The following is a 72089-nucleotide window of genomic DNA, read 5'->3' as shown; positions in this document are numbered from 1 at the left end:
TAGAAAAATACATATTGGAACCTGGGGGTTAATGATATGATTTTTTTTCATTTTTTTGATATTTAATATGACTGTATTAATATATATATATATATATATATATATTTGTTATACAGGGGAAATATACCAAAAAAGTAAATAGATACTTGATGTACTTATGTATAAAAATAAATAATAATCACTCAATTTCATATTCAATTTAAAATTGTTTTAAAAGAGCTTGGGTGGATTGATTTTTTTTGTTTTAGCTATTAATTGGTTACTTTTCGGCTGTTAACAATTTTAGCACTCTCCAAAAATCTAGTATTAATTGTGCCTATGGACTATAGATGGTGGGGCCAGATGTGTGATCCAGATACTAAACTTTAATTTGAATTGTTACTTTTTGTGATGGTAACATGAATTTCAAAAATACATATAATATTATGTGAGTAGGTACTACCTATATTAAACATTAAAGGATTATGATAAAATATCAGCCACCTAAACATTTCAAACATTTATACCAATTTTGTATTTAGAAAGCTGGTTATAAAAATTGGTTTTTATTTAAATTTGGATCTGATCATCGTAGTGCTTTCTCCTTCCTTACTATTTAATAAATTTAGACTAAGTAATGATTGACTCTGGGACATTGTGTGTTAGTGTCTTCCAAGGTGTTTTCATAGATGTAGTTTAGCAACAAGTTTAGAGTCCAATACCTAGTCTAGTACCTATATGATTTATCATTAATCAAAAATGTATTATTTACAAAAATAGTACACAATTTCCTTAGGTTGTTATTAGTCATTATAAGTAGGTAGGTACCTACTACTTATTTGAAAAATTTAAGTTGATGTGTTTTATTGTTGTTTTTCATGGATTTGCCTAAGTTAAAAAAAAATTATTTACAAAAATTAAGTTTGTACTTGGTAGATACTTTTATTAATTATTACTTATTACAAAATATTTTTTTATGGGAATTTATAGGTAGGTACATGGTTAAAAAAATATCTTGGTGCCAATTATTAATAAAACACTTCAGATAAATTTTATAGTATATATGTAATATATGTAATAATGTTGTTTTATGGTTCACTCTTTGGTATCTATGTGTAATGGTGTATTCATGTGTTTAAACATAGTTTATTTCATTATTTTTTTTTTATAATATTGCCTAACAAAATAGTTCATTGATGGTTTTTTCTATTATGATGTAAGAAATGCTCGAATACATGAATATATCCGGAAAATTTATCCTGACTCATTGTCAACAAAAAAATATAGATAGATCACATCTTGTACCTACCATGATATCAATCAATACTCACATCTTCTATTTCGTTAGTGTCGTGTTGCTGTTGATGCTGCAAGTGAATCAGCTGATGTTTGGTATCATCGTCGTCATCCATATTTTCTTTCTTGACATAAATAAGGGTTGTAGTTGTTGCCTCGTCGTCTACGGCAAAGTCATCATCACGTCCATTTACTCCAACAAATGTTGATGACGCCGTCACATCGGATTCTTCAACAACCACAGTAGAGCGCCGACCATTTCCACCACCACTACCGACAACATTGACACGATGCATAGCACCCAGTTGGTGGCTATCTAACTAGATGTCGGCCTATTGGCCGACAGCTACAGCGTCTCGGTCTTGCAGCCGATGGTAACAGTGGCAGCAGAGGAGTCTTCTGTTCGGAACCGTTAGCGACAATTGATTTCATCACGTGTACACAGCAATCGCTCTCAATACTCGCGTTTCAAGGGCTAGCCGGCGTGTCGTTTACCCGACTCGAGAAATTCCGAGGATGCTCAAAAATAATAAAACCAGAATCGAAAAAAAAATCGCCTAAAATCTGTCGGTTACCCAACTGCCATTAAAACTGCACAGCCGTCCGGTTTACTTGCTCGCAGAATCGAACACGAGCTCGCCGTACCTGGAAAGCGGAGAGCAACGCGCGCGCAACCGTCGGCCGTTCACGACGACTCTTTACAATATTTTTTTCAATACCTATATTTTGTTTTTTTTTTACGGAGAAAAACAGACACGATTGATGATACCGTCGGTGTGCGAGTGTGCGTGTGTGTGCGTGTGATAATACGTCGTCGACACCACGCACGCGCAAACACGTCCGCCTACCGATGCCCGGCCACCACTTGGACTATGATATTATCTATAGATACGGTGGCGGCGCCGAGGCGGTGGAAACTGGTAAATAGTGTATTTAGCGTTGGCAATTTGTTTGCTGACGGACGGACGCTATTTCCTATAATGAAAAAAAAAAACATAATTTAATCTAATACTTTTTTTTTTCACACGTACAATAATAGGAGGTGTCGGGGGCGAGCGCGCGCGCGTTCGAGTGAACAAATAAAAGCACCGACCGCGGTGTTGTAACTCATCGTAAGTCGTCGTCGTTGGGTTTGTGTAGGAAAAAAAATAGACTTATTACGTACACGCAATACCCATCGCACGCTCTTGTAAATGCGTTTTAAAATCTGTGACGTGTGTTACGAAACGTCTGACGACGACTAAAGCCATTCTATGAATACCTATAATATTTTATTATATTATTAAAAATAATATAATTGTTGACATAGGTACCCACCTAAGACCTAATAATATTATTCGAGTAGCCCAGCCAAGGCCGCAGGACTATCGCTGTAGTTCTAAACGACATAATATTATGATATGTGATATTATAATAATATTGTCAGGAGGTAGGGAGGTACATAATAATTATTATTGTTACAGCTGCTGAAGACTATACGGGTTTGTCGCTCGGTGGGTGGTAGGAAGGGGTGACTGGCGATGCACATTGCACTTATCAAGTCTAGTCACAGTGACGACATCGGTGGTACTGCAACAGCCTTTGAAAAACCTAAATTTATTAATGATTAGGTATAACTATATATGTATATATTATTGCGGTTACCTCGCTTCTCTATCATAACTAATATTATTATCCAAATACATTAACTCGTGTTAATATATTATGTAGGTATAGTATTATGAACTCGCTTATCTATTTTCGGATTTATTACAATACGAATAGGTAGGTAATAGGTATGTTATACTATTATTATTGTCATATACTCTTATTATATGACGTCTAAAAGTGCGAAAGTGCAAAATGCAAACCATATTATATACTATACAGTTATGCATTTATATTTTACTGTGTCTGCTGTCCGACATATTGTTGGTACCTACCTATTACCTATACAATAGTACTTCGAGGCTTGTGTGTAGAAACAATTTGTAGTTTATAGTGAGATATTGGGTCATTGAAGAATGAGAGCGGTAAATTGAAAAATGAAATATAATGTAGGAATTAATCCGTAAGTGTTTACCAAGGAAGGTAAGGTGGGAGAACATATGGAAACATAATTAATTAACCGAACCAATATTATGTTATCGCCGACACCTGTAAATTTATATAATATTAGTTATTACCTAGTTACTATAAAAAATATCCACATGTTACTGTTTTCTGTTACTTATACATATTGGTATTTGCCACAACTGTCTGTTTGGTACCTACCTACTTAGTACTCACGATAATAAAAGTTAATAAATTTGTAAACAGCAAACAGTAAACTAACAAATATTATACAGTAGGTAGATGTATTGTAACAATAAATTCACCTATCAAAACGAATACAAATATTAAACTAGGAACCTAATAATTAGGGCTTGGTGATGTGTACATATTTATAAATTTATAATGTTATATTAACTATAGGTACCTATTTGGAAAGTGTTCATACAAAAATATAACAATTAACAAATATTGTAATCATTAAATTATTTAAAACTAATCCAAAATATAAAGATAACAAAACAAGTAATAATGTAGGTATAGCTAATGCTATAAATTATTATTCAATGCTTAATACCTATACTTATTGTCTGCATGATTAAAATAATTACATAGGTACCTTAATACTACACGTCTACACGAATGTTTAAATTTTTGAAGATAAATGAACGTCGATTACCTATCGACTACACATAATACATTAGATAACGAAGACACCTATTCAAACACTCTAATACGTACTAGGTAGAAAATTATAAGTTATAATATACACAAGCAAGTGCACACAAATAAATAAAAAAAATTCCAATTTAAAAAAATGAAATCCAAATTAGCTCATTTTATTAGAATAATATATTGAATAAATATTTCTCTCGAATAAATAAATAGTACCTATTACCTAAATTAGCTAAACTATTAAAATACCAACTAAATCCACATTTTTACCAGAAAATATATTGTAGTTCATTAATCCAAGCATTTTTATTTTAACAATTTTTAAAAATGACGTCAGACCTTAGATCATAATATAGGTACTACGAATGAAGCCATAGCCTTCCTCGCCTATGTAAGCAACGTGAAGCACATATTAGAGACGAGTCTCACATTGAGATTTGAGATGCATTATTATCTGCGCAAGCGAGAATATATTTGTCGCATAATTATTATTTATTACTCATTATCACTATAGGTAGTTATTTCTCATAAATTCCCATGGACAATGCCACAGATGTCTACATAGTAGAGTGCAATGCCGAGAGTACCTTATCTAGTTAATATAGATATACTTATTCTGTGGACAATGCAGTTATTAGAATAAATATACGACAAATATATACATTACACACTTGTGTGCAGGTAGCACGTCTCAACAAAATACTCATCACTTATAATATTATTATAGTATGTTGTATGTGTTTCAAATGTCGGGAATTCGAGACACGGCTCCATCCATAGGATACGATCTAAGCGTCAGACATAAGAAAAAACATTGTGAAACCAATATGTTCATTGCTCCGCTTGGAATTATTATAGTGTTTTATTAGTAAGATCAATAATGATGATCAAAAGAAATTTTTTTTTTTATCGAGTGTTTTATTTCCGGGGACTTTGGTACCTAACTAACATTCAATCTTTATCTAAAATTAAATTGTAGTATTGTACACAATGAAATTATTTTCTTTGTATTTACGATGGACAAATAAAGCTCCATTGTTACTAACATATTTTAAAAAGAAAATGTATACTTTTAATCAAATAATTTACATATAAATTATTCTGAGATGCTAATATTGAACAGTTTCCTCTACATGTTATTCGTGTGAAACTTATTGTTTACCATGTACCAAATTTACCTACTTTTTAGTTAACAGATTAAAAATTTCTTTATAAATAAAAAAAACTTATCATGCTAGCTGGTGCCTCATCGCCACAATAATATAATATACAACTAAGAACCTTCTTCTTTTCTGTTAAAAATTATATACACATAATAAATGAATACCTATTCCTATAATAGTATATTGGAATTAAGTAATTGAACTTTTAAAATTTCAACATAAATAAATAGTTATAAATATAATAGTTATATATATATAGTAAATATATAGTTTGTATAATATATAAGTTATATATTGTCTAATATTTATTAGGATTTTTAAAATTTGATTGTAAGTTAATTTTAATTCAAAAATCCAACTTTTGTAAACCAAGGTTTCACGGAGTTGAAACCAAAATTCAGGCAGACAGGCAATCACTAATGACATAAAATATTTGAAATCAAAATAAGTAAACAATTGTTATTGATGTTCGTATAACTATTAAAAAAGTGTAATGTCCGGCCTTTAAATTATAATGTTTTCATATTACCTATAAAATTGAGTTTATTAATCAGTTTTGATTACCAAATGTGACAATTAAACAATACAAACTTATAAATTTTATAAATTAAATTGATTTTTTTGATTTGTTACGTTTTTTGTAGAAATATTATGAAACAAGAAGAAAACGTTTAAGTGTTTAAGTCAACAAATTAGTTAAATACCTATATCAATAATAAACTTTATCAACATTTTTAAACTCCAATAATAATATTTTTTATCTAATGGTTTTGCAGATTATTTATTTTTCTTAGAAAACACTTATTGTAACCTTACTATTAATAAAAAAAGTACAATATTATCTGCTAGTCAACTCCAAAGAAATGAAAAGTAAAGTACCTACCACTGACACAGTCATTTTCACTTTTTATTTTGTTAAAATTCGGTCATTTTTTCATTGATTAAGTCAGAGATATTGATATATTGTACCTAATCGAAATTTAAACGAAAAAGAGTCTGTGTACTGTGTAATTCTTCTTAAAATACTAAGGATAATACCTACTTTATTAAATACTTTGTAAATAGATACGAGCTAGTTAATTATAATTTATAATTAATTAGGCAGTATAACATATTTGTTAATAATTACTACTTAGTCAAATTACGCAGATAAATTTTTAATATTATAAAGTGCTTATGATTTAATTTTGCACACAATAATTTTTAAAACAAAAGTAAGTAATATCCTAACCTTCCCGATTTTTTAAACTAGTAAACTTACTCTCGGATCAATATTATATTTATCTAAAGTAAATGTGTAAACTCTCCCGAGTTGTTTTATATGTTATTGCTACACTACAAATTGGCTTCACTGCAGAAATTATAATTATCATTTTAAATATTTATCATTAATTGTATTACCGTTAACCTGTAATTGTAATTTAAATATTTAAATACCTTCAACCTATTTTTAATTTAAATATTTAAAACAATATTTACTATTAAGGCTCAGCCAAGTTTTTCAACCTTATCAACTGCGTAATACGAATAATGCCCTATGTTCTCCTAGCTTAGTAGTACTGAAGTTGTGTAGCCCCCGGAGAGTTTACATGGTCTTATCAGGTAGTACTGGGTTAGACCCGTGAGAGTTTACATGTCATTAAAATCGGGAGAGTTTAAATTGCCCAAATTTTCAAAAACCTTATTCATAATCCACATTATGAAAATATGTAAATACCCAAAGTTGGTATCGCCGCAAGATACTCCAAATGTTGTGAAAAATCTAAGTATTTAAAAATATCGTCTTAAACTACACTTAAAATTCCAACAATCAGAATTGAATTATGTGCATGTCTTCGGCCATAGTGCCATACAAATGGGCAACCTTCATATAAATTACTATACTTTATAATCTTTCGAAGTCCCTGAATTTTCGCGTATTCCCATCCATCAATGTTTTTTTTTTTATTTATTAAATTACTTTATTACCAATAAAATAAAATGTATGTATGATAGGTAATTTCTGATATCACCAAAATGTTAATAATAAATAATTAAAGTTTTCAAAAAAAAAATTCAAAAATGTTATTTTTTGTTGGTACTTTAAACTTAAAAACAAGATTTTGAAGTGTTGAAGACTTTGACCACAACTTCCAAAGATAATTTAACAATTTTTTTTTTAAAGTCCAATCACATTAAGCATGCAAAAACACTATAATCTCTTGAGAGCTGAACTGCATTCGTTCCAATGTTACATATTTTCATCTTAATAAAAGTAATTTTTTAAATCTCTAGGAAAATCAATGTTAAATAAACAAATTAAGGTTTTAATCAAAATTATAGGTAAACATGAATATTCAATACAAGACTATTGATATATTGTGACAATAGCAGTTGCAAAATATTAAAAATACATTTTTAAAAGCATTTTAAGTTCAAATTTTGGCAATTTGTATCAAATTGAAAATTTATATAATTTTCAATTTTTATAGCTAAGGATTGAAAATTTAAAACAAGGTTCAACTTAAACAGTTTTTCTGAAACTAAAAAATCTAAAAAATATATAAATACAGTTATTTTTTACAGACATTTTAAGTTCAAATTTGGACAAAATTACATACTAAGAATAACGTTTGTCATTTTGTTTTAATTCGGTTCCAAAATATCCTAATTTTACATAAGTATATTTATTATTTTTCCAGCATCACTGATAATTAAAAAATAATATTATTAATAATAGTTGTGAATAAAAGTTGTGAATAATAGTTATGGATAATATTAATTCAGCTTACTGGCTACCGTATTAATAATAAGAAATAACAGTATAAAATATCCTAGACTGACATACCGACTCCACTCAGAATCGTTTTTCGTATACAATGATATTATATCATTGAATTCAAATTTAATACCATCCATTACAGTGACCTTCTAGACACCTAATGCACAGCAGAGCGAGATTCATTTACCCGCTTTTTTTAATATAAGTATTATTATTTTATTTCATGTAGTTATTATAATAATTTTAAAATGTATTATAGAATCCTGTACCTTCTAACGAGGTACTAGTGAGTATAGTGTTCAATATAGTACAGGATAGATATTGATCATTGAGTACACAACTGTTAACTGTATGTCGGTATATTTAAGTAGAAAAAAAGAGTAATTTTTAATCTATAATATGTAATATGTGTACTACTCAACTAGTAACTACCAATGAAACCTTCAAGTAGCTTATAGATTTTGAGAGAAGTAAGGAAAAGTATTAAAAAACTGTTTTGATGGTTTTTCATTCGTGTCGTAACCGTATAAACGAAAATAAAATATTCATATGAAAAAAACTATCGATGCCAGATGCCCACCTCATGTTTATTCTATGTATTCGCTTGTTACCTACTACTTACTGTCTATGATGTAGTCGATTCTTTTTAGTGAGTACCTACCCAAACGTTTAAATGTGCTGGATAGGTAAACCTGGAAAGCTTCGACACCGACACTCCCTGCAGTCTTTTCCCATTTATACAACGTAATTATTATTTTCAAACTTATATTTACATTCACTGTGTGTGTATAATATATATATTACTACATTAAACAACAATGGGGTTTTTTTTACCATATTTTTATAGTCTCAAATCTCAATATAATCATAGATATTAAAAGTTTCATTACAGTTTCGTACTGTTGTTTGTTCTAGTGTCCAGTGTCGTATATCCAAAAATACTATTAATTTCTAATACCAATAAATGCATGTTATTATCTGGTTATAGATTCTGAGCTGAGCGACGAATCTATTGATTTTACAATGTTGTGTGTTTTTAAAATTTTGTTTTAGTTTCCGTGTAAAGTAAACGAAAAGTATAGTTGAAATAATGCTTCAATTTTCGACTAAAGTATTTTTTCAAACGGCAAAGTGAATCTAGTTAGTGCATAAAGAAGGTAGAATTCTCAGTGATTTTCAAAAACGCCAGTAAAAACAAAAAAAAAAAAATTAATTAAGAAAAATGGGAATTTTTACGCAAAATAGGTTTTTGGTGTAAATCTAAAAAAAAATCATAGCAGATACATGAAACATTCAGTGTATGATTATATTAGTATTTTATATACCTACACCGTGCAATTTTCGAAATATTTTGGATTATTTTAAAGCTATTTATATGCATATGATATTTTTGATTATTATTAGCTATTTTTGTAATAAATGTTGATAAAAATTTTTGGCTCAGTCAAAAAACTTTAAAATATAATAAAAGTTTCTTTATAAGTTGTTGTTAGAATAAATTTTAAAAAAAGTCTACAGGATTACAGGAAAGTCAAATTCAGTTTTTATGAGCGTTTGAAGTTCTCATTTTTACAACATTTGATATAGGTACCACTCGATTTCTCATGATATGATTGTCTTATTTGGTGTTTAAAAAACGAAGAACTAAAGATACCTGAAGTTGACACAAAATATTTGTTTTATTGTTTTTACACTGTATGCAATTTTCCAAATTTTTTGACTTGTTTTTTTCTATATACCTATGTCAATAAAATTGTATTCGTTGTGTCAAAATGTTTGACGATGTATACAAGAATACAAAACTCCTTTCACGTTGTTACTATATCAATTTACAAATGATAAAAATACACTGGCAACATTTTTTTCATAGCATTTAAAGTTCTAATTTTAATAACATTTATCAAACTAAAAATTTACATATTATTTTGTAGTTAAAAATTCAAATGTTCAATTTTTACAGCTAAGGATTGAAAATGTAAAACGAGTATTTAATTATGTAAGCAAAAAATCAAAAAAAAAATGTAAGTTCAGTTTCTTTTATGGTTATTTTAAGTTCAAATTTCACGAAATTACATATTAAACCAAAAATAACGCTTTTAGATATTTTGTTGCAATTTAAAAATATTATTCGTGGCCTCGTGAGTACTCAAAACTTTTTAGTATATTATTATTTATTTTGATTTAAACACACAATAAGCTACACCTAAAATATACGCTATACTCGACGAACATAATGACTTAGTAACTACTAGTTACTTACTAATAACCAGTAGTGGTATTGGTGTAGTACTGAAGTGAAGAGTATAAGTAGGCTTACGGCGTATGTTCACTTCTCCGTTTTCCTATAATTGTGTAGGTATACTTAGTGCAGTCTCTTCGACTGAAGACTCAAATATGTTGATGAAATTGGATACCTATTCGTATGCATATTAATGATTTATCCTCAGCTGATTTTTGTTGTTAAGTTATTATTCAAAAAATATTTGTCGTAGAAACTGGAAATATTCTACTATTCTTACATAAATTGCAATTTTCTATACTTAGTGCCTTTTTTTAAATATTTGAACAATTAAAAATTATACAGGCATTTGTTATTTTGTATTTATTTTCAGTGTTAATAAAAATATTAAGCTCAGTCAAAAAGCTTGAAAATTTAGTACAAGATCCCAAGTATCTGGATTTGTGAGTATCTGTAAGTTGTTTGTATAGTAATTAAAAAATATTTAAAATTCATGTGCAATTTTTACAAGCGTTTGAACTTTTGAAGTTCAAATTTAAATGAAATTTCACAAAATCACGAACATCTGCAAAATTTTAAACATAATAAATAAATACACCCTGAAGCACTAGACACAAAGAAATAAGTACCTATTATTATACCGAATATTGAATAATGATAAATGATTTAGGTACATATATAGGTATCTGACATTTGAACATTTGCATTATTTAAATAGTAATGAAAAATATTAATCAATTTATTTCAATGTTAAATATTATACTGTCAATATTGCGTATTTTGTGTTATTGTTTAATGTGACAATGTTCAATTTTATTATTTGTAAATTTATCATACAATAACGTATATAATTTTTGTGATATTTTTCATTTATTTGAACAGTTGTATTTGTACATATTTGTACAGTGATACATTTATAAAGTCTTACCGTAACTCCTGGTAATAACATTGAAAGAACCTCATAATGTTCAAGTTAGATTATTATTTATAAAAGACATCTTTTTATACCTACTTTAAAGAGGTTGTTTATTTATTTTTCAATTTATTTTTTTGGTAAATTTAATTGATATAAATCAAAACATTTCTGAATAGTTTCTATATACTATCTATAATTATCTTCTTATATTGTGTTGTTATATTATATTATATGTACGTATTTAGTAGACATAGTCATTACATATTATTATATATAGGTAGTAGGTACACTGACATAACTCACATAAATTATATAGGTATCAATGTATCATATATATATATATATTTTTATAACATAAAATTACCAATAGGTTTTCCTCAATAAACTGTGAGTTAGGCGATATTACAAATTTCAAAACCATTTCGTTTTAATTTGGGGAAAACAGCTATTTTTGTGTAAAAACATTTACAATTTATGTATCAGCACATTCTGTTGACCATTGCATGGCTTCACTTTTCTTGGTGGGCGTGCCCTCTGTTCATCTGATTTTAATATTTCATGAAAATTATATTAACCGACACAATGTAGAGTACAATAATGTGTCATTTCTACGGCATATTAGTCATTGTAACCCAACAAAATCAGCTAGTTTGTAAGGCTTTTACATTAACATAGAAGTTTGTAGGATAGACTATATAGCGCCCCCGAAAAATGTATAGTATTTTCTAGTTTCTTGAAACTTCTCTCATTTACATGGATCTATGTTTAAGTTATTTACTCTATATATGTTTCTCGATCTTAATATAATTGTTATTATATTATATTGTACACCATGTTTGTTTCATTTGTTTCTACTACAAAAATTTTTAGAAATACAATTTTTATAGGTAATTATACATTTTTCTTTGTATATTTAGTTGGTCTTGGTATAGGATATAACAAAAAGCTACTTTTTTAGCAGTTGCAAACTTATATTAAGGTGTTTTTATACATTTTATGGCTTCAAAATATTAAGTTCTATGAAAGTTTTTGTTTAGTTTCATCCAAACTAATTTTAGATTTGATGTTATATTGTGAAGTTCAGACTTTTATTTTCAACATGAAATAGTTCAACAAAAATTTTTCCAATAATATGTCTATACATGTTGAGCTGTTTAATATGATTTATACTAGAAAATTAGGCTTGGTAATTTGTTATCTAGTATATACAAATCTAGTGTCATAGCGTTTGTGGTAGACTGGTAGCACTCCTCTGAACGGCTCTACCGATTTTAATGACATTTATTTGTATATTTGGTTATTTTTCACTCTCCTACCACCACATCTAATTGTTAATCATTTGCTCAAACATGGACTTTGAAGTTTACAAAAGAAGTTTTTGTTTATAAATGATTGTTATCATGCATCAAGCTGGGTCCCCATTTCCCCAATCCACGTCAGGTGGATTGCCTACTTGATAATATTATACTACTCGCAGTACTACAAGCAAGTCTCATATAAAGTTGGCACTTTTATGGGATCAGGTAGTATCTCTAAATATCTAATAGTTAATACTATGAAACCACAGACATTTGTACACTTAATTAATAAAATGATTAAGAAAATCTATTTATTACCATTAGAAAATGCATACCTATCCTTAGAACACAAAAACATTGATCTGTATAATCAAACAATAGATTTAATTTAAACAAATTATAATTAGTTAATATAACATCATAACCAATCATTATTTCATTGAATTTTTTTTTCTATGAATTTTTTATTGGTCATTGGATGTGGGGTGGTACAGTAAGGTTTTTTTTGTATATTTTTAGTAGGTTTTTAGTTTGAAAGCTTATATCACGTGTTTGTGTATGTGTGGCAAGGTTATGTTGCAAAAAACTTGAGTGGTCACCCATCTGGAAGTTGGCAACAGCAGCTGGCATGTATACTCAGAGCGTTCTCACAGATTGGGCATACAACCACGTATTGAATTTTATGTTAGATTATATTTGTTGTGTTAGATGGTAAGATGTAACAGTTGATTTGACACAACCTCTCTCGGCCAATATTAATAAACTATGTATTTATTTACAATTTAATGTTATTTTTGATTAGTATTACACTAACAACACTAACAAGGCACCTATACAGTCACCAGAATTATTGTGTTTAAACAAAAACCAAAAGGTGCATGAAGAGAGATTATGTTTTCATTTATGTACAACTTACCAGTGATATAGATATTGACATAAAATACATTTTCTGAAATTAATGAAACAAAGTACAAATCAAAATAATTATTTTAGCATTTGTACATTCTGCCTATATATATTTGATAGAAAATAAGTGTAACGGTTTAGTCAGATACCAAACACTTTATAATAAATATAAGTGTTGCGGGCCTTGGCACTCTAGGCGCCAATTCGCTATATAATAACATAGTATATAACATAGTATATAATATAATATAATATATCATAATGTTATTACGGTCATAAACTCCATTAGCATAAATATTGCAACAATATAGTATAGAATATGTACACGACTAGAAATCATGGACGCGAGTCGCTATTCTAAGAATTGACAACAACAACCGATAACACACACACATACAAGCTGCACGCGCCGCTACATCAAAGGAGCCGCCATCACTTATAAGGGAGCCCGTGGGACAGCCTGGGCAGATGTATCATAGTCACGGAGACTTGAGCAACTTCTCGTCACACGCGCACACGCTATTATACTATTACTATATTTTCTGCTAAATAAACATAATTCTATAGTTCAATTTGGTACTTGTTGATTTGTCTCTAAAGCTTATGGCTTTTGGAGCCTTTGGGATTACGCACACAACATAAGTAACCAAATATTATTTACTATCACTTATATTATTTGTATTATATTTATTAAGATTTTTTTAAAATCATATATGTATAGTATAAGATAGTTATTAATAAGTATTCAACATTTTTGATTTAGGGTGCAAAAAAAAACACCAACTAATTATTACGATTTCAATTTATGTGTAACAAAATCCATACAATAAAAAATATTATACTGCATCACTAATATTTATACTTTTTAACTTTTACCAAAATCTGTAATTAAGTATATAAATATATTTATGAAGTTTTCGATTTTTTATATTTTTTTATTTATAAATATTAATTAAACTAATTTTTTGTGTTATTGTATGTAAGTATATTAATGGTTCAGCTTTTTAATTAATTTGACTCTAAATGAATGTTTAAATAGTTATTATACATTATTTGTGCGTAAGTATTTTACTTAAAATCAAAAAATGTATGCTAAATAAAAAATTGAATAATAAATTATTTGTAAAAAAAAAGAAATACTTAAGTAGTTTTATAATTATTATAAAATTGTATTGTACATAATATATATAACAGGGTATAGTAATTAAAAAATTTACATCATTAACATTGTAAGAACAAACAAGTGGAGGAGAGAGAAGAGAAAATACAATACATTTGCTTGATTATTGTAAAGTTTTCCCTGCAGCCACTGTTATTATTACTTAAGTCAATAGTAATCATTGTTCACATTTATGTATATTACATCACAACTGATTCGTTGTTGTAGTGGTTATTATTGTCACCTGTTCAGGCTCTGATTTAAGCTGCTGTTCAGTCTCTGTGGAGGAATATTGCTCTATGAGCTTAGCTAGAGTCTTCTTAACACGCATTGAATCTAGGCGGGAGCTAGGTCTACCAAACCAGCATTGCTGCATTACCCTTACTACAGCGTTGGTTATCTATATGAAACAAACAGTAAAAAAAAACATCATTATCAATGTAATAGATAAATAGGTAAGACTCAGCTTGAACCATATTTCAATCAAAAAGAATATATGGAACAAATTTTAAGAAAAGAAAACCTACCGGGTTTGCACACCACTCAGGTGCCACACCAGGACGATTCTGTTCAGAATCAGTAGAGCACACAACACGACGCATGTCATCAAATCCGGGGTCCCAGCCCACACCACGATCTTGGTACGGTGCTCGGTACATGTATGGGTTGTATCTATTATCTGTGCAGGGTTGTTGTTGATTTTCATTTGGTTGTTGTTTAAGGTGTCCAACGTCATCAACATCAGGTGCAATGAGCGTTCTGGATAGGACTTCCCACATGACGAGTGCATACGAGTAAATGTCAGCATGGCAATATTTTTTGCAGCACCTACACTTTGGTGTATCATTGGTGGCAGTGGAGGAGGTTGAAGAGGAGGCTACTGACGGCACCGCCGTTGTCGTAGTGGACGCAGAAGCCAATGCTAATGCGGCTGATGAGGATACACTGAAAACATAATACATGTAATTTAAATAATAAGGTTTCAACTAATATATTGATAAAACTCAGTGACTTTACAACGGGATAATATCCTGGATAGGCATTGTTAATAAAACCATTATATTGAGATAGGTGATGCTATTCCTTATGAGTTATGACTATACTTCTGTTTTACGTTTTTAATTCAGAGTTAGAATGTTTTGCATTACAACATTTAAATTAATTATGTTATATTTTACTATTTTAAACCTTCTTATTGTCAATATATTACTATCATAATTAGATGATGATCTAATATCATCAATGGGTCTTCTATAGAGCGCAGTAGTCTACAATTTATAAGAATATAAAATTTCATAATTCATGTTTTATTTTTATTAATGTTTTTGTTTTACCTAACCACAAAGTATATTGTATTTTATTAGAACTCATAGTGAAACTATAATTATGTTTATTCTTTTTGTAATTATAATAATACACAAGTAACAGAGTTCTTTAAAATTTGTTGTTATATTCAAATCATTTTTATAATTAATAATGTTTAGTTGGGAGAAAAAATAAATTCAAGTCATAATTATATTATTGAATATTATATAACCATGACTATAAATAATAGTGAAATAGATAAATAATAAAAATAATGTTATTACTAAAACAGCCTATCTCAATATGATTATTACACCTCTCATGAAAAAATTATTATGGACATAAAATTTGAAGTTTTTGTTGAAAACAAATTAATTTTGATTAAAAAAGTATAAACAAACCCTGACATATTTCATTTTGACAAGAAAAAACACTTAAAATACGTTTTAGGGCTCTACTGTAAAATCATGAAAACTGTGATAGGTGGTGTTGCAGCATGAGCGATGATATTATAACCTATCTCACCTGTCATCCAACACCTCTGGCGCCATGTACCGCTTTGTGCCCACTCTCGTATTTTGGTTAGCACCCATGGCTGCCGTTGTTTGAATTGGAAGCATTGCATCCCAGCTAGTGACAGCCATTCCAAAATCAGCTACACAACACACACCTGTTTTTGCGCATTTTACCAGCACGTTTTTACTCTTAATGTCCCGGTGAGCGATTACTGGTTTGACGTTACCCTATTCATAAAATAATGCAAATATTTAATACATATGTAAACAAATTTAAATATCACATCAATATCTAGATAAGATAACATGTCTCCACTGGCATTTGAGGAGTATAAGGGTTGTCAAGTGTCAATAAACATGGTATAAATGGGATGCTGTGATGTATAATTTATAAGTTATAACGTGTATATAACACAGATGATTGATATTAATGAGAAAACTAGCATGCATATTACCTGTGTGCCGTTGATTTCAGTATGTAAGTGACACAGCCCGTTGGCTACAGTGTACAGTACGTTTAACATTTGGCGCACTGTGAGCGGCGGTCTGTCGCTGTCGATTTGCTGAGGTCGACCTCCCCCAGCGACCATTGAGTTGATGTCATATCCATTGCACGTAGCACTAGCAGCTACGGCTGCAGGGGTCTGCAGAAAATCGTACAATGATCCATGCTCATGATAGTGAGTAATAAGCAATAACTGCGTGGTATAAGAGTTCTGTGAAGTCATAATGTCCGAACCAATAAAGCCTAATATATTGTCATGCCTCATCAGGACCGTGCTGTAATTTAATAAGAATCAAACAATTAATATGAACGTTATATTCAGCGGTGTACATCAGCTAGAAATTTAATGATCAATACCGGTGTAAAATTAACCATCATCGGGATAACAAACTGTGTCAATGATATGGTGCAAACATCCCGGTGCGTTATATTTCACATCGATTTGAGCGATCGAATTTCTAGCAGGACCCAGCCTCTATACAGAAGAAAATCAACAGACTAAATATACCTGTAGATTTCTGTTTCTCGCTTCCACGACGGTTCATCCTTCGATAAAAATATTTTGACGGCAACCTGCTCGTGACCGCCGTTCCAGTAAGTGGCTCGCCACACCTCACCATAGCGACCCTTGCCAACGAGTTGTCGGAGATCTATCTGCTTGGCTAAAGTACGTTGAACCAGCAGGGGCAAGCCGTACCCACTGCCACTGGTCCAGTCATCTTTTGGATGGTTATCGTTCCGTCGTTGATACGGTGGGGGCAAAAAATCATCATCGACCGTAGATTCAGTCATAGCAGCGGGTGAGTACTCTGTTGTGTAGGACGGTCGGTTGCTACTACTACCGTAAGTATTTTCGTTGTCAGCTGTCGTCTCGTTGGTCACCACGACGCCCTTGAGCAAGTCGACCATGGTTAAAGCAGTCACGTGGTGTTGTTTCCTCCTACCTCTTCTTTTCTTTCCTTCGCAACAAGATGACGATGACACCACTGATGACAACGACGACGACATTGAGGAAAGCGACAAATGTCGGGGTCTCTTTTTATCACTATCATCACTGTCGCCCTCATCGTGGTGGCGAGCACTCCGATTTCGCCGTTTACTCCTTCTACTGCTGCTGCTCTTGCTTCTCTTCCGCCGTTTCCTCTTCTTCAAAGTGAATGTGGCAACGATAACGACGGCGATCAGTAACGCCGCCACGGAAATGGATGACCACCGCCACCAAGTCATAGCTGCAAGCAGAGAACCGTTGTCGTCGATCGTTGATAAGCCACCGCCCGATAATGATGGAAACGGGCCATCGTTGCAGCGATCACGGCCGTTGCAACATTCGATTGCATAGGTAGATGGCAGTTGCTGGCCGGCAGACGCGGATGAAAAAGTATGCGACGACGTCCAGGTTCGAGGTTGCTTTGAGGTATCATTGTTTTTTGTTGTCAAATCATTACTAATAGCACCCATGCAAGGATGCAGTTCTGCATTGGTTTGGCTTGAATGTCGATGGCCGCCACCATGACCACCACCCATACACCCACGACTAATGCGCACAATGCCATCCTCTTCACGCACTTTTGTCTTATAACACTATATAAAATGATAATGGGAAAATAAGTGTTACAACATTATAATTACAACCATAAATGGGACAACTATATAATCAAAAATGTATGTAAAAATGAAGAAAATATGTAGGTATCTTGGTAATTTAAATTTCCACGCAATAATCAGAAAGTTAGATTCTAAGAACAATTCGACTTTTTGGACATTTTTCAATACAAATTTTTAGTGTTTAGATATTAACGATGTTCTACTTTCTTTAATTACCATTAGGTAGTATAATATGGTATGATTAAATTAACATACTTGAAGCGGAGATTATAAAAACGGTCTTACTAAAGTATCATTTGTGCCCATATTCTAATTAATGTCTAGGTTATAACATTATTTCTAGAATTAAACAGTAAGACCACTAACATTCGTCCGAAAAATTTAAAAATCTTTTTCTAGATAGTATCCTGGTGTTATATTTTAAGTCATGAATCGAACCTGATAAAATTAACCAGATGTTTCAAATGCTGTAATGAATTGGTCACAACTCACAACAAAAGTCCTATTGAGAAAAAAATAGTGGAAGCTATAGTGGAGTCCGCATTATTGTACCTGCCCGTGGAATCACTATGTCACAGTAACAGACAGCTAGGCTGCATTATGTCGACCCGAAGGAGTGGATGGGTTGGAGGACAGTTTGGTACACATCATATAGTAATGAATTAAATACTCACACGCACGGCCCCCGAACACACGTAAAGTTCTTTATCCATGTTACCATCTTGCGTCAGCGGCTGGACACCGTCGTACAAACAGTAAGACTGTTCGTCGACATCAGAATTTCGCTCGTCCCACTGCGCAGGCAACTTGCCTGAACATGACACGCAAGTCAGCAACTCCGTTAGATTCTCCTGGTCATTGTCGTCGTCACCACCGCCCGCCATGGACAGTAACGAGTCACCGCTATCTTTTTCACTATCGTCCTCGTCGTCGTTGCCGCCGAGGCTTTCAAGTCTTTCCTGTTCGCCCATCTCCATCGAGTGGTACAGTTCCAAAGACGATATGCTATTTCCCCCGAGTTTTTTCTGCTGTCCAGTCGGTCCTTTTTCTGCGGTGGCCACCGGTTCACCTGTATAACAAGAAAAGTCATATAAACATCACCAAGACATACAAAAACAGAAATCGACAGCTAATAAACGCAATCACAATTATCGGTAGTCCCCTAATGTATACCAATGACAGTTGTTTTTTACAGTTTTCGAGTAATTCCGCTCGAGACAACTCGTATGAAATGCTGAACAAAACGTCTTGTTATTAGAGAATTCGCGTCAAGATTGTGCATTATTATTAATATTTCAACATTTATCAATAACATTATTTGATGTAAATCATATATTTTGAGCTGACCTCAACTTACAAAAGGTGGAACATAATATTTATAGAGAGCTTTTACTAAATAATTGCGTATCAAACACCATAGACATTCGAATGAAACTATGTGTATTTTAAACATATAAGTTATGACTTACTGAGTAGGTACTACAATTGTGTCTTAAAATATTTCTGAAACAATTTTATTTTAAGTATAAAAATATTGTAACAAAAACAAAATTATAATATTGTATCAAAATCCTAAACATCAAATTTCTGTTGTATAAACATTCGATAAGTAATAAATGTTAAAATAATTCTAATTTTAGAATCTGAGTAAAGCACTACCTAGTTATTGGTTCAGCACTTACACATATTTATGGTTTTTACCATTTAATGAAAACATAAAAAAGTTTAACAAATAAATACTTAATAGATTATTTAGGTAAGTACTATCATTTAGGTTCTTTAGGTAAGTACTCAAAAATGTTTACTCAACTCCATGTTTAACTGAAAAATAGAGTTAAACAGAGTTTTTACTTGATACTATGGAAATCATACAAATTATTTGAGTGCTTAATTTTATTAGACATAAAATAACATTTGACCATGGAAATACCTATTTTTTTAAAATAATTTCATTACATATAAGAGTTCGGATTAAAAATTATATTGGTAGTTATAATTGGTAATACAGATGGAAATCCAAAGTTATGGATCCCTAAACCGTTTTAGCTCCATCGTAATATATATGTGCAAAATAGGTACTAATACCTAATAGATACTATTACCTAATAGGTAATAATGTCTGTGATATATCAAGTAAGGATTAAGTTAATAACTTATTAAAGAAAAAAAAAGGTTAAGAATTTTGTTTATCCAGATTGTCAAGTTTAAAGTATAAATAATTTTAGAAATAAATACCAATACTATAATACATTTAAGCTATGAACCTAGTAAATAATTAATTATTTTAGGTGTTGATAACTATAGTAGAGGTAATATCAACTATAGCTAAAAATTATTACTAAATTACTAAATATATTACTATGCTAATTGCAGTAGGTAGTATTTATATAAATTAGAATGTTAACTGTATAGAGATATGATTATGTATGTCTTTCCAGTAAATGAACATGATGATGTATTAGCTTATTATTTGCTTGGTTAAATGACTAATTTCTCAGATAAACTAAAATTAATTTAAATTAAAAATTGAATTAGTTAGGTATAGAAGTAGGACATAGGTAATTAAATATCTTGAAATCATTGTATGTTATCAAATTAAGCTGATACAAAATTATGATTAATATATCTACAAAATATTATTCATTAGTATCTTATATTTATGTATACCTTTGAAATGTATTGTTAAAGATCATTGATCGTTATAATAAAAAAGCCATCAGGTAGTTTTCAAAAAAAAAAAAAATAATGATAACATTAGTATCTAAGACTGTTTCTTACATTTAACACAGGTGGAACGCCTTGAGCTGCAAAGCAATTTTTTGTGGCCATTATATCAAACAGTATTATGATAATGAATATAAATCAACTTTTGAAAACATCATAGTTGATTTAAGAAAAAGAAAAATGAATTGTTTTATTAAATGTTTGTTAAAAAGTCAACAAAATATTTAAAAAAAAAACAACAAAATAATCAAAATAATTCAGTAGTACAGACATGTAGTTGCACAAATTATATCAAAGAATGATCGTCTCTTCACTGATACCTACTGACAATTTCCAACAATAAAAAATGCTTGCTATTGTTGATGAAATCTGCCTAAATAAAAACAGAACCGAAGAATGAGGAAATATTGAATGCAGCAACTTATAGAAAAAATTAATACTCACAACTTTTAATTTGTATTTGAGGGATTAATGATAATTTTAATGTTACCAAAGAATTAGCCGATATTTCTAGGGTAAAGGGGATTAACACAGAGAAAGATTTGTTTACAAGTATAGATAAATCATTTAACAATTTAGGATTAGAGTGAAAATAATTAATAAGTGTAACAACAGATGGTGGGAAAAACATAAGAGGTTCAAATAAGGGTGTGGTAGGATGAATTAAGAAAAAAATATTAGAAAACCATACTGAAATTCCAATGATTTTTTATGTATAATTCACTAAGAAGTATTGTGTTGTTAAGTTCTTGCGTGGAAAGAAGTTATGAGTGTTGTAATTTCCTCAATAAATTTTATTTGAAAGAATGGTTTGAGCTGGCTATCGTAAATTTCACATTTTTAGGATGAAATTGAATCAGAACACGAGGACGTTATATATTTTACAGACGTTAAATGGTTAAGTATAGGTACAAAACTTGAATGATTTTTCGATTTAAAATTGGAAATAAAAATGTTAATGAATGAAAAAAATAAAACTGTTACTAAACTATAGGATACATCATGGATTCTTGTCTAGGCTTTTTTAATAGATAAAAACAATATTTTTGAGTAAGTTGAACATAAAATATAAACTGATGTTAAATCTTTTCAAGTAAAATTAAAAGGAATACAATCATTAGGATCAACTAATGTTTTATCAATTTTTGTGTTGTACATCTGCGATTGAATCTTTTGTGAAACCGTTACAGTGGGATTTAATTAAACCTAAATATATCAATATCATTAAACAAAATTGTAAGACAATTTTCATGATTTTGATAAGTAAAATAAAGAAATACAATTATTCCAGAATCCTTTTCTAGTGAATATGAATAATGTCAAGAATAATTTATGAAATATGAAAGTCATAGTTGAAATTCAAAATGACAAGGTTCTAAAAAATTATTTTTGGGAATCATCTAGTTTGCCTTCCAATACCTACATTCCCAGGAATCAGACAATTTTCAAGTACATATATATATATATATATGTATATGTATATGTAAGCAGATATTTTGGATTGTGAATTACAGAAAAAATAAACACTTCAAGCCTTAGTGATAAACATTTGCACTCTGTTTTATGATGCTTAACGACAAATTTTCACACTGATATCAATAAATTAACAAATAAATTATACAGGCACAGAAATCACATTAATTTAGTTAATTTACAATTTTATATTTTTTTTCTGTAAAGTACTCATAATTTGATGCAAAATAATAAAATATAATAGTAATACAATTATTAGTTATAGGTACCTATGTAAAATATTTTTTTTGTTAAAATAGCCCTCGATCAAAAGTTGAAAAAAAAATATGACCTGAATTGTTAAAAAGGTTTCCGACCAACGATTTAGGAAGTAATAACTTTGAGGAAAAATAAATGCTCTAGGTTTTTCTAAGTTGTTGATGTTATCAATGACTGATGCCTGAATTTGGTAGGATATATAGGTAAACCCTCGGTTAAACCAGTATCTTATTATAATACAATGTTTATGAAATTTGTCCAAAGTAGGCAATACTTATGTCAACAAACAGATAAATATAATCAGGTATAAGTGACTTAACATATTTTATTCTTTTAATGGCATTTAGTTGGTTAAAGAACTCGAAGAAGACCTAAATAAATCAATGATTTGAGTGTAAAATAAACAGTTGGTACCTTCTACTAAAAAGAAAAAAATCAAAATAATTAACAACTACCTATGCACCAATTAGGAAAATAAATTATATTTAATATATTACTTGGTAATACAGATGCAGCCGCAGTGGTGATTAGCAGCATCAGCACTAACATAACAGTCGTTGCCGCCATTCCTCGGCGGATCAACTTTACTATAGCAGTCATTGTTGTGTGTATCCCTTTCAGTTTTTGTCAAAAGCCCCTAATGCAGCAGTAGTAGCCTTGGTTTTATAATCATACTGGTTGTAGACATTGTGGCCGTTGATGTCTGAGTTGTAGCTTTCAGCATCCGAAGTATCGGCATATTAGCATTTAGTCGTCGGCATCATTAGTCATTGTCACTGTGTAGTCGCCCAAGAAATAGGAAACCAAATGCGAGCCAGACGCAAGAGCCATCTCCGTTAACGGCTTTATTATAAAATACGATACAACAAACTATATTATAATAATGCACTTATAAACCAACACGACGATCGAATACGCACTTTTTGTGTCGGGTAGGATACGAATACGATGCAAACCATCCACTAATGCTATCTGCTCGTTCGCTTGTCGCCGTTTTTGTCACGATCCGCGTACAGGGGCCGAATATTCGACGTTTAGCACCGAGGAGTGTACCGATTGTACTGAACAGTGAATATTGTACATGCGCGTGTGCGTGTGCGAATAATATATTATACTGTATAGTGTATAATTGTAATTATTACTATTATTATTATTATTATTATTATTATGTTGCCGTCGCAATACTCGCACGCACGAAAAGTTAATATTGTCACAAGCGACACAATCTACCTATTATTTGTTTTATGGTCACAAGTCACAATGCGTTCGGCGGCACGGCACACTATGGTCTACGAGTCTTCGCCAATAGCAGGGGGGGGGGGGTCCCGTAGCGGGCGCCGTCGAGGAATGCGGCGGCGGCGGCGGCGGCGGCGGTGTCTACACAGTGGAGGTAGTAGACGGTCGGAGTTGTCGCCCAGTCTCCAACCCACGCAACCACAGTGCACCGAACCAGTGTCCGTCCGTGACCGTGTTTCGGTCGGTGCTACGACGCGCAGGAGCGCAGGCGCACGCGTGGGGGAGTACGGAGTGGACGTCATAGAGTAATACTCTATGGTGGACGTCCGCCACTATCTCACGAGATATCAGATAGGCCGACGGCGACAACAGCGCCGCCGCCGCCGACACCACACGATTTCGTCGACCGAGACCACCACTACCGAGTACCGGCAGTGTCCACGTCACCATCGCGGCAACGCACCGACGGTGACGACGGTTCTAATCCAGTGGCGTACATCCAGCGACCGGCCGCCACTACCGGTACGACGAACGTCGTACATACCATACGCGCTCTGGAAGTCGTATCGCCGTCGTCGTGTTCGGTACGCGCTTACAGCCCTATAGGCAGGTCTGATGACAATGATGTATCATCGTATGGTTCGACCGAGCGGTAGTGTCGCGGCGCGTTGTTGATCGTCGTCGTTTCACATTTCCACGGCCGGCACGTCTACCGGTACATCACGCAGCACCTTTTACCGGAGGACACGTCAGAAATTGATCGCTCCGAGTTTTTGGGCGGCGGCGGCGGCAGCAGCACTCACCCACCTGCCTACCTGTACATTAGTTTTATCACGGCGGACACTGCAGCAGACGGGGCATAAATCGTTAGGTTGTCGTCGTCGTCGGGGCTGCGGACTTTACCGGTGAGCACACCATAATATTATATTATTGTACGAGATTTCTATATTGTTACCTTCTCAATACCGACCAATACCTTTAAATACTCACCCACCAATATTGCAATACTTTACGACCGTCGTCGTCATCACGATCGTGGCGGCCGACCGCCGACACCACTTCTGCTACTGTTCGTGTCGTGCATTTTAGGGGGTGGGCAGTGGTAACGACAGTAGCGAACTAGCGATCACCCGTCGCCATAATATTATATAACGATATTTTACGCACAGACTTGGAATTTATAATAATAATAATTTGATTTTTTTTTGCACCCTACCAGTTGGGCACGTATAGGAACAATATGAGCAATTTCGTCGAGACTGCGGCTGCCGCCACTGAAGCAGCTGGCGTGCGGGCAGTGGCCCTGGCACTGCTTGTCACCGTGGCGTTCAGCTGCGCGTTTTTCTACATGATGCGTTGGGCAGCGTCGGCGTCGTCTGCCGAGCGGCGGCGGAGGTCGACCCGTCACCAGCGCGGAAATGATGGCGACGGTTTCACGCCGGCATCCAAGCAAAAAAAGTCAACTTCGGCCGCGGTCCAACCTAGGAAGAAAAATAACAGCAGCAAAAACGCCGCTATCCGTCTGCAGGCGTCCGCCAGCACCAATACCGCCGCGGCCGCTGGTGCTACAGGTTCGACTGGTTGGAACAGTTCCGGCAATCCCTCGAACAGTAAAAACGGCGACAAGAAGAAGAAAAAGGACGACGGCGACGTTTCCGCCACTGACAACGCTACGACTACGTCCGCCGGTCATCGCGGTGCATTCAAGGCGTCGGAAACTACGGCTGTGGTCGCTGGCAACAGTCACACGGCCGGAGCAGACCGTTCCAACGAGCGGAACCGCCGGGCTAGGCGCCAACGGCAGCAACAGGAGCAGTCCCGCAGTGGTGGCGAGAGTTCGACCAATAGTGGCGATTACAACTTGGCGCCGGGGACAGCAGCCACCGCTGAGAACGACGACCATCGTCGCCGCTCGTCGTCCTGGTCGTCGCACAGCCTGCACGCCGACGAGGACCACCTGGTCGTGGACGACTCTGCAGTCGCTTACAACGACGATGAAGATCAGGGCGAATGGATCACAATGGTAAAGTATTCTTTTATGGGCCTACATTTCATTTTCATAAATATGTACAATAGGTACAATTTAATATTATTGTGTTCATTTGCGACCGTGTATACAATTTCAATGCGTTTCCAATAGTTCGTGAGATCAGTTTTTACGATGGTGTTTTTATGTTACTCGCATGTAAATTATACGACATGTGGCATAGTCGGATCACCGATAAGTCTACCTACAATCAATGCGACAATGCCGTATAATATGGTAATACGTGACTTATTAGAGTTATTACTAGTGTGTAGTAACTAATAAGTTTCTCTGCACCTACCTAATATTTTGTGTATGTATGGGTACAGAAATATTCTATGACATTATTATAATAATATGACGTGTGACGTGTCCTGTGTGAAAATAGCTTCTTCGCGGAAATAAATTATTACTAACCGATCTGTTCGTAATGACTAATGGTTTATGAGTTATATAATGGCTAATGAGTAAATTTCGATTTTATTTTTAACCAAATTGTAATACAACCCCTATTTTTGTTAGGGAATAATATCCTTTGCTATTTTTTTTTTGTCGTTCCGAATATTAATTGTTTTACTTACATACTTTTATTGTTGTATCTGTTTTGACATTTTTCATTTTGCCCGCGGCACGTCATTAAATCATACGCGCGGTATGGGTATTACAATACTACCTACCTATATGTATGACTATTTTTAAGCAATCATTAATCCAGACACAATCATTTTTGATAATACTTACGAGTTTTTTATTTTTATAATTTAATGAAATTATTGATATTTGGCAGACGCTTAATATAAGTTTTATTGACATTGGGTATTTACAAAAATGTTCTAAAATATGTTCGTAAATCCGAACTCCTAAGTTTCTGCATAAGCTGTTGGTAATTTGATTTTCATTTCGGCCAAATATTTTGTACATTTTTCCTTCCAATTAGATTAATATTTAATTAATTGATACATTTTCAACGGTTTGATATGTTTATAATGAGGATACAATCTTTCAGTAGTTCCAGTCGCTTGATAATTTGTGATAATACCTACGAGTTTATATTTGAAAAATTATTTATGCTAATACCTGGATTTGAATTATTTATAATTCAAAGAAACAATTGATGTTTGGTTGACTCTAGGTATATATTTTTTGGCATTGTGTCTTTAGATAGCAGGTATTTACAAAAAGGTTGTAAAATATTGAAGTGAATATAAATTCCCTAATATTCTGCATAAACTGTTGGTATGATTTGATTTTCGACCAAATATTTATTCACATTTACCGACCCATTAATATTCCATTACATATATACATATTAATATTTAATTAGTTGATCAATTCCAACGTTTTTTTTATCGTTATTTTTGTGAGAATTCAATTTATTATACGGGTAATATGGCCATTAATATTACATTAAAATAACTCATTTAAGCATATTCCTACTGAAAAGAAACTTGAAGAAATATTTTATTTTTGTATTAAAGAAGTAGTTAATGTTTGAATTGATTTAATTATTATTTTTTATAACTGGTGGATATATTGTTAAATTGTCTCTATAAATTGAGTTTTTGGAGACATATTTTTTATAAATCATTTTTCATTGTTATTTTAGTCGCCCGAAAATGAATATTGTATTGGTGTTTACTTGAAATTTCAAAATATAATAAAAAAAATTTAAATCAAATCAAATGGTAGTTCTGATAAAAATATTTATATCGTGACATTTCGTTTCTCTTTTTTAATAGCTTTTTATCAATTATTAAGAAACAGAAGAGAAGGGGGGGTAACCGTAACACTAGTGCGATCAAACATATAAATTAGCTTTTTTAACTTAATGTATGTACTGTATAGTGTACAAATAAATTGATTTTTGATACAAATTAGATTATTCCTTAATTATGAATATCAAAATGTTTAGTTATAACTTTTAATAATAATTTAATTATTATGTATTCCATTTTTAATTTTAATAAAATACTCATTGGTCAGGAGGTTTTTTATTAAATTATTCTCCTGAATTTTTTAAAATATGTATTAAATTGTAAGTTTTATAACTTTTAGAATATGTTTAGATGTGTTGTATTACGTATACATACACTAAGTTGCAATGTATTACAACTTAAAATCTTATAAAAAACCTTATCATAGGTACCAATTATTACAAGTCAAATTTCCTGAAGATATTTAAAAACTCATTTTTTCAAGGATTAATATACAGTTTGAAAAACCACAAACATTTTAGTTTGTTACAACTTATAAATAACTTATTTAAAAATTGTTTTTGAGTACGAATATTTGTTATTGATTTTAATTATGATTGTATAATAGTATCGAATTATTATGTTCTTCGTAAACCTATCTTGTGGGGGGTTTTTTTTTGTCATTCCATTTAATTAACTATTGATGTTATATTTAATAAGTTTTAAGTTTAGCAATAGTGACTATGAATGCAATTGCTGCTCACAACAGTAACAGCAGAAATATAAAAAATAGATTTAAATTATAAGTACTATTGACACTTTAATATCATAAAATATTTTGTTGTTTATTGTAGACTAGTGGTAGCAGTGGTGCCAATTCTGTCACCGTTCTCAACAATGATTCAAATAAGAAAAAACAGAATCAACGGCGGGAGGATAACGTAGTCATATCCGTTTCAACTAAACTAGAACGTCGACGTCTTCAACACGAGAAAGAGCTGCGACATGATAAACAACAAGAAGAAGCTCAGCGACAAGAAAAGCAACAGCGGCAAGAGAAGCAACATAATCAAGAAAAGGAGCATCAACCAGAGAAGCAACCGCAAAAAGAGAAACCACAACAGCGTCGTGATAAGCAGCTGCTGCAACAGCAACCGCAACAACGACGACGAGATAAGCCATCGCTGCAAATCGCTTCACCTACTATCAACGACAATACTGCTGCGTCAACTACATCAGCAAAGACAGCGGTTGTGACAGATAAACAACCACCCTTTCAGCAGAGTCGCCGAGATGACGATTTCAAGGCTGAGGTCGACGGAACAGAAAAACGGTTGCGTGCCGAATACGACGCTTCGGTGAAAACATTACGAGCCGAGCATGACAAAGAGTCTAAAGTTTTGCGTGCAGAACATGAAACGACAACAAAACGTCTGCGTGTAGAAAACGAAAATTTAAGAGCCAAAAACAGTGCGGTAGCCGAGCGTTTGCGTACCGCAGAACGCGAGACAGCGATGACGAAACGGCTGCGAGTAGAGCATGATGCGACAGTGAAAGCATTGAATGCGGAACGAGACATCCAGCTGGCAGCATTGCAGGCCAAGCATGATGCAGTGGTAAATGCATTGCGCATGGAACTCGAGACCCTGCAACAGACTGTGTCTCAGACTTCGCAAGTGGCTCACAAGGCTGTTGTGGAAGCGACACACATTAAAGATGTGACGGCTATCCAAGATTCTGGCGAGGACAACAAGAATCTAAAGCGCTCTGACACCGATGACTCCGCTTTCCGGAATCTCCGTGAGGAAAACGAAAAACTTCGCAAGGAGCAGGAGGCCACAATTCGAGTCCTACGCGAGGAAAATGAGAATCTTCGCAAGGACCACGAGGTTGTAATTCGAGGCTTACGCGATGAAAACGAGAACCTGCGCATAAAACACGAGACTTCAATGAAGAATCTCTGGACTGAGCATGAGACCGTAATCGAAGGCGTGCGTGCAGAAAATGAAACTGTCCAGCGATCTGCAATGCAAAGTTTGCGAGCGGATCACGAGGCAAGGGTTGGAGCTTTACAAGCTGAGCACGAAATCTTGGTCCAGAAATTACGTAATGAAAATGATGTACTGCGCAAACGACATGAAACTACTATGCAAAGCATGCGTGATCTTAAAGATCATATGCGTACTGAGCACCAGAATGAGGTCCGTGGTATGCGTATAAAAAATGAGAATATGGTCAAAGAACACGAGATCGCTATGCAGAGTCTAAATAAGGAAAAAGAAAATCTACGTACTAAGCACGAAAAAGCCGTTCAAGAACTCCTAGCAAAAAACGAGGATTTGTGTAAGCAAAACAAAGATCTGCGTACGGAACTCGACACCACGACAAAACGTCTGCGAGCTGAGCACGAGGCCGCGATGAAAGAGTTACGGAATGGGTACGAGGCTGCAGCAGAAATAGCAAGTCGTCTCACCCAACATGATGCAGCAGTGATTGAGGAATTGCGTGAACAACATCGAACTGAAGTCGAGAGGCTCCAACTTCGAATATCTGAGGAGAAGCAACGGCATATCGGCATACCAGCGGTAAGTATATAATATTATGCTTGAATATGAGTGTAATGCACCGTACAAGGTGATTTAAATATAATATGTGCTTCTTACATTTGTAATATTTTAAATAAAAATGCTTGAATTTTCCTGTTTCGTCAGATGCCGCAAACAACCATGACTGATGGCTTAAACATAGAAAATGTTACAATGTATAACCATGTTCTAGAAAGCAGAATAAATCATTATAAGCAGGTCATTGCTGATACGGTATGTTTGTACAGTATGCACAATACTTTGGGATACATTAGAAATATTAGATTTTATTTTTTACATGTTACAATATCTGTGACTTGGGGAAGATACTTAATCAAAGTTCAATATAATAACATTAGATTCTATATGAATTTCTTCTAATTGATAAAAGATCTCATAATTTTACCTCAATATTTATACTCATAATAATATTTCTTAAACTTGTATAGGAACAAATGCTGAGCCGGTTACATGAGCACGTGGAACGCGAGGAGTCAAGGTGGTCATCTTATACAGAAGACCTGCAGCAACAGTTAGACGAAGCTCTAAGTCAGTTGAATGCCACCCATCAACGTTTGAGAAAACAAAAGAGTCAAGATAACTGTGAAGATGCAGACGAAGACTCGGGGGATGAAAGTGAAGCTGTGGTAGCGACGACAAAATGATTATATATTCTAACAGCAGCAGCGATTGCGATTAAATATTATTAATTTTTGTGCATAATTATTTTTGATTTGATCGCCCGCAGCTGAACTTCAGACTGGAACAGTTAAATAATAATGATTGTAAAAAGACAATAAACCACGCTCATGCGTAGGTCGCATATATCATAACTTTAAAAAAAAATTGTAAATGATAATAATATAGTAATTATTTAATATAAATAATTTATTTTACAATAATATTATTTACCAGACATAATATTATCTGTAAAAAATTGCTATTTGAATATTGTACATATTTTTTTTTTCTTAAATTGCTAGCCACTACCACTGTGTGAGTCAGCGTATTTATCCTCCGTTTTTCACTAGTGGTAGTAGTTATCGCCTATTATCCATAAATGTATTTGTTTTTTTTACTTATTTTTTTTATCATTATATAATTTATTGTATTAGGTGCAAGACACAACTCCCAAGTCGACTTGTTGTGTATTTCGGCCATTTATCTGGTTATTTTCGTGCGTGTACCTGTTTATATTATTAAATTAATTGCTATAACATTATTATGTGTATGTAGTAACAATATGTTTATCATTGTCGCCTTGTGCATTACTTACATACATTGTGCGGTAATTTTATATCCATGTATCATTCACTTACTTAATTATTTACTTATTACTTATTAGTATTATTTATTTCTGGTAACAATATGTATTCTTGTTTACTTATTAGATATTATTTGTATTATTTTTGTGTATACCATTACCTTTGGTATGTATAATATTACAATTACTTTTTTTATATATTATTATTTATTTATTGTACTATTATTGTTTAATATATTACTACTATGGGTAAAACATCTATTTTTATTAAAAAACGCGCAATGCACTTAATTTTATTATATTGTTATAGTGTATTTTAAGAATTGTTTTTTATTTTCTCCAATCATTCTTCATGTCCAAAATCGTTTTTGTAGTAATTATTAAATTATGACATTTAAGAAAAACAAACTTCGTGTGCTGATTTATGTTATCAATCACAATACAAACAAATGTAACATTGTTAAATTTAATATATTAACTGATATACTCGCAGTAATGTGTATTACTTTTCACATTACTCATTACAATATTAATAATATATTATTTTTAATATTTATCAGAAATATATTAATTTTTATATGGAAAACAATATGATATTATGTTTATATTTTACTAAAATTGATATATTATTTTCATACCATATGTTGATATTCAATTTTATCATATTATTGTATAATATTGTCTAAACTGAACGAATGTATCACATTCGTTAATAATACAACTTTAAACATATTATATTATTTGATATAGTGTTTATAATAACTGTAAAAACAATGCACTATTAAAACAATAAATAATTGTTTATCTTAAGCTTAAAAATGTTACTCAATGTTTAAAATGAGATAAAAATAAATATTTGGAAATCATATACATTTTATCTTTTGGTAAATTATGTAAAATAATGCCTCATTAATTTAATAATATGGGAGAAAAATCTTTTAATATCCATATAAAAAGTATTCAATAAAAGTATATATGCATTTAATAATAAACAGTATAATAAATATTTGAATATAAATAAATCATATGAGTGCTAAATTTATAAATCATATAAATATAAATATTCTGTATTGCAGAAGTGTAATATACTGTTTATACTTTATTCGACCTTGAGTATTATTTTAAATACATTGAACTAAACGTTTTATATGACTATTACCTTTTTTTATGTTATTGTGGTAATTGACAATTTATAATATTTTATAGTTAAATAATATATACAAGGGGTTCACAACTCACCATGTCGTTTTTGTTTATATAATACATTGGTAACAAAATGTTGTTCCCACGTTTTCTATGTGTTAAGTATACAGAACACAACACAGTGTGTTGTGAACCCCTTAATACATCATTGAATAATAATATTATTGAATACAGATTGTATATTTTAAATTTAGCATATTCATAATAGTATTGGCATAGATTTTATAATATACAGATAACCCATGCTAATATTACAAATTACATATAATTTTGAATCATACTAATATTATACAATACTATTACCTAATATCTTTTTCTAAAAATTTTTATTGTAAATTGATTAAAGAATAAGTAGCCCATGGAGTTCTACACTACTATATAATCTATGAATTAACCCAATAAAAGTTACAATTCATGATGCACTAATATTAGGTTTGTTCATAAGTAACTGAAGTATTATTATGTATTCAAAGAAAAGAGGCAAAATGCTTCTCTTTATTTATTAATAACTTTGTAAATTCAAATTTTTTAAAAAATGTACCTAATCATTCAATAAAAAGTTATACAAATTATGTAAAAAAAAACTTAGTTGTTATTTTAATAAATGTGAAATAATTACGGTCTATATGAAATATTAAAAATAAACAATTTAAAAAAAAATAAATTCATTATTTATGTTCTCTGATACGGATACTTTTCATGAGCAGGATAAATAAAATATTTCATATATTATATTATAATGAATCTAGAACAATAATATCAAAGTAAAAATATCCCATGGATAAAATAACCAATGCATAGGTAGAAATATTCAAGAAAAAAGTTTTAAAAAAGAGAACATTAATACAAATTACATCATAATTTTAATTAGATAGATTGTTCATTTTTAAATCACATTTTATAATATAACAATAAAATAATACAAAACTTGCATACAAAACTTCATGAATTAATAATTATTTCTTGAGTTATCTTGTGTCACCTATATTGTATAATATTTAAAAAGATATAGTTAGTTCAAATTAATAATAATAAAATATTTAAGTTCTGAACAATTTTTTTTAAAATATTATATAGGACAAAACCAGCTTAAAAATAATTCTAGTTAGCTAGAGCAGCGTTTCCCAAAGTGTGTTCCGCGGAACCTTAGGGTTCTGTGGGACAATGTCAAGGGTTCCGTTAGATGTATGAGATATTGAGAAAATTATGTTTATTTAATGTTTGTTGTTTAAAAAATGTTTGATTGAAAATTTTTTTTTAAACTAAGTTTAATAATGAAAAGTCATTAACAGTATCATTAAAATATTATTTGGACTTGAGAGTTTAAGGAATTGATTTTCCTTTTTTAATTTACAAAAATTGTAGTTGGGTTGGATTAAACATTAGGGTTCCGCGAAACACAAACAATTTTTTAAGGGTGCCGTGGTCGTAAAAGTTTGGGAACAGCTAAGCTAGAGTATCATTTTTGCTATTGAAATTTAAAAATATATCTAATTCTTTTTTCCCATTAATTTAATTCTAAAAATATCTAATTAAAAAATAATGTAATTTTTATTAATGTCCTCTTTTTAAATAGATTTTTAAAAAATTGTTTTTTATTAGGATATTTGGTCCTATACATTGGTTATTTTATTAGCCGGGTGTTTTGAACTTGGATATTTTATCCCAATTCCATTCAGATAAACACTGATTTTTCATAACTATTGATTGCAATTACTTGTAATGTAACTAATGCTAACCTACCATGTTTTTAGAATTTTAAACTCACACCTATTAGGTGAAATATTTAGTTTACATGGGTATTTTAAGGGGCACTTTTGTACAGGTGATAAGGTAAAAAAAAAGGGGGGAAGGGGGTATTACTCTGCACTACATTAGGTGTCTAGAGTCATTGTGTTAATTTGAAAATTCATATTCAATTATATAAAACAATTGTATCCGAAAAACATGAGCAAGACGGTCTGCACTAAATATATTTGTTTCTATAATTGTGATTAAAGTAATTTATTTTATGATTAGGTATTAGTATTTCAGTAGGTTAAATTTATTTTTGCCAAAAAAATTACATTTGATAGTGTATATATTTGTATAAAATTAAATAATGTACTTTAAAAGTATCAATTACCCACAAATAATATTTTTAAATTAAAATAAAATAACTTAAATCGTTATTCTTGGTTTTAATATGTAATTTTGTCCAAATTTGAATTTACCATGTCTTTACAAAATAACTGTGTTTACATATTATGTTTGGTTACAGTATATTATAAACTATTTATGATAATACTTGTTATACATTTTCAATTCTTAGCTAAAAAATTGAACTTTCATAATTTTTAATTTACAAAAAAATGGAAAATTTTCAAGATTTTGATATGTTTTATTAAAATTTGAACTTTAAGAAAAATGTTTCATTAAAAAAAAAGCAACAGTTTGATTGGGCACACTTTAAAAATGCTTATAAGTTGTGAAAAAATTTAAATACCTTAAAAAAGCCAACCTAAGTGGATACATGTAATGTGCTTAGCTTTAAGTTTAAAAATAGGTGAATCCACTCTAATATTAAAAGTAACATGCTAGGTTAGTTTTGCTATACACACATTATCTTTGTTGCGCGTGGGTCGGAGAGTGAAAATAAATGTTGCGCTGACTTCCCCTTTGCCGATTTTGAGGAAAGTTAATTCTTTCTAAATGTAGAGAGTAGTTTGAACCACGTTTGATTTATATCAAGTCTAATCTATGTCCAATTTTAAGCATCTCAGACGAATTGTCAATCTTGTTCATATTAGTTCAGATAGCGAGGTTTACCAGTGAACCGATACGTAGGTAGTAGGTATCTATACCAAAACCAAGAATCAAGATAATCATGTTGCGCTATATAATATATTATATGTTTTCACAGGCGAAGATGTTGGTTCAATCGCAGTTAATAGACTTAAAAACTACTGGACTATTTTAAATAAAAATTATACCAAAGATTTATAGTGATTGAGACTTTAAGGATGTTTTATTTGTTTTTTTCATCTCCGGTAGGTAGCAATGTAGGGTAGAGGCGAACACACATGATTTTTTTTCATCTAAATGGTTGGAGTATTATATTATTATTAAACATAATTTATAATCAGAAAAAATATGGAATATCTGTAAATTTTTTTACAAATTTATTTATTAAAAATACAAATATTTTGCACAGGTAATGTCGGGCGGGACAGCTATAGTATAAATGTTCTATCATAATTCATAATATTATATATTGTATTCTAAAAATACTTTTCAGTGACCATGGTTGATGGGTGATTGTACCTACCCACAGTCTTGCTAAGTATTCAAATTTTAGTATTTAATTACTTTTTCTTTGTATTTTATTCTAAAATACTAAATACTTTTATTTTTTATTGTAGTATTTCAATGAACAGTTTTTAATTTTGTACATTATAATTTTAAAAATATGTTATGCTTCTAAGAATTTTTAATTTTGATGACACAATATCTACAATTTGTATCCACCTAGCTAAATTTAACTAGACAATACAATAGCTGTTATATCGAATGTGACATTTTAAATTATTGAACCAATTAAAGGAAGTAGGTATTTATTAATTATTTTAAGTTGGTATACATTTGTGATAAACGTACAAACATTCAATATACCTATTTAAAAACATTATTTGTAAAGTATTTTGAATACTTTTAAAATGTATTTGTATTTATATTCAAATACTTTTAAATACAATATTCGAATACTTATGTATTTGAAATACAAATTACACCAAGAATTTGAATACACATTCTGAATACATTTGAAAAGTATTCTTAAGCTTAACTAGAGTGTAAGAATGGCTAGTTTATAGTCAGTTACTACTAGTTCCGAGTTTCCGACTAACATGTCCATCAGTAGGTGCGTGTTGTAGGGTTGCCACAATGCCATATTACATTTCACTTAAAATACAAACATTTTTAGTCTAATTTTTATATAAAAATATCATACCTCTTCACCACTATTAACTAGCAATTTCAACACACTATTTTATTGTAACCAGAGTAGAATACTATTCACAATACAGAGAGGCAACAATACATGCATGTACTTTTATAAATGCATGCCTATTTGGTAATTAGTTTTTTTTAAGAGCATTAAATTCTAAGCAACCAACCCACAATTATAAACAATAGTAATTAAAATCAGTGATATTGTTTATAATTTGTTACTGACAATTGACTGTGTTAGTAACAAACTATATTTGAAACTTATTTCCTAGCACGTAAAAACATTATTCTATAGATATTATTTTAAATTGACATTAACGCCATTTATACCAATAAAAACGAGAATATAATGACAATATCAAACATTTTTAAATATATTAATACAATATAATATTTATTATTTAAAATAATAGTCTTCGCACTGTTCAATTGTTTCCTTGTTTCATTGGAAAGTCAACAGTTTTTCAAATTATTCACTTCATCATTATCTGAGTGTAGAAACAAAATATGAAACAATGCAATAATAATTAATCTACAAATAAATTCTTATGTATAATGTACAAATAAAATTTTTTATTTTCGGTATAATAATTGATGTAACACTTTCAAGGATGGTACATAATGGGCATCTTTAACATAATAAAAATAGTAGTAGTATAATTAAAATGTGGAGGATTTTTTTTTTTTTTTTACATCGTAGTTGAAACTGCCAGCATACAGATTTTGGAGGTTGATGGTGACCGTAATCCTTTTGACTCACGTGGGCGGTGGCGAGGAGCTACCCGTTATTAAATTACATCATTAGCAGCGGATTGGTGTACTGTTGCTGTGGTTGTTGTTGCTGCTGCTGCTGTTGTTGATAGTGCATTTGGAATTGTTGTTGCGGCTGATCGAGCAGACTTCCGACTGCTGCATAGTTGTTTGGCCGCTGCACGTCGTTGACATGGTGATGTGTATGATTATGGATCATGTCGTCCCCCGCGTAGTCGATCTGCACGTACAAGTTTCGGACACCGACGGCACCGAATACCTGTTGCGCATATCGCACCAGACTGTTGGCGAACTGGTCGCGGTCGTGCAACAGTCGGGCGGCATCAGCGGGCTGAAGGCTCGATTGTCCGGCGAATTGCATCGGCGACGAGGACGCGGCATAATCGCTGGTGCCTGGACCACCACCCCCGATCCCCGTGAGTCCGGACCGTACTTCGATCTTGATGCTGCCAGCGTAGGCGTCCGCGCACAACGTCCAAAACCGTGGTTCCTGGATGCCCATGACAGCCGGATGGAACCGGTGCAGTCGGGAGTAGCACGCATCCAGCAAGCGCCGCTCGTCGTCCAGCTCGACGGGCGTGCGCATCATGAGGACGCGGGCTGAGTCGCGAAGCAGGCCCCACACAGAGGCTGCCACAAGGACGGCTATGAATATCGAGCACACGGGGTCGGCGCGCATCCACCCGAAAGCTCGCATCAATAGCGCGGAGATGACCACGCCCACGCTGCCCAGTGTGTCGGCCAAGATATGCAGCAGAACTCCTTTCATTAGGTGGTTCTGATTGTGACTACTCTGGCCGGTCCCAGCCGGTGGAATTGACGCGTTGTTCTGCTGATGACCGGCACCGCCGCCCATCGATATGGACACTTGGTTGTGCTGGTTGTAGGGGTCGTCTTCGTGCGCGTGGTTACCTCCACCGTGACTGTGTCCATGACCGCCTTCATGACTGTGCCCGTGACCACCGCCGTGGCTATGTCCGTGACCGCCACCTGAGCCACCATGGCTGTGTCCGTGGCTACCTCCATGCTGGAACACGTATATACCGACCAGGTTGACCAGCAGCCCCAGCACGCTGACCACAAACAGGCGGTCGTGGTGCACCTCGGGCGGTTCGATGGCCCGTTCCACAGCTTCCGTTAGTATGAAAAACGCTATGAACAGCAAGAACAGTGCGTTGACAAACCCGGCCAGAACTTCAGCGCGTTTATAACCATAGGCGAAGGAATCGTCCGCTGGCCATCGACTGACAACTTGGGCAGCCAGCCCAGCTATTAGGCCAGTACAATCAAAGAACATGTGAAACGAGTCTGATATCAGGCCCAAGCTGTTTGTCCACATGCCATATGCGAGTTCCACAAAAGCAAACACAAAGTTTAGAACCAGGAAGCCCATCAAGTTGCGGGCATTCGAGTCCGATACAACTGAACGCACAGCACTTTTCAGCTTTGTCAGGAGGCTAGTCGGTGAAGGCATACCGGCGGAGCTCCCGCTTGTCATTTTTGCTGCCACACTTGATTTTCTCTGTGATGCTGAAGACGATAGTGGAATCATTATTCACTGGCTATAATCTCTAGATTTTGATGTAGTCACAATGTTTGTAAATAAGTTGTGTCTGTTGATGCTGGTTGGTTAAAACTTTTAATGTCAGTGTGTAATAAAAGTATTGAATAGTTATTGAGATTGTAACAATAGAATAAGCAGTGATGTTATATGTTTAATCCTGACTGCAGAGTATTGTTGTTCTAATAGTAGTTGCCGATGATAAATGAAGTTGATTTTCCAAATTTCTTTATAAGCAATCTAAAAAAAAAATAACAAGAATATGATTAGTACAATATTATAATATTATAGAACAATTAAAAATTGAATTTTTTAATTATTAACTGAGCCTACATAATCGCTTAAGTAAATATAGTATGCTTTATGAAAAAAGTTCATTTATTATTTTGCTATGCTTTGATAAAAGATTTTTTTTTATTTTGTTAAATCAAGTTTTGTTTTGTTTGAATATTAACATATGATGTTTTGTGCAAAAACAATGTAAAATCATAGGTCATTAATTTCATATTTATGTCAAAAATATAAATCTACAGATACATTTATGTTGTTTAACTACTTATACTTATTTACTTATTTACCAATGCAACTCTCAGAGTATTATGATTATTTACCAAACATTTTTTTTTTTTGTTAGTTTAAAAATAATTTAGTTTCATTCAGTATATGTAAGTCTAAAAGTAAATTAAATTATAATAGTAATCAATTGCATATTTATGATAGGTACACAAGGAAATGATACAAATTAATGAATTGTATTTTATAAATGGAATTGAAATAATAAAATCTTTAGATATATCTATTACAAAATTTTAGCAAGAATAGTTTAAACACAACTCAATTTTTTTTTAATAATAAATATGTAGGATTGAATCGAGGATTGAATTATTATGCTATATGTTGTAATTATTTTTTTGTATTTTAATGTAAATATATATATATTTTAAATGTAGGTACTATGGATTTAGTATTTTATCGTGTATACTCTGCCCCCTATTCAATAGCTCTGATAATAATTAGTAGTTTCTAGGCTCTTAAAACTTCTTGCTAAGCAGGTACTACCATCACATTTTTTTGGAGTAATAGGTGATTTTTTTAAAATTCTCCATCAGGTAAGTGTAGGTAAAAAATTGTTTAGGAGCTCACAGGCTAGTAGAGTGAGTTACAGAATTTGGTTGAAGCATTAAATATTAAAAACTATGAAAGCACAGGCTTAACATAATAAATATATAAATTAATCAATAATATTAAATCAGTACAATATGTTAAGCACTGTCCCACTGATTGCAAGGACGTACGCAGAAACATATTTCTCATTGAAAATTATAACTCATTTTTTAATAAACACGATAATTTTAGCTATACCTAACTCAATTTCATGTGGTATTTGGACACCCAAAACACCCCTTTGCGTACATGTATAACTGGTTGCAATATAAAAGAACCTACTAGGTAGTTAAAATTAATGAAACAATATCTACCTAAACTAAGGATGTTTAAGGTGTCAATAGTCAATTGTTGATTAAAACAACCTTCCAAGTTATTCAAAATCAGCAAACAAATGTATCTGAATGAACACAGAAAAGCTCAGGAAAATATATACAGTGAAATTCATTTAAATTCACGATAGAACTACAAACCTGTATGTAAGTAGAGGTAAAACGGCAGAAAATCATGCACAGTGTGACTATTTGACAGTGGACGCTGTAGCGGTGATTGGTGTGACCATTGTGGTTTCGGCGAAGACCTTCAAGGTATTCATCACTGCTGCTGGTACTCGGACTTTGGCAGGGCGGTCAGGGATGCAAAACGGAACACGAAAACATTCACCTCGTGGAGAGAAGAGAATAAGACGGAGAGAAGATGGTCGACGCGAACGAGGGCGTGTAAACTATGACGGCCGGCCGGCGAGCGAGTACTCCCCGCTCCCGATCTAATAAATACACAACACGAGAAACTAAACGTCACCAGCTCAAGTGACAGCGGCTTACTTATCTTACGTTAAGGCGAAGACCATAGAAAAATATACTCTTACTAGAGGACTAGAACGTCGCGATTCGTACCCCCATGCGCGCCTTGTGTATACGTGGACTCGGTGTAAGCGGCAGTCGAGCGTTAGCGATAAGCGGTGTGATTGTCCGCTTATCACCGCGCCCGTTATCAGCGGCAAGCGTAGCGATAACTCACCGTGCGGCGTGGGGCTCAATTATATGTGTACACGATAAATATGTAAATAATGGTGGGAACGCTTTTGCGGCGGCCAAGCGAGCCGGGAAACACAATATTGCTGCGGCCCCGGCCAGCGTGCCGACCGCGATAGAGACATATTACAAATTACATTATTATTATTAATTTGTTTTTGGCTACAATTCGGTTACACGTCGGTCTCGACAAGCCGGGACGGCACCTCTACTACACAGTTACCCCACGGTGCCGACACCGACGACGCCGCCGCTATCACTGGCTGGTCTGTGATCGCGACGAGTTGTTATTATTATTGTAGTCCCCGACACTCGTGCTATCATCGTATCACGTTTACGTAGAAGCGGCGCACGCACGGACGCACGCGCAAGCTCGCTCTCCGGACTTCACGGTCACACACGACACACACCATCGCACGACTGCCACACGATCGGGCCGTCAGCCTAGCGCACCGTTAGGACGTAACCCGTTTGCCGTGCAGCAGTCATCAACAATGTCCATTGATGACGGAGGGTCGTCGGTAGTAGCCAATCGGTAGGACTGTCGTCCATCGTGTCGACAATGGTCATGTGAACAGTACGACAAAAACAACAGCCTACGACGACAGTAATTTTTGTGATATTTTTGAAGATCGTTCGTTTGTTTGTCGTCGCCGCGCGCGTTAATGGCCCGGTCGTTCCGTTTCCGAGTGTCGAGCTCGTCCGTCTAGTGAAATAACGGTGGCGGAAGAAGTGACAGTCGCATGACGTCGACATCGCTGGTTCAAGGCAAACGTGTGTAGTCTTCTCAAAGCTTTAGTCTGCTAGTAAGTCGCTCGTAGCAAACGCGCACGTTCTCCGCGTAACCTGCTACTGGCCTGTAGACGATGGTTGCCGCGATTGTCTGAGCCAGTGGTCGTCAAACATCTCATTCGTCGGTGACGGCCAAGAGTGGACCGAGGCGCGATCTCAACGATAAACAGACCCAGGGGTTGTGCGGCGCGGCGGCGGTGTCGGCTTTGACGTCGACATCGGCTTCGTGACTTAACGTGGACTAACCTTCTTTCTCTCTGGTGTGATTGCGCATACTGCTTGGTCCCCGTTCAATTCCATCCGTTGAACGCCGGCAGTGGATGAACGGTCAATTATATTCTGGATATTACTGCACTTGAGCAGGTAACATTACTGTCCAGGTGTATTAATTATATAAATATGATGTGTGCACCTACATAACAGCAAGGCACTGGCTGTAAAAAGTGTACTAATAATTTTCTTATTGATTATTTAATTTCTAAACATTAAACTGTTTCCTTAAATGGTATTCAAAGTATTTTCACTGCCAAAATGCTAACACTCATGTCTTAACTAAAGTTAGATAACCTAAAGTAGGTATTTTTAAATTATTATCTTAAATTAAAAACCCAACTAATGTTTTGTCATTATAATGTTCATTAAAATAATCATCTTAAATTTAAATTAAATTAAACCATTTTGTATTCATTGGTATATATACTCTTTCCCAATGGATAAAATAGGTATACATTTTATTACCTTGTGTTCTAGTTTAATATTTAAGCAATTTGATTTAAAGAACTTTAAAGCACCTTAATGGCTGTTGAAAGTGGGTCGTTTTTCATGTAATTACTAATTAGACCAATAAGTGGAAGAAAAAAAATTTATCCACTTCCAAAATCTAATTTTATTTTTGAAAAAATATTTGAAATCTTCTTGTCTGTGTGTGTTTTTTTTTTTTTTTTAGTAACACTTAAGTAAAAGTGAATTTTGAAAAAAAAAAGAAAATTAATTTGGCACTTGTGACACCATGACTGCACGCATGTACGTAACAGATTTCCAAGAATCTTAGCTGTAGTTTATCTGTAATACTTTAATTACATAAACAATCTAATGATCAGTCACTACTCATACAGTGAAGTGAGTTCCAGTTCATAAAAATATTAAGTACCTTAACATTGAATAAAAATAATGACAATTGCCACTTGGTAAGATGTTTCCAACAGTATGACAGTCAAGGGGATTAAAATTATCTAAATTCCTTTTTCGACAAATAATAAAATATAAGTCCAATTGTCTCTGCTCGTGTTGTTCATTTTTCAGTTGTATTGCAATAACAACAAAAAATATTGAAAATTAATAAACTCTGCTCTTATAATAGCTATATTTTAACACTGAATTGCATTTTCATATTATTTGAAATTGAATAAGCAATTCATACCTTCTCCATTGAGGTCTCCATCAGTTTGATTACTGACACTGTACGTCCAAGTATTATATTGCTTCATTTTGGACACTAAACACTGTTTGCAATATCTTAAAATAATTTTATTACATAATAATCTTTATTCCTTATGTATAGTTACCCAACACAATACAAATGTAATACTTCGTAATCGTTTGATCAATTATTTTCATTAGTATTATAAACACTGCAAGTATGCAAAAAATATTACCTTAAAGATTAATTAATTAATCAGTAAATACTTACTATTAAATTATTAGTTCCATATTAATATACTGTTATTGTGTTCTTTACAATTATACAATAATTAATACTAATCATATATTTAATAATAAAAGTATTTCTAAAATAAAATTATGTTGCCTACTTCTTTCTAACTTTGATGAATTTATACCGATTATAAATCCTAGGTCATAATAAAATACCTACTTTCGTATAATTAACATCTTATAGGAATTTAAAGGAGTAGATGATAATATACTTACACGTTTAGACACTTAACTGTCTTAACTCTTAACTTACCTATATTAGGTATTATCATAAGATTACCTAATAATTGTCTAATTTGGATAAGACTGGTTGGCGTAGGTACTATAAGTTTCTGCTGAATTAGGTAGCCACTGTTGCGAAACACTAAGAAGTACAAATCCTTCCTACATAAATATTCATTGAATTGCATAATATTGAGTACGACTTTTTTTTGTTTCTAAGAACAGTATGCAGTCCACAGTCGTTGATCTACTGCAACTGTAATATCGCAAATTTCAATAATGTAATGTCATTGCTTGATTTCCCCAACATTTGAACATTTCTTTGTCTCATTTCAATAACAACATTATGATCAAAAATGCTACATTTAACTGCTAGTCGTACACCTGAACAAATAAGGGACAAGCAATACAAAACATTGTGGAAATTATTATAAACTTTTAATTGAATATTTCAATTGTTTGTATTTAATGTGTATTTATTTGTAAAATTTTCCATTTTGAGCACTGATTTTAATGCATTTGCATAACCAAAATATGTGATGGAATCTCAAAATTTGTAATTTACTATCTTTTAATTATTTTTTATGTATGGCGGCTTTAGGTGTGTTACTGACATTGAAAACAGTAACGTACAGAAAGCACTTTAAAAATTAAAAGAATAATTAAATACTTAAAGAAATCCTTCCCTGAATTACCTTTGATAAAATGATTTCTAGAAATAAGTTGACAAATAATAAGAATAACAGTAAATATTAATCTAAATTGTCAAAATTTGTAAAATAAAATAAAATTTTTTAATTGAAAATACGTGAAACAAATTTATCATGTTAGATCAAAATATGTTTTTATTTATATGTAAATCCAAACTCTGGTTGTCAATATTTAACTCCCTGAATAATTAATTAAAAATTAATAACTGAACCTTTTTATTAAAAAACTAAAATTATATGATGCCTGTTCATCTCAAAATCATTATATCATGAATACATTTAATATCTTAATATTATATTTGCTAGTTAAATTTTGTACATAAATTGTCTTTAAGTGTTATCTTAATTCTCACTAATAACTCCTACCTAATCAATATTCCAAGTACCTATATTGTGACTACTTGTTTAGAGTAGGTAATAAGTACAATAAAGATATTCATAATATACTAATACATACATTTAGGCACTTCTAATTTCTAAAAATAATGACACATTCATACTTATCCATGTCATTCATCTTACATAATCACCAATATTACTAACTTAAATGTATACTGTTGAATAGTAGAATATTATACAACAAAACAACTTTTATTGTAACGTAAGTTTTCTATAAATGCAAATTTTGGTTTCAACTTGTTAATTTGGTACAGATAGGAGGTAACTTTTTACAATTATTTTTCATAGTTTCCCAATATTATTTAGTGTTGTAATTATATTTTTTTAGGATATTATCACACAATAATATACAACAGATTTTTGACAATCTATTGAAAAAATACTGAACAACAATAAATTAGTGTTAAATGTTAAAATGTTGGAAATCAATTTATATATTTTTAGATCTAAGTTACCTCTACACGTAACACTAGTATTTAAGTTGTATTATATTTATGAGAATTATTAAGTTATTAAAAAAAATTAACAGAATATAAGATTATTTTTTAAAAAATTGCTTGGTGATAAAATTAAATATTAATAAGAATTGGTACATGCATAGTAACATGTAGGACACAGTGCTCCAGTACACTAGTACTTTTTATGCTAATTTTAGTGCACATAAAGAGTTATTTGATTTCTTAATTTGTATTTAATAGTTTATGTCTCTGGCCACATTACACAAATTTAAACTAAAAATTACATGTATGCTCCTAACTCTGTAATTAATGAAATCAAATGAGCGTTAAAAGATAGATAAATATGATAGTAATTGATTTGTAAAATAATTGAAAATTGTATAGGAGTGCTTTATTACTCTTAATTTTTAATATTTCTAAATACTTATAGTTCGTTAAATCTGCTTAAACAATAATTCCTGAGGTGCATTACTTCTACATCTACTTAATATAGATATATTTTTATACAAAAAATATTTCATTTTTACATTTACTACCCACCTAAAGACTAGTATAGCAAATAAGATGTAATTTCTCGCTAAGTATAGTTTTTTATTTAATATTTAATTACCTATGTAACTTAATATTATGTTCAATTTAAAATTTTTTTTTTTTTCGTTCAAAAACAAAAAATGAGTGGGAACTGTAAGTCACTCAATTTTGTAGGCTTCAGTTTAGTTTCATTATTTTAAAATGAGACATTGCATTATCCATATCCAATTTAACTGACCCACACAATACACTGTAAAAAAATGTTTATGTAAATTTACACAAAATGTGTGGCAACAATTATGGACAATATTTAAATATATAATATATTGTTGGTAAATTAAAATTATAGTATACTTAACTATGACAATTTATAATTTACAATATTATATAATAATAATTATCTGCAATTATTATCTTCTATGAATAATGTTAACTATATTATCAAAACATATCATCTTTCATCAGGATAGACACAGTTAAAAACAATACATACTTAATTAGGAATGTAAAAAGTAAACAAAATTTTAATATATTTTCAAATTAAATGTTTGTTACATTTTAGCATTAATGTTTTTTCGAAGTTTTCTTCTGTCATTCTTCCTCTTTTTTTAGATAATACGGCACTACCAACACTAAAGATACACTCTACAGCTGCACTGCTTGGTAGTGGTGTGTTGAACTTTACAAATACTTTTCTTATTGTCGGAGTTTCAATTAAAGAATCTAAACCTTTAGCTGGACTATTGGTTAAAAAATTTGATATTTCCTGTTCCAAAGGTAGAGTTAATTTTGATTTATTTTTTGACCAATCAAAAAAATTATTTGTATCGTCACTGTGTGATGATTCATATTCCGATAAATGTTGTTGTTCAGACATTTCCAAGCAAGATTGCTTAAACAATGAAAAGCTGTATCTTCTTTATCACTATTGTTAAACCAAGCTGTTTTGAAATATGGATGTGAAAGTGTAGCAGACAATAAAAATGGATCACTGAGCTGTTTATTAAAACGTTTTTCTACACTATTCTTAAGCACAGTAACCAAAAATTTAATTTTTTTCCAGGTAGAATATCATCATATTTTTGTTTGAGTGACCAAAATACATATGTTTTTCCCCTTGTAATACTACCCAACACTGATAACCGCATAGGTACCTACTTGCATACAAACTACAAAGTTTACCTATATAATGTTTAATGGGTAGTTTCATGAAACTGAATAAATGTAAAATATTAGGTAGGTACTACTATTTGATGTCTATAAAGACTAAATTACCATCTATAAGGCACTAAATGTTTTGATATGAATCTATGCATGGAGACTCCTAACATATTTAAAAAAAATTACATAAAAAAATCAATTAAACAAATAAATGTAATATGTATTAATGAATTATTATTTTCTAATGAATATTCTTAATAGTCACTGATGGATAATTAACCCATAGATGAAATATAATTAAATTTAGCAATTTTGTATTATGTATATTGTATTGCTGAGCCCTCCCTCAAATAGCACTTATGCGTGGCATTGATATCAGAAATTAAAACATACACAGATGTGTTTATAAACTTTATTTACTTATGTGACTAGTACAAATATACCAATATTTTGATGTACAATTTAATTTACTTTGATAACATTTGTATATTTAAAGGCAATCGTAGTTGAAATGTGCACACAAATGTATACAAACAAAATTTACATATGTGATTGTGATAAATAAATTGACTAACATTTTACACATAAAATGAATTTAGTTTGAAAACCATGGTTTATTGTTTATTTACAAAACATTTTCGGTTGAAATTTACACAGAAATGTATGTGAACATTATTTACTTAAATATTCATGACAAATTTACTTACTTTTACATGCAAAATTAATTAACATACATATTCTGTGTAAATTTACATTGCGTCGTTAATTGAAATTTAACAACATTTTTTACAGTGTAGATTACCTTTGGTAAAATTTCAACACTCAAAACTATCAATATATATATTTAGTTAAGTACATTCAAGTACTCCATTTGCTAAATTTTTTATTGATTCAATTAAATACTTTAACTAATTATACATAGGTACATTTAATTAAATGTTACTAAGATATTTTTGTAATTGTGATCAATAATACACAATAAAAATTTATTTTATAAAATTTATCTGTTTCAGTGATAAAAGACTACATTTTTTAGTAAACCAAATTAATCATCAACATTGTTATGTTTACGGCGGCGCGGCGTTGCGTTTCTAACGCCCTGTCTGGAGTGTCACTTTGTGGTTGTAATCGATATAACCCTAATATAGTTGCTGGCTGTTATATTAGGAAGCTAACTAGAACAGCCAATAGTAATGGTGGTGGCTTTAAAGCTGCTGTCACTACAGCTCTTCTATTCATCATGGGTGCCCTATACTGTCTATATGGAACTGGTGGCAGTACAGGTGGCACTGGGACACCTGTTGCATATAGCCAACAATCATTAGGTACTTACATTCTATAATAAAATAGTACAGAAGATGAATTGTTAAATATTTTTGAGGATTGACTTTGAACTTTATAGATCAATTAATAGTTTTTCTTAAATATATATAAATGTATTATTTTAATTCTTAAGAGTACAGTTCAAATACTAATCTTTTAATCTATAATAAAAAATAAAATAAATAATAATTATTAAATATAAAATTAATGTTTTTACTATAATCTTATGTATCAACATAGAGCAGCATATTTTTCTCAATATTGTAACAATTTGAATATATGACATATTCATCTTACAAGTTTTTGATACTTGATTTGTTTTATTTCTGATCTAGTTATATTAGATTAAAATATTATACTTTATTATTAAACAAATAAATTTGGTTATGTTACTATTGACATGACACGTGAACACAATAATTATTTAACTCATATAAACTGCGATCGTGCAAAACCGAAGGTTACACATTAACATGTTAGTTTCTTATGTACTCCTCGCAAGCAATTTTAATGCTAATATTATATCTTAATACAATTATTATTTCATGATTCATTGTTTTCAGGAAACAGTGATTTGATAATCGGAGTACAACAAGATGCAATTGCAGACATAGCAACGATGACTGGCGGAAACACACACACAAACCTAGATTGTGGTAGTAACAATGGTAAGAAGCGGCGGAAAAAACAGCTAAAACTAAAACCACCTGGTGGTATTGTGACAGCCGCTGATATGTACGAACCTGGATTTCGGATACGGAACGCTGGCCTCTGTTCCACCAGCACTCGATTACTAGTGTTGATCACTTCAGCTGCGGCTCCAGCTCACTCTCAAAACCGACAAGCTATTCGTATGACATGGATGAACCGATATGGTCCTAGTGTGAGTATGGCATTCCTAGTAGGTACTCCACAGATGTCTGAGACAGACCCAGTTGCTCGAGTGCTGGAGGCGGAAGAACAAGCGCTTAAGATCCGTCTAAATCAGCATGATATCAATAAAAACATCAAACCGAAAGAAAAAATCAAACTCAAGCCATCAGCAGCTGCCAACATAGTCGTAGAACCACTGGATGGTGATCCTGAAATGAACCAATTTTTGCATGACCGTGAACCAAACCCTGGGGAAGGCTTAGATGCATATGCTATGCATGGACTTAATGAAGCAGAACGGGCGGTGCAACGAGTATTAGGGCGCGAATATGGTCGGTATGGTGACTTGGTACAGTGCCAGTCTCGAGACACTTATACCAACTTGACCCTGAAATCTATCTCTGCTCTCGAATGGACCCGTCAATATTGTCCTTGGGCTCGGTACCTATTAAAAACAGACGACGACATGTTCATTGATGTACGTAGATTACTGCGATTCATCAACAAAGTGGAAACTGAAACTGTTACAGAATCCAGTGTTAGTGGATTTCATCCTCGCCCCCTTGAACCCATACATGACCCATACGAATTATTCACCCTAGGCGCAGATATGTTTGAGTCTGCAGCCACCCCTAGTTTTGATATTGAACTGCCGCCTACCATTTGGGGACGGCTGGCACATGGTTGGCGTCCGATTAGACAGCATAATAGTAAATATTATGTTTCCCGAACTCAATATACCGGTCGAGTGTATCCTGATTTCTGCACTGGGCCAGCATACCTTATGACTCGGTCGGCAGTTAGTCCATTATACGAGGCAGCACTTGGCAAAGATTTTGATGTGGTTGATGATGAAGACGAAGATGGTTATCAGAAAAACGAGAAAAATATGAATGAAGAAGATTCGGAAGTTAAAACATATTTAGGAAAAAACTGTGGTGATGGTAATCAGACATTAGATGCTACTGATGATAAAGCAACATCAAGTGTATATATCAGCAAAAATACCGTGCCATACTTGAAACTGGAGGATGTATACTTGACTGGAGTAGTAGCTGAGCGACTTACACGCCGGGCAGCCGAGCGACAGGCTCGCCGGGAGCTCAAAGAAAAAGAAAAAATGTCTTCAAATGCCGATCATAACCAAAAATCAAGTGATGGTAAAGTGGTTGAAGACCATTGTCACCTTGATGGTGGTCAGAATGCAAGGCTGAAGACAACAGATATAATTGTGAAGGTGAGACGCATCCATGATGATCAATTTGCAAATAAAAAAATTACTGGCCGAGCATTGGATCGAGCCGTGTGCAATGGTCTTAGTCCCACAGATACTGTTGGTACTAGTGAGAGCAGTGGTTTTAGTTGGTTCCGATGGTATTGGGGTGATACAGCATTGGACAAGGACTTAAAAAAAAAGAAAAAAGATCAAGGAGTAATTTCTTTACACATGGTAAAATATTACGAGCAGTTTGATCTATGGCGCCGGCTAATGGACGGCAGGACTAAATGTAAACCTTAACGCTTGCCTTCTTAGAAACTGTGAATTTTTTTTGTTTTGTACTGCAATGCAACCGTCTAACTAGCTTCTGTGTTTATAACAAGTCTAGTCCATCTTGGCCATTAGCAACCGTTACTATTTTATGAAACTAGGAGTCCGAATACTATATTGTATTGAAAAAACTATTGTAACTTGTAATGTAATACTAACTTAAATGTTAAATGTTAATATGAAACATGATTTAAACATTTTATATTCAACTTAGAATCATGACAAATTAACATTAAATGTATTGTTTCATTATGATATTTATTATTTACTAATTATTAAGTATTAATGATTAAAAATTGGTTATTTTCATATTATATTATTTTATATATATTTGGTAACCTGTGACTCCAGAGCCAAGATGAAATGGACTAGTTATAATATAAGCATTGCATATATATAGTCTCCTAGATTATTCTTTTTATACTTTTTTTTCAGCTCGCAATTTTATTTTTGTATTGATGATTGGTAAAATTATCCTTTCCATAAATTTTTTTACCGTGACTTATATTTACTACAGCTGTCGGTAAAAAATATTTATCCTACGTGAAGTAATTAAACCTAGACCATTAAGTACTATTTTTACAAATTATGTATTATTTTTGTTATTTTATGTGTGTGTTCACATGTGAGCACTGAACTGAATGCAAAGAACCTTTATTCATATTCGATTAGGCAGTCATTCTGATTCCTAATAATGATTATGATAATATGCATATTATCATAACCCAGAGTGTTTTACTGATTTTAATATTATATTTCTATAGTTCTGTATACTAAAGTATTATTGTTGTATCATAATCATAAATATAATATATTATATGTTTCCTTGTTATCATTAAAGGAGCACACAACACAAAATATAAGTTTTTTTATTTGAAAGAATGTTCAATTCTAAGGATAATGGTATAGGTTTTACGTTTGTACTCACATTATTCAATAAGTTATGAGCAATTGAAAAAAGACGTGTGGCGTTACTGGGCCTTAGTCATCGTGATTGCCTATCTTATACGTGTAAAAATTCCTCGCTTCACACAACGATTTATCAACCTAAACATTTTATTTTTGCAATTTAATTTACATGTAAATACGATGTTTAGTTTTTTAAATATTAAAAATCTTAAAAGAGACATTTTGGTTAAACGGCGGACCTGTTGTTCGAACGCCACATGCCGTTCGCCATGACGTGCGGATTAACTAAAATATCTCTTTTAAGATTTTTAATATTTAAAAAACTAAACATCGTATTGCAATTCTGATACTTGCATCGTCTTAAACACATAAAACCACATATTTACATGTAAATTAAATTTTAAAAGAAAATGTTTAGGTTGATAAATCGTTGTGTGAAGCAAGGAACTTTTACACGTATAAGATAGGCAATTACGATGACTCCGGCCCAGTGACATCACGCGGCTATTCTACATCTCTTAATATCTCTTAAAGTAATATTTTTTTCTTATATCGTATCATCACAAATTCATTTCATATAACCATAACTACAATAATTTAACATTTAAAAAAAATGTAAAGAATTTTTTTATTTGTGTTGTGTGTTCCTTTAAGTACTATACTATTATCCTTCTTCAACTTAAGACTTATGCCATGACTCAAAATAAAGTGTACAAACAATGATATACTATTATGCTTATACATATTTCTTTTTTATATCTACACCTACTTTTCATTGTACTAGGGTCAGGATCTACTATTCCATGTAATGAACAAACTAAAACCCACCACCAGCGATAGGATTATTATTTTATGTTAAATTTTTTTATTTTGTATAATATATTACATATTTATATTTATATAGTTGACAACTGTAACAAAATTTATTTTATAGAGTAAATATAAACACATGGTATGTCTTACTGAGATGTGTGATTTGAATATGCAATAAATAATATAAATATGTCGCGATAATCAAACTATGTTTAATATGTAACTATGATAAAATAGTGAACAAATTTAAAGAAAAACTAAATATAAACTTATATTTACATTATACGTGTTCATTGAATCTGTATCAATGTGTAAATTATATATTTATGTATGTTGTATTTTGTGCTTCTCATGAGTTAGGTTGTAATATTTGTAGGAAAAAAATATTTTTATTTTTATTTTTTGAAAACTAAATACATAACATTCATAATAATACATCATGATTGAATATTTTGGTTATTTTTAATAACACTGTTATCAGTATAACAAAAAGTATTACTGAATATAGCCTTAACTGAAAAGGCAACATTTATAAACTGTAAAAAATATACATTGGAACCCCTTTAGTCTTTTTTCCTGGCACCCCTGGAATAATATTTATTGAAAATATAGGACTGGAGCCTTTTTTTCAGGTTTAATCTTTTTTTAATATTTATGAAAAATTTTGCTACGGATTTTAATTATTAAATATACATGCCTTCTTAGACTTTATTCTGTGTAATGCTAGTTCAGAGTTTCCCAAACTATTAATCGTATTACCCATTTTGGTAAATTTTGGCAACCTTCAACAAACTAATAACCATTTTTTTTTGTGTATCATTGATGAATGCTACCGAGACAACTTAAGTACAAAAATGTTGTGAAGACATAACACTCCAGCACAGGTTCACCCATAAACGGATAATGATAAAACAATTCAATAATCACATATGATCTATACTACGTTTATACCAAAGTAATAAATTTAAGTACAGTATAGTTACTTCGAAAATACTTAATTTATAAAAAAATTAAATTAATTGAATTTATACTTAATTTACTAATTTTATTTTTTATATATATTGTATTTTATAGTAATCTAACATAAAATTTTGATTGTACATTTTAATATACATATATTATACTCAATAGTCAATGGTATTAGGTTGAAGTAGTTAAACTAATTTATAAGTTACTGAATTATAAAATAGGTATACCTATGTTATTTAAATAGCAAATTAAATTATGTATTTTAACTTATCATATCAACTTAACATACTTATATAAATAATAAATATAACTTATAACTTATATCTAGATTTTATCATATTGTATCATTAAAACTTCAAGCTTTAAATAAGTAAATAGGTACATTGTACATTGTTTTTTGATGATCATTCATAACTTTACCTTTTGTATTTTATTCATAGACAGTACTCATTTGTCTGTTTCAATTTTGCAACAACTGTTTACCCACTCGTTTTCTTTAACCATTTAAATATTTCTTTTAAAGCCAAATTTGAAACAAGTTGATCAATAGTCAAAAGTTGGCATGACATAGGATCAAAATTCCCTATATTCTATTAGGAAAAAGTTTAATGTATTAGTGAATAGCAGTAGTTAAATTATTAATGATTGTTTATTAAGCTTAAAAAAAGTTTAATGAAAGTGTGCACTTACTTTTAAAGTTCTTTACTTTAAAATTAGTTATTAAGTACTTACCTATTTTTTTATTGATAAAATTTAAAATTGGCAAATAACGATGTCGTTAGATACATCATAAAATACATTATAATATTTATGATTTACTTGTATCCTATGTCCGAAAGGATTATAACTTAGACTACGGAGTCTTAATATTTTATTATTATTATGGCTCTCTAACTTAGACCTCATGGAGTGTCAACAGGATTTATTAAAATTCCATAACCCATGGTTCCACACAAAAATTTGGGTAACACATGTTTCTGATATAAAAAAATTTATTAAAATGAGACTATATTGGTAAATAATAATCCCAATAAACATAGCACGTACCTACTATCTACGTTTATAATAAGGATAACATTAGTGAATGTACAATGTATTTGCGTAGTTATTATCCGCATAATAATTAATAATAGTTTAATATACGTTGAAATAGCTAATAGGGTTATTTTACGTTGACAATACGTAAATAGGTACATAAATAATCTGACATTTTTCGTACTAAAATTATTCCACAGCAGATCATTGATTCGTAGCACTTTTCGTCGACGCTTGGGTAAAAATATACATTATACATACATTTTATATTTGAGGTGTGTATATACATAATCGTATATTTTTCGTTTGAGGTACGTACCTATATACAAAATACATTCTTCGATATTCGTATATTATTCGCACTAAAACCACTTTTATTTCACGTTGGTTAATAGCTAATTGATCGTACGTAGATGTTTTGGTATAATTATATAATCTTATGTAATGGCAGTATGGCACGTACAGCCGTACGCATTTTAGCTGCCGCATAGCCTCGAGGCCTTCTTCGGCCAGTAAATACGTGTTCAGGGCTTTTCTCGGCTTTGGTAAACAATTATCTCCGAGCGGACCACCGACAACCAAACATGAAAGTACGAATAATATCAATCTTATTATAATCTAATAGTATAATTTTGTGACACGTAGTATGTATACCGCATGCCCTTATGTTCATGGAGGTATATATTGGTCATTGGACTTGTTTTATTATTTTTTGTTGACTACCTACCTAGGGTAGGTTGAAATGATTAAGATTATATCAATTAATTTTTTTCATTAATATTATGCATTTATAGACAATGCAAGTCTGCAAATAACATTACCTTTGAGATTAATATTAATGAACTAATCAGTAGGTAAAAGCAACTACTAGTAAATTATTAGTTACATAATATACTAATAAGTAATTACCAATACTTTCCGTGTACCGTGTTTGACAGTAGAAACTTCCAATATTAAAAATGAGAAACAAACCTATGTAACTATATATATATATATATATATACTATACATATACTACATCATTAATTAATAATAAAAGTTTTCTAAAATAAAATGATGTTGCCTGCTTCCTTCTAACTTTGATGAATTTATACCGATTATTAATCCTAGGTCATAACTCATAATATAGGTAGTACCTACTTTCATACAATGAATATCCTATTATTGGAATTTAAAGGAGTAGATGATAATATACTTTCACTTAACTGTCTTAACTCTTAACTTAGGTACCTATATCAGGTATTATCGTAAGATTAATAATTGTTTGACTTGGATTAGACTGGTTGGCGTAGGTAGGTAGGTACTATAACTTATAAGTTTCTGCCGAATTATAGGTAGCCACTATTGCGAGACACTAAGAAGTACAAATCCTATATAACTATATAAGCATTCATCGAATTGCATAATATTGAATACGACTTCTCTTTGTTTTTAAGAACAATATGCAGTCGACAGTCGTTGATCTGCTGCAAATGTCAATAATGTACTGTCATTGCTTGATTTCCCAAACGTTTGAACATGTGGTAGGTATGTCGTCTTTCATCATAGGTACCGTGTCATCGTGGCTTAATGTTTAAAAATATTATAATTGACATCTAATGTGATACTAGGTACCAAGTAATAATTTAATATTTTAGTCGATACAGCAGGTATACTTTACTGTATCGTCTGTATCTAATTACTAATTATGTCAGTAACTACCTAATTATTAAGGTTGAATGCGAATAAAACTGTAGGTAGTACCTACAATGCACAATAAACGTCCAACTTTACAGGCATGTCAACATTATGTGGCATGTTGCCATGTAAAGCCACGACTATGTTCGTCGAGTTGTTGTCTCGCCATTTTTGGTGCGCCAACAGACTGTCAAACCGAATTAGTTAATTGATTCGGGGTTTAAGCCGTACACATTTCACTCATTTACTTTACCCTTTTTCAATAATTTCAAATTGAGATGTTGACCTGCACATTTAAACCAAAACAATAGTGTTATATTGTAGGTACCTACTACCTATACCTATAGCAGTCTTGTAAAAGATACTTTTTAAAAATTAGTATTCTGTCATTCCTCAGTTTTGTCAAAAACACTATAGACTAAAACGTCAAGCTTAATGCTTGCTTAACGACATGCTATCGGGCCAAATTGCACCATGGACATGGACTACACGATATTTTTCAAAAAGTTATCAAATTGATTCTGATTTCTTTTGAAGGGATTTTCACACGATTTACGACTCATTTATCGAAGTAGGTCTAGGTAAATTATATATATTTATAGTAAGTACATATTTTATTGTTATCTAATTCAACTGTAAAGGTAAAAACGACCAAAACAACCGCCAAACAATGTATGAAAGTGATTTCGGATGATAATAATCATTGTCATAATTACGTCATTACATGTCATTCGAATGACAGACCGATACCCAACCCGTAGCTATCCTGTATCGCGTGGTTCAGGAACGCACTCAGTGACATGGACATACGATCGCCCAGCCGCTTCTCCCACAGGCTACTGACGATGCCGTTTGTGTCGATGGCCGCCCGAAACATGGACGTGTCGGACAGAATACGAAACGCCAACCGGGTAGTGACTACCGAGCTGGATGGGCTCAGGTCAACCATGGTGCCCGTTTGCAGCCAGTCCGTGCAATGATGATAGTACGCCAGCTTGGTGGCCCAGTTTGTCGTGTTCAATCTACCGCTGACCAGGTAATTGGGGCCAGCATACTTGGCCACCAGATTCGGCCGTAACCGAGACTCATTGAAGCCGCACGTGGTGTCTCTTTTGAATGCCAAATTTACGCCCAGTGACAGCCGATCCGTCACGGACTGCCAACAAACACAATTAATTATCCAAAAAGGATGAGTAAATTTTTCTATAATAAATATCAAAAATCTGACCACAATTTAAAAAATATATATATATATATACCAGTACCTAAAAATGCTAAGACTACAATGCGTATTATACATATTTTATACATCTGTTTAATAATTATGTCATTCCCTATTAGTTGTATTACCTGACTGCGTCCGATGAAAAACTTTAAACCCTATCAATTGTGTCAAGTGAGTGATTCCGTTGACACTTTTAATTCAAAATTTCCTGTAAAAACCGGACAAACTGGCGACAAAAATGTATTTATATATTATACAACTGTGTTTCAGAGTTGATAGGATAAAATATGATAAGGTATGCAGACTAAAAACTTCTCCTTGAGGTCCCTTAAATAACGGTAAGACCACATTAAAATCGGCTTAGCACTGTTTTAAAAAACACTATAATTAACACTGTTACATTATACTATATTTGTATATAATATATAATTGGCGGCTTTATTACGATATTTTTCAATTTAATACTTTTATAGTACTTTTATACTTTTTTTACTTTTAAACGTAGTTTTATTACGAATGCTGACATGCCGTCAACGATGTATTTAAAATTTAAAAAAAAAAAAAAGTGTAACCCTTTGCCAATAAAGGAAGGTTAGATATAACTGATATATATATACCTATATATTGCTGATATATGTACTGCAAATGGTATTTTACTATAATTTTAAAATTAAAAACTTTTTTAAAATTGTTTTTCATTATTTGTTACTTACACAAAGACAACCCGTGTAACAAAAGAGCAGCCTCCTATACATTCAACCCTTTAAAAATGACTTGTTTGTTTGTGGACTTAAATTCTATGTCTTTATTTACTATGTAAAGTTGTACCACGTTCATTATACATCTAGTACGTATGATTATAAGTTTACTTGCAAGAGTTGGAAGGCACAGTGTTTGAACAGCGGGTCGATGGACAAAGATAGCGTCCTGGTCGGAAGCCAGTAGTCCAAGTTGACCTGTAACTTGACCGGACGCGTCCATCCGCACACCTGTCCGGTCAGAGACGCGTCCAGCCAGTTTGCACCGGTTTCCAACCGACTGGTAGCCTCGAAGTTCCATTTGCCCGACTTGGGGTGCAGGTCGGTCATGACGGACGCGTTCAGGCCCTGCCACTGCGCCATTTCATACAAAGCCGACACCCACAGGCCGCTTGGCTTGGGGCCGTTCGTGTTCAGCTTTAAAACCGTCGTGACCGGCCACCCTATCCGTTCGGCCTTGGCCAGCATGTGGATCCGGCATCCCGTGAATGGAACCGGCATCAAACTATTAACCGACCGGAAGATATCGCGCATCAGGCCCGTCGGTGGTGATTGAGTCGCCTCGCAATCGTCCGTGTCCGTGTCCACGGTCATGGTGATGTTTGAGCCGAGCGCTGATGAGATTCTATATCCTATGTTGAATATTCATGTTACAATATTTAAAAATAATATGTGGCTGACCTGCGTAAACGCGTCACGGGTCACTGCGGTATATTATATTGTACTTACAATATTAGGTATTTATTATTGAACCGAACTATCCTGCAAATCCGTCCGTACCGTGCTGCAGGCACTACTATATGGCTGTCTTGTCGATTATTTATGGACAATATTCCGGAGTCAAAATATCTGTGCACTTCTGTCTACTTGTATATTATTGTGTATAACACAAGTATTTATAAGTGTGTACATATTGTACGCGTTTATTATAATAAGGCGAAAACGGTAATTATTTAACTGACAAATATACACAATTACTTGAGTCGCCATAGCAGCGAACGTATGATTATGTGAGACCTACTTAATGTAAATTATAAATAAAATAAACCAATCGCTGCAGAAATAAAAATGAAGAGGCATTATTTATTATCCTATAAACAACGAAATTATCCATTCGCTATGCATATCATCCTCATGACCTCACTTCGTTCAAAATCTAAAAAAGTAAAATAATTCTTAAAATATTTTAGTTTTTTGTTTTTAATTTATGTATGACAATTTTTATTTTTGGGGAAAAAAGATTAAAAACTAAATACAGTGTTTCTCGTTAATAACTCAAAAATAAATTTAAAAATGTAGAAAATACATGGTCATAATATTTTTTTATAAATGTTTTAAGTTCTAATTTTTAGAAAATGTATCAAAATCACTAACTATTTTGTAGTTAAAAATTTATAAAATTTATAATATTTAAATCTTTCTAAGCAATGCAAATTTAATATAACTCATATAAGGTCCCATCTCTGCTTCTTCAAATAACTATTTAAAAATAGTATTTTATGTCGAAAAAATGATAACAATTAAATTATGATGAAATATACATTTTTTTGAGGACATATTTTTGGTTTAGATAATTTAATTACCTACTGTTATTAAGGCACTTTTTATATAAATTTTGATTTTTTGGAACAATTCTCCTTTACCGGACTGAAAATATTCATATTTAACTTATTTATTCTATTTATTTAATAAATTATAAATAATTATGTTTTTATACATTATTAATATTAGATTCTGAGCTAAACAATAAATGTATTGTATTTACAATGATGGATAATTTTTTTCTGTCAACAACATTTGAGGTAGTAAACATCCTAAAATTTACTGAAAAACAGTCATTTTTAGGCAAAACCAATTTTTGAGAAAATCGATTTTATTTTTTTGGTGTATCTAAACTAATATTCCTATTTCCTAGAACCTTATAACTTTCACTAAATATTTATACAAGCATTTTCTTTAAATGGTACAATTTTCAATATATTTAAATTTTTTTTGAACAATAATTTATATTGCCATGAAAAATGTTGAAGGTTTGAAAATTTGTTTTAAATTATTGTGGATTTTCACCTAGTATAAACTATAATGTTTAAAAATGTAATGCAAGGTTCCTTATAAGTTTCTTAAATGGAAGTTCAAAAATATTAAAGATACATAGGCACGATTATTTTTTACATGCACATAAAATTCAAATATTGACAAAATTCTTAAAAAAATTTCTTTACATATAGTTAACATTACACATTTAAAGGAAGATTCCACACAAGTTTTTCTACTTATAACAAAAAAAAGTATACTGAAACAGTTAATGAATTTTTTACTATTATTATATAATATGTAACCAATGGCAACCATTTATACCATTGAAAAACCTTTCAGTTTTTCACATACATTCCATTTTCCTGGCCAGCTTTTTCCATTATTCTTTCATAAAAACCTCATTCAGAATATTACAATGATTTAAAAATAAAAATGAGACAAATCGGTCGATAGATTTATATAGACTGGCTAACTTAACATAAATAAAAAAAATAATAAATAATTATGGTTTGCTTCTAAGAAGCAAGTAAAAATTATCTGTAAAAAAATTTTTTTGTTCTTAAAAAGTATTCAAGTATAAATTTTTGTCTCTTAAATAAATGTATTTGCGGTAAGGCACCAATGTTTTGATAACGTTTATGGGCTACCAAAATTGTTTGGCCTAGGCCCTAGGGCACAAAATTATCTTATTCCAGGTTCAATCAAATACCCATACCGAACAAGCTATCACCTCCCTCGACTTACATCAACTTTAGATAATCACATCTATATTTTACTCCAGAACATTGAATATTTGACCAAAAATCATATCCTAAATACATGCAGCAACATATTTTTTTTCCATTGCACGCTTATCATTAATTGAAACAAATATATACCTATATATAAACCAATGTTCAAAAGTTTTATGTTTATATTGTGAAACAATATACATATTTACATATTTACATCCTAAACCTTGTACCAGTTGTACCCATCACCTAGTTTAATAAATTATATTATACAACATTCAAATTTAAATTATTCATAGTTAGTATAGTAGCATCTATTGTAAGAAAAATATAATATAGTATAGTCAATACAATATTTATAATATGGTTAAATGTTAAATACTGTATGGGTACTAAAACACAACTCAATCAGTGTTTCAACACTATTGAACTACTGGGTGTGTAAGCTGCAAGGTATCCATTGCACATCGGGCCCCAAACAAATTAAAACCTCACAATTCATGTGTTAAAATGTATTAAAGGTTATAGAAATTTTAATTTTAAGTAAAATAATTAAAATAAAAAGCAAGCTCGATCTTATTATTAAAATATAATATTACACATGGTAATCATATAATATAGGTAGGTATACGTATAGGTACCTAACTATTTATACTTGATGGTAACGGTATTTTTTATACAATTTAACAATTCCATTTTTGTTTTCAACCAATATTTTAAAGCTTTTAGCTATTTTAATATATCAGTAAAATAATTTATTCTTATCCTGAAACTGCATTAAAATGGATTCGTCCATATCTACTTGGTGTGTGAGTGCTTGTAACTTAATCAATAATATTAATGACAATTTACAATTTTTAAAACTGTTGTATTGAAAACTTAGATTTAAAAAATTGTGTTCATATCTTTAGGTGTTCTGTAAATATATAACAAAATGAGTCTATACCATAGTTTTGAATCATTTTATAATAATGTGAAAAAATATTTGAATGATGTCTATAAAAAATGTTAAGACTGTTAAAAGGAAATATCTAAAATAGAGTATAGACTAAACTATCTTCTATAATATAAAAGCCGCATAAAATATTTAGGACCAAATTAAGGTTCGTACACCAGCCTGTAATGTGTGGTTGTGACTTGCGGTATTTACCTCAATTTGAAATTTGTACAGTAAATATTTATAAAAAAAACTATTAAAATATAAGTTTCTTATCACTTGTTAGATGGTATATTGTCTACAATAAGTCTTTCTACATTTTATTAACATTAGAAAAACAATTTTCAATTTTTAAAATATTTATATTACAAATATATTTTAATTGAGTTTTATTATTATTGTGTACCTACATCATATTTATTTTATAGTAATTAAAAAAATGTAATAGATTAGAATCTTGAATCTAAAATACCTAACTATTTATTGTACATAATTAATATATTCATAAATGTTATCTTATACTTGGTTAAGAATTTTAAATTAAATAATTATCATAGGAATTTAAGTTTATAAAATGAGAACTTAGAAATTATGATTTTCCGATTAAATATGCCAATAAATCTTTTGATCGGTTATGTGTGATGTAGGTAATTAAGAATAATACCTTAACTGTAATAGAATTTTTGTTTGATTTTTAAATAAAATATGTATATATATATATATACATATATAATGGAGGTATTATTATGAATACTTATCTTAAAATTAATATATGAATAAAACGTAGGTATTTATTTAAATATATTATAGGTACACTACAGTCTATAATGTATGAGTAAACAATTCTACTATATACCATGTAGGTATGCAATAATTATTTTGAAAGTAATGTAAGAAATTTTTTTAAAAATCTTTCTAATTTGGTCATTTTATCTCAATTTTCAAGGATAAGCTAACAGTCCGTCTCAATAGTCCATTACCACCCAACATACCTATGACGTATCAATTTATTTAATGCTGTTTTCTCAACATTAATATAGATAAGAAAAATTTAATTTAATAAAATAGTTCACAAAATAACTCAAGACATTAAAAACTTAGCTACTAATGCGATTTGATTTTTAAAATGTTCATTTAATTGAAAAAAAAATACATTCAAATTTAGTTAAAATTAACCGAGGAGATACTTATTAGGGTAATATAGAACTTTTAGTACATACTGTATATTAGTATATTACAATATCTTGACGATTCGCTACAGTAAATAATAATGATATTTTGTGTCTCTGATTAAGTGTAGTTTACTTCCAGTAGTCGCACACTATGTCCACATTTTTCATACCGATACCGTACGTATTAAATTTGAATTTCAAACTTTTAGCGGCAAATTGTATTGGTATACAAGCCATCATCATATTCTAACCGGTAACCAGGTCACGTCTTTGTTACTTCTTATCACCTTGAACACACGCTAAAATGTTGTTGTTAACAATACCTCATTTTCCTGTCCCCTTTCGCCAAACAATCGATTATACACTGGCACACTGTATAACGTTTAGAATATTGTGGGTCTGTCTCCGACGCTTTTCAACTTTTCGTTGACGATACAATCATTTTTATATTGTGTTTTTAGCAGATGACTGGTCGTTGATCATTTTTATCCGTGAATACAGTAAGTAAATACTATAACTTACAAAATGGCAGTCAGACGTACGGGACTACTGACCGAAGATTTATCGCACGTCGAGTTCGAAACCAGCGAAGATGTCGAAGTACTGACGACTTTCGATAATATGAAGCTTCGGGAAGACTTGGTTCGTGGGATATACTCATACGGTAAGTGACTCGTTACCAGTCATGGTCATTGCACATTAACATTGTAATTTAATACTGTTGTTATGTTTTTATATTTATTGAATTGTGTGCTTTTAGGTTTTGAACGTCCATCAGCTATCCAACAAAGAGCCATCAGACCAATGATCAAGGGGCGTGATGTCATTGCTCAAGCTCAGTCAGGAACTGGAAAAACGGCAACATTTTCTATTGCGATGTTACAATCTATAGACAGTCAGTTAAGAGATACACAAGTGTTATGCTTGTCGCCAACTCGGGAGCTCGCCGTACAAATCCAAAAGGTACCATTTATACAGTTTTTTATTCCTAAAAATTTTATTTGAGCATACAGTATTCTATTACATAAGGTTTAACCTGATAATTTATCATTAAAATGCTGATATCAATAGATTTGTAGGACTCATGCAGTTTAAAATAGTATAATATGCAATTAAAAGAATGAAATTGTACCATTGAAATCACTAAAAATGTCCAAATTAAATCAAAGTTAAGTACGTTTAATGCAACATAAATGATAGTCTTGCTATGAAATAAATCAATAATGGTTTAGTAAAAATGTATGTGAAGATAATTACTAATGTAGTCCCACAGAGAACAGTTCTTTCACCAATATTATGTATGTCTTAACACAAATTTATCAGACATCACTTACTAAACTTTCTATTTAAGATAAGGTTACTGTTAGAATTTAGTAAAATTACAAATTTTTTTTCTATAATTAATGCATAACACACGTACATTTTTTACTTACATATTTTAATTTTTTTTATGCATAATGCATATTATTTAAACCATTTTTAGTGCATACAAATGTGGAACTTAATCATAATTATATAGTTGAGTTAGGTATTTTTGTTTTAAATCATCATGCATCTCATATTATTGAACAAAATATTTTAAAATATTATCTTACAAAATATATTAGTAATTTAGATATTAATAAATACTTTGTATAGTCCAGATGAGAATTATTTTTTAATTTTTGTATTTGAAATTAATGATAATTCTATGATTATTAGTCATAATAATATTATCTTAGAAATATGTAAATGTTCTATTCATTCATATGATATAAAACATAACATACTACACTAATTAATTGTTTTCTTGGTTTAAAATTTAAAAATAATAATTAAATAAGTTTGAATTGTCACTATTTAATTTAAAATAAAACTTAATATATTTTAGGTTGTTCTAGCATTGGGCGATTATCTTAATGTCCAATGCCATGCATGCATTGGTGGCACTAACCTTGGAGAAGACTTAAGAAAATTGGACTTTGGGCAACATATTGTTTCTGGTACTCCTGGACGTGTGTTTGGTATGTAGACAAAATTGTATTCTTGAATTTTTGTTGATCTATTAAAATGATTTAACAGATATGATTAGACGCAAAGCATTGCGTACTCGCAATATTAAGACATTGGTGTTGGACGAAGCTGATGAAATGTTGAATAAAGGATTCAAGGAACAAATCTATGACGTTTATCGTTTTTTGCCACCTGCTACTCAAGTATGATTAAATTAATATTATTTACCTAGAATAATTTAGTTGCCTATTTTTACGCTGTCCCAATAATTTTAAACTAATGTTTTAATTTCAAAATTGTGTAATTATTATTACTTTAATTTTAATTTTCTGATCAATTTACCTAAGTCTTACTACTAATTTTTATAACTTATTGTAACTAACAGTGTCGGCTAGTGAGGTTAATTTATAGTGTACTTACCTATTTAGGGTAGTTAAAAAGTATTAATTTTGCTATACGTACGTACCACAAATTAAGATACACAGGATATGAAACAAATTTATGATAAGTGAGATCCGCACCTTCTCACGCTGTGGCAAGACTACTAGTGCTAATCAAATCTACATATGTTGTATGACATAAGTTTTTTTTCTTCCAGTGTCACAAAACAATCCTATTTATGCTGTAGTTATCTTGCAGCAATATGAGAAGGTTGGAGACTTAAAATTATTATTGATAAGGCACATCATTTTGTATCCTAAATATCTTAATTTGTGGTACATATCCTAAATAATGTACTGTGATTAATGCTGCATCGCGGCACAATAAAAATATTAGTCTAGTGCATAAATTAAATTTTCTCTAAACAACCATAATATATTACTGACCAACGACGCATTGAAGCATGTAGATTGTGTGGATGTGTGGTTTTATAGCCACCTCGTAAGCAAATTATTTAATTGACAAGAAATAGTATCAAAATTACAAAACATGTGTATAATAACCAATTATTATTTACTCTAGGCATGAAATCATTTTTATATAATATTTTCGACTTGATTCTGTGCACCATAGTAAGAGGCGGCCACTACTAATTAAATATTTTTTATAATTTTATAGGTTATTCTTATATCAGCCACTTTACCTCATGAAATATTAGAAATGACAAACAAATTTATGACTGATCCAATAAGAATCCTAGTTAAACGGTTTGTAAAAATTTCACTAAAAATGCGTTGTTTTAAATTTTTAATTAATTAATACATTTTATAGTGATGAATTGACACTTGAGGGGATTAAACAATTCTTTGTAGCTGTGGAACGTGAAGAATGGAAATTTGACACTTTATGTGACTTGTATGATACACTAACTATAACTCAGGCAGTTATTTTTTGTAGTACTAAGAGGAAGGTTAGTTTTGATCATTAAAATAAGATTAAAATGTGAATCATAATCAACCAAAACATTGAATTGTTTAGGTGGACTGGTTGACAGAAAAAATGAGGGAGTCAAATTTCACTGTTAGTTCGATGCATGGAGACATGCCACAGAAAGAAAGGGATGCTATAATGAAAGAATTTCGCGCTGGACAAACGTAAGTGTTCCAAGCAAGTCTTTGTATATTTGAAAATATTTTAATTGGCTTAACAACTTATTACAATTAAGCTATTACACATTTTTTCATTTATTATTATGTATTTACAGGAGAGTTTTGATTACAACAGATATTTGGGCTCGTGGAATTGATGTTCAACAGGTTTCTTTGGTTATAAATTATGATTTACCCAACAACCGTGAATTGTATATACACAGGTAATATATTTTCTCACTGAACTAAACTTCTAAAATACAATTAATACTTATAATAAAAAATAAAAATCTATTTACCAGTGTATTGTCCCTCAATTTTAATAAGAATTGTATAGCATTTTGTGCTGAATCTAATTTGTTCAGAAACGAGGTAACAATCATTTTATTTTTAGGATTGGCCGTTCTGGAAGATTTGGTCGTAAAGGTGTTGCAATAAATTTTGTAAAGAGTGACGATATAAGAATTTTAAGAGACATTGAACAATATTATTCCACCCAGATTGACGAGATGCCTATGAATGGTAAAGCTAACTAATAGTTATTGTATTATTATGTTTTTAAATTAATGTAAAATTGACCAAAATAACACTAATAACTTATAATTTTATATGTGTAACTTTGAAAACTTACAGCTTTTATTTTTTATTTATTATAAAAACCATAGTAATTATTAAAGTATATAACAATATTTTCTTGAATAAATATAGTATAAAGTTTATACTAAAATATTGTTTATATTTTTCAGTTGCTGATTTGATATGAAGACATGGAAAAAAAATTATCATCTGAACTTTTTCAATAACATTACAACTTTTATTTTATTATTATTAAATATTCACTACAGAAGGAGATTTTGTATTTTAATTTTTAGAACGTATTATGATATTTACCAATTATATTCCTAATGTAAATTTTTTGTAATTATAATTTGCAATGTAACTCATACTTAATTTTTCATTGTTTAAACTTCAACAAAATAAAAATCTTTTCACTGACTATTAAAAAGAATAATGTCGTTAAATATAATATTTGCTATGTAAGTAATAATTATAAATGCAATCACAATGAATGAGACCAAATAAGGAATAAAAACATATAATCTTGAACAAGTCATTTTTACTTTTCAAAACAACAAAAATAAGGAGTAACCCAAAGTTGTTATCTGATAAATAATCTCATTGCTCTGTTTTTTTAAATCCAGATGTGTCATAGTATACTAAATTTCTTTGCTATTACTAGAGTTCAGATTTGTATGCATTTACATATTTGTAATGAGTGTATGCATTTCGATGGGAGTAAGAAATATGGACGATTTGTGTAACAGATAATGCAAAGAAAAAAGTTAATTTTGCATGTAAATGCATATTTTAGAGATGACTGCATATTTGAAAATGTTTGCATATTCAAACATATTTTGTATAAACGTTTATTAAGCCAATTATTTTGTCTTCGTTGAAATTATTAGTTCATTACGTATTGTTGGGAAATAAATGTTATTCTCCGTATGCTATCGCCAGTAAATTGTGCACTAGTGCCCATATATCATTTCGTAATTCGCTTTCTGTAAATTTATAAACTAAAATTTTCATTTCATTACAATTTATAAATTTTAAAATGCCGAAAAGTCGAAGCACTATTCCAACTTTAATAAAAACATGGAATGCTCTTTATTAAATATTTACTGTTCTTTAATAAATATTTAAAGTCAATGTCTATAATTAAAAAATTAAGTTTATCTAATTTTGTTGAATTATTATTTATGAAGAAATTAAAAAAAAATATTAAAATGCATATATTTTGGGTATAAGATCATATTTTTGCATATTATTAAAAAAAATAAGAGCATATCAAGTGTATATTTTGAAGTTTTTTGATGCATAAACGCATACTATTTTGGCCTTTTTGAGTGCATACAAATCCGGACTCTAACTATTACATATTTAAGTTAAGAAACCTTAGCATTTAAAATTATTATTATTTATGAATTTATTTGATAATCCAATTTGTGGTTAGGTAATAAAAAGATAATTAGCTGTAAAATGATAATATTTAAACTCATATTTTTTTACTATTAATTATTATTATTTAGAGTAAACCATTGTAATTTATTTCTAGAGCTCGGATATTTATAACTGTATATTTTGTTAGCGCAACTAGAATTGTACCAGAGTATGACATAAATTTATTCTTGATGGTCTTACCATAGATTCTTTACCTTTTCTGGGCCATGGACCCCTTTGAAGTATAAAATATAATCACGCCCCTCCTCCCACAAAAATATATTAATTTAATGATAATACTAAGTCTTAATACAATATTAAATTATTGTGATTAATCACTTTTTATAATAATTGAAAACAAGTTTTAATGTGACATTTGCTGTTTTTTTGATTGCAATATTACCTTGAAATTTGGGACCGTATAGGACAGAGCAATTCGCATATTGTCCTTAATATAAAATCGACTTCTTGCTTATTTTTAATTGTGACCATTGTAGAAAATCCAGACTCACAGAACTATGTAGTAGCGAATATAATCAGAGCTCGCGGATAAGCCTTGTCAACGAACCCCAAAAATCAATTACATGCATTGTTTGAAAACCGAGGAGTGCTATTTCTTTTGATTTCAAATCAATTAATTCATATTAACAAGGTCTAAATCATTAATATTGCATTTAAGTCCACTAGAAAAGAACTGTGTGTAACCATATTTCTGCTTTCAAAATTTGCACAAATTCGCGTTTTTATGGAACTGGATAAAGCAATATTATTTTTTGAAAGCTCGTGTAGGAAAGTCTGCTAAATTATCGATTGAAGTATTCTTTAAAGACATTTTATTTACAAATGCTTTTATTTTTTTGGAAGCTATGGACCTGTGTCACTGCTACCACAACTGATATATTTACTTATCTTTACTGTTATATATTATTAATGGACAGTTTCTACTTTAAACGTTCATCAAATAATACTTTGAATTAATTTCATACAAATTTATTTTTGGGTTATTTAAAAAAAACTCACAGCCGACCCGTGGACCCCGAGTACCATCTATGGACCCCCGGTTAACCTATGGTCTATACTCTTTCTTGTGAGAAAATGCATCCAAATGAATTTGTTGTGTAGTCTCGAGGACTAAATTCTCCACCATGCGGTGTCTTTATGTGAATACCACTATGCACTTCCATTGGCATTGGCTTTTTCACATTGGTAAAGTGGCGAGGATGCTCAACTATTGACCACTATTGGTTGCCTTTCAGATACTCTCTCTTGCTGGACATAGTATAAATTAAAAATCTGCAAACTTTTTTTCTTATTTGAGCATATAGTGACCATTTCTCTGTTTAGTAGCATATTTACTAGATAGATATTAATAAATATTGTTAATTTCAAGTAAGTAGTACCAATGAAATCAGTTGATGTGAAGTTGGTGGAAAAGTCTTTTGAAATTAATAAAAATAAATTGTTGGATTGTCAAATGTCTTTTAAATTAAGCTATGTAAAATTGTATTTATGTTATCCCAAGTCGGCTGCTTAAAAATAATTTTTTTCATTTCTTATCCCAACATAATTTTTAATGAAAGAATTTTATGTTCAATTTTTAAAGTACCAATTATATTATATTTTACTATTTAACACCCATGCTCTATTTATTACATTACATAATTATATTATAATATCTGTATATTTCCACATACTCTTGACATAATAATACCTATTATTCATGCTGCTCTATCTGTCAGTATGAGTAAGTTATAAATATAATAGTGGGGGGGTACGTTAAAAATAATGAAATGTGTTGTTAAGCAAACTTGCCAATTCTATTATTTGAGTGATGAAAAGATTTAAGATTTGAACAAAGGGTGGAAATATGTATTAGTCTTATAATTTTATTTTTAGCTTAATTTGTTTGTCACATTTGAGTTAGTTGCTTAAAGTGTTAATTGTTAATCTTAGTACAGAATAGCAGTGTTGTAAAGTATTTGAGTATTAATATTTAAATACTTTTTTGATTATTCAATACTTTTTGATATACTTTCAATGTCCAGAATTTTTGTGGTATTTTAAATATTTTTTTTTTGTATTGAATACTTGACTAGTTTAATTCTGATGGTTCATTTTATTTGTTTTATTTTCTGATTTGCTTCAACATTATCGAATATAATATATGTGCTGGTTATTTTGGTTTATTATTTATTTAATTTTTAATAAAATGTGGGAATGATAATCATCTAAACACATTATTTCAATGACGTATTTATAAATTTGCTTTGTTAGGTACATATATTTTTACTAATATTTTTTAAACTTCATTCACTTCCAAAAATAACTTAAACTCTATACAAGAAATATATATTATATTATTAGTTTATTACTATTTATATTCATGATATTACCTACTACAAAAAACAATTTTTTTTTCGTGGGTACCAACTTGCATATATTTAGAATACTTATAAAAGTATTTGAGTATTACCATTGAGTAGGTATATAGATTATAGATAGAATAGATAATATAATGATATTACTTAAATTAGATGCCTTATTAGTATTCGATAAGTATTTTAGTAGTTTTGTAAGTAGATACCTAACATCAAATCTGTACTTCCTACGCTATTTGTTACATTTTGGTTGTATAATGTACAGGGGCGCAATTTTAATAAAAAAAGGCGGGAGTGCCGAAGCCCCTTTATTTTTTTCATATTATCTTATGGTTGTGGATGCCTGCATAATGACTATTAAAATGAAAATAAATATGAAAAATATTGGGGGTGCTAAGCATCCTCCAAATTGCGCCTATGATAATGTATAAACAAAGGTATGTTATAATTGATCATAGTTCTAAACACCTAATAACAAATTGTAGTGTAAAATGTTCATGTTTCATCTATCATAATTAATAGTATAAATTATAATTCTCATTATAAAATTAAAGTTGAACAATCAAAATATCAAATATTAAAATATTATCTCTCACCAGCTCACGCATTATAAGACAAGAGTTTTGTAGACAGACCATCGTCAGAATAATCAACAGAATAACACTATTATATCTAAATAATTCAACAATTCGAGAATCGAAATATATCAATATTTAATATTGACGCGAATTGTACGTTCACCTACTATATTACATAGGTATTTACATCATTACTTTATTTGTGAATAAATAAACACAACTTTTTTAATTCTTGAATTTTTGGTAAGTAGGTACCTACTAAAAAGTAACGATAACTTAATAAA

The 72089-nt window shown here is 31.1% G+C and overlaps 7 protein-coding genes across 8 annotated transcripts in view; 3 read left to right on the top strand and 4 right to left on the bottom strand.

Moving 5' to 3' along the window:
- The window catches only part of LOC111029972 (hormone receptor 4-like), an 11002-nt gene extending 8913 nt beyond the window's left edge, over nt 1-2089 (bottom strand). Inside the window, exon 1 of the mRNA XM_022309249.1 lies at nt 1311-2089. Within this exon, the coding sequence (XP_022164941.1) occupies nt 1311-1571 (261 nt within the window). The 5' untranslated portion in view covers nt 1572-2089. The remainder of the gene's footprint in view (nt 1-1310) is intronic.
- A 12320-nt stretch (nt 2090-14409) lies between these two features.
- Nucleotides 14410-24114, bottom strand: LOC111029989. Its single transcript, XM_022309266.1, has 8 exons — nt 23729-24114; nt 23306-23651; nt 19028-19422; nt 17257-18329; nt 16699-17023; nt 16254-16471; nt 14951-15368; nt 14410-14823 (listed from the first exon to the last, which is right to left on the bottom strand). The coding sequence occupies exons 2-8, from the start codon at nt 23406-23408 to the stop codon at nt 14629-14631; spliced, it is 2727 nt and encodes a 908-aa protein (XP_022164958.1). The 5' UTR covers nt 23409-23651; nt 23729-24114; the 3' UTR covers nt 14410-14628.
- Nucleotides 24115-24401: 287 nt separating this feature from the next.
- Nucleotides 24402-31636, top strand: LOC111029987 (myosin-2 heavy chain-like). The gene is made up of 5 exons (XM_022309265.1): nt 24402-24949; nt 25264-26067; nt 28619-30349; nt 30476-30583; nt 30799-31636. Exons 2-5 carry the CDS (start codon nt 25285-25287, stop codon nt 31012-31014), a joined length of 2838 nt encoding a protein of 945 aa, XP_022164957.1. The 5' UTR covers nt 24402-24949; nt 25264-25284; the 3' UTR covers nt 31015-31636.
- A 5514-nt stretch (nt 31637-37150) lies between these two features.
- LOC111029986 (zinc transporter 7-A-like) lies at nt 37151-41224 on the bottom strand. Its single transcript, XM_022309264.1, has 2 exons — nt 40773-41224; nt 37151-39375 (listed from the first exon to the last, which is right to left on the bottom strand). Exon 2 carries the CDS (start codon nt 39124-39126, stop codon nt 37597-37599), a length of 1530 nt encoding a protein of 509 aa, XP_022164956.1. The 5' UTR covers nt 39127-39375; nt 40773-41224; the 3' UTR covers nt 37151-37596.
- A 524-nt stretch (nt 41225-41748) lies between these two features.
- LOC111029985 lies at nt 41749-51691 on the top strand. 2 transcript variants are annotated; one of them, XM_022309262.1, is made up of 3 exons: nt 41749-42488; nt 48333-48644; nt 49206-51691. In XM_022309262.1, exons 2-3 carry the CDS (start codon nt 48383-48385, stop codon nt 51032-51034), a joined length of 2091 nt encoding a protein of 696 aa, XP_022164954.1. In that variant the 5' UTR covers nt 41749-42488; nt 48333-48382; the 3' UTR covers nt 51035-51691. The 2 variants fall into 2 exon arrangements, with proteins under 2 accessions (XP_022164954.1, XP_022164955.1); XM_022309263.1 differs by lacking the exon at nt 41749-42488 and adding an exon at nt 48129-48241.
- Nucleotides 51692-57168: 5477 nt separating this feature from the next.
- Nucleotides 57169-59076, bottom strand: LOC111029978. The gene is made up of 2 exons (XM_022309255.1): nt 58562-59076; nt 57169-57623 (listed from the first exon to the last, which is right to left on the bottom strand). Exons 1-2 carry the CDS (start codon nt 59042-59044, stop codon nt 57195-57197), a joined length of 912 nt encoding a protein of 303 aa, XP_022164947.1. The 5' UTR covers nt 59045-59076; the 3' UTR covers nt 57169-57194.
- A 4581-nt stretch (nt 59077-63657) lies between these two features.
- LOC111029980 (eukaryotic initiation factor 4A-III) lies at nt 63658-67619 on the top strand. The gene is made up of 10 exons (XM_022309256.1): nt 63658-63991; nt 64088-64290; nt 65198-65330; nt 65389-65522; nt 66379-66467; nt 66532-66670; nt 66739-66854; nt 66965-67072; nt 67243-67370; nt 67595-67619. The coding sequence occupies exons 1-10, from the start codon at nt 63853-63855 to the stop codon at nt 67609-67611; spliced, it is 1206 nt and encodes a 401-aa protein (XP_022164948.1). The 5' UTR covers nt 63658-63852; the 3' UTR covers nt 67612-67619.
- Nucleotides 67620-72089: the final 4470 nt, after the last annotated feature.

The sequence above is a fragment of the Myzus persicae genome, unplaced genomic scaffold (assembly GCF_001856785.1).
Source record: "Myzus persicae strain clone G006 unplaced genomic scaffold, MPER_G0061.0, whole genome shotgun sequence".
NCBI lineage: Eukaryota > Metazoa > Arthropoda > Insecta > Hemiptera > Aphididae > Myzus > Myzus persicae.
This window is presented reverse-complemented; position numbering and strand designations above follow the sequence as displayed.

Coding starts and splice junctions, on each gene's coding strand:
- LOC111029989 (XM_022309266.1), bottom strand. CDS start 23,408: ATGACTGCTATAGTAAAGTTGATCCGCCGAGGAATGGCGGCAACGACT. Junction 19,423..23,305: donor GGCTGCATCTGTATTACCAA/GTAATATATTAA, acceptor CTTGTTATACAG/GTGAACCGGTGGCCACCGCA. Junction 15,369..16,253: donor CCAGAGGTGTTGGATGACAG/GTGAGATAGGTT, acceptor TTATGTTTTCAG/TGTATCCTCATCAGCCGCAT.
- LOC111029987 (XM_022309265.1), top strand. CDS start 25,285: ATGAGCAATTTCGTCGAGACTGCGGCTGCCGCCACTGAAGCAGCTGGC. Junction 30,350..30,475: donor GGCATATCGGCATACCAGCG/GTAAGTATATAA, acceptor CTGTTTCGTCAG/ATGCCGCAAACAACCATGAC. Junction 30,584..30,798: donor AGCAGGTCATTGCTGATACG/GTATGTTTGTAC, acceptor AAACTTGTATAG/GAACAAATGCTGAGCCGGTT.
- LOC111029986 (XM_022309264.1), bottom strand. CDS start 39,126: ATGATTCCACTATCGTCTTCAGCATCACAGAGAAAATCAAGTGTGGCA.
- LOC111029985 (XM_022309262.1), top strand. CDS start 48,383: ATGTTTACGGCGGCGCGGCGTTGCGTTTCTAACGCCCTGTCTGGAGTG. Junction 48,645..49,205: donor ATATAGCCAACAATCATTAG/GTACTTACATTC, acceptor CATTGTTTTCAG/GAAACAGTGATTTGATAATC.
- LOC111029978 (XM_022309255.1), bottom strand. CDS start 59,044: ATGACCGTGGACACGGACACGGACGATTGCGAGGCGACTCAATCACCA. Junction 57,624..58,561: donor GTGCCTTCCAACTCTTGCAA/GTAAACTTATAA, acceptor GTTTGTTGGCAG/TCCGTGACGGATCGGCTGTC.
- LOC111029980 (XM_022309256.1), top strand. CDS start 63,853: ATGGCAGTCAGACGTACGGGACTACTGACCGAAGATTTATCGCACGTC. Junction 65,523..66,378: donor TTTTGCCACCTGCTACTCAA/GTATGATTAAAT, acceptor ATAATTTTATAG/GTTATTCTTATATCAGCCAC. Junction 67,073..67,242: donor CGTGAATTGTATATACACAG/GTAATATATTTT, acceptor TTTTATTTTTAG/GATTGGCCGTTCTGGAAGAT.